The 60,948-nt window shown below is 44.5% G+C and overlaps 2 protein-coding genes across 2 annotated transcripts in view; one reads left to right on the forward strand and one right to left on the reverse strand.

The window, feature by feature from the left end:
- Positions 1 to 10,160, forward strand: part of C3H1orf198 (chromosome 3 C1orf198 homolog) — a 23,589-nt gene extending 13,429 nt beyond the window's left edge. The window contains exons 3-4 of the mRNA XM_040552029.1: positions 5,186 to 5,737; positions 7,699 to 10,160. Of these exons, the coding sequence (XP_040407963.1) occupies positions 5,186 to 5,737; positions 7,699 to 7,755 (609 nt within the window). The 3' untranslated portion in view covers positions 7,756 to 10,160. The remainder of the gene's footprint in view (positions 1 to 5,185; positions 5,738 to 7,698) is intronic.
- Positions 10,161 to 23,979: 13,819 nt separating this feature from the next.
- Positions 23,980 to 53,164, reverse strand: CAPN9 (calpain 9). The gene is made up of 20 exons (XM_040553394.1): positions 52,702 to 53,164; positions 47,363 to 47,432; positions 46,814 to 46,932; positions 46,042 to 46,175; positions 45,280 to 45,448; positions 44,004 to 44,087; positions 43,704 to 43,789; positions 41,829 to 41,906; positions 37,372 to 37,532; positions 36,531 to 36,688; positions 35,633 to 35,841; positions 34,828 to 34,864; positions 33,251 to 33,340; positions 32,698 to 32,755; positions 32,191 to 32,255; positions 29,775 to 29,843; positions 28,304 to 28,382; positions 27,263 to 27,379; positions 26,124 to 26,182; positions 23,980 to 25,541 (listed from the first exon to the last, which is right to left on the reverse strand). Exons 1-20 carry the CDS (start codon positions 52,912 to 52,914, stop codon positions 25,515 to 25,517), a joined length of 2,082 nt encoding a protein of 693 aa, XP_040409328.1. The 5' UTR covers positions 52,915 to 53,164; the 3' UTR covers positions 23,980 to 25,514.
- Between the last annotated feature and the right edge of the window lie 7,784 nt (positions 53,165 to 60,948).

Here is a 60,948-nt window from a genome sequence, read left to right on the forward strand (position 1 = left end):
CTCTATTTTTGCCCTTGCCATTAGTTTCTGCTGACCTAAGGATTTCTTTCTGAAAAGCTCCTGAAAACACCCACTGTGTGCACAGGAAACAAAGCAAAAACTGCAACTACTTTGTGTCCATGTTTATTCTGGTTTTGTCCATTCAGCGAACCAAAGTCATCTTCTAAAGTCATCTTTTTATCTTCACTTTCTTACCTCTGCATATATCAGGCTGTGCTTAAAACAAGTTGCTTTTGACAGCATTTCTGCAGTCTTTGTCTCAACGATTGAGATTTTTCAGGCTGCCAAGCAAAACTATTTGTTTTGGCTGTGTTTGCGTGTCTGTTTAGTAAAATACTACACATTCCTGATGAGTGAATAAGTTGCTTAAAAACAAAAATAAAAGCTCCTGGGTTCTTTGTGGTCATCTTGTTTATAATATAGACTTAGGAATGAGACGTGATTCTATACAGTGTTATTAAATCATTAGGTTCCTGAAGTGTGTGGTTCCTCCCTTTCAGACTACATTGTTTCCCAGGAGCATATACAGATGGTTTTATGATTTGGTGGGTCATCCCTCCCTCCTGAGGGACGCTGAAGTTAGGTCTCAGTGTTTTTAATCCAATAAATAAAATTGATAGATGCCTTTCCATGGCCTTTTGAAGGAAGGATGGATACACAGATTCCTAAAAACTACAGTTTTGAATATTGCTTCTCCTTAATCTATTGGACAGAGAGATGGTCCAAGACCTAAGCATCCTTTACTTTAACCCTTTCCTTGCAGGTGTTTGGGACCAGAGGGGTAAGATTTAAAACACAAAAACAGTAACAGCAGACTTCTAAGTTTACTCTGCCTCAAAATACTACTTTGTGTGTTTGTCTGCTCGCTCTCTCTCTCTCTCTCTCTCTCTCTCTCTCTCTCTCTCTCTCTCTCTCTCTCTCTCTCTTTCTCTCTCTCTCTCTCTCTTTCTGTCTCATGCATTGAGAATTACTTGCTCTTGCAGGCAATATTGAAAATACTACTGTTGTTAATAGCTTTTTTTTGAATGTGATAACACATAGAAATTGCAGTTGGGACTGTACTAGCCTGTCTATAAACTATTGAGATACTTTTGGAGCTGAACAATTTCCAGAAACATAATTTGGGCAAATGGTAGGAAAGGAAGTGTTTTGATTTTATTCTTTAGTTGGGAAATTAAAGTCCAAAAATTGCAGCTTATTCAAGATCATACAAAGCCTATGAAAGAGATTGAAAACCAATCTCTGGAATTCCAAATTGTGCCTAAATGTCAATTTTCTTTTGATTATCTAATCTTATCAAAATGTTCTGGGTTTGTTTCCCCAGAAAGCCTGTTGGTAGACCGCCACAAGTGCAGTTCTGCTGCTAAATGCTCAACCGCCCAGCCTCAGCTCACGGCAGCACCATCAGCCTCATGAGAGCAAACGCACAGCACAGCTCTCTTTGGAATAGCTGCTGCCATGAGTCTGGTTGGGGCAAGAAGAAACATGCACCAAGATATTCCTCTGACTGACAAACTTAAAGAAAAAGGAAATTATTTGGCGGGAGTAACAGTCGCCTCCTTCCCTCTCCTGCTTGAGCCATCAATTGCCAATTTACAACCTGATTTAAGAAACTGGGAGGAAAACACCAGTTAAACTCACGTTTCTAGTGTCTAGCTACCTGTTAGAATACACAGTAGTACTCATGGTTTAGGTTTCTGCATTGAGTGTTTCTCAGATGAGTCTTCTCTATCTCTGTGTGAAATTATCTGCTGCTCTGTTTTTTTTTCCTTTTTTTTTTTAGTGTTTTATTACCAATTTTGTGACTTGAAAGATATTACGTATTAGTCATTTTCTTTCATCACCAGCATTTCTCAGGGGTTCAGACATATTAAATAACTTTCAAAGTCAAATGAAACATCATATGTTTCAAGGAAAATAGAAAACTTGTGACTGACCCACGGAAGCTCCTGGGAAGCAGAAGGATACGTCTGACCTCACGGGGCTGCTTGCACAGACTGCTGAGGCCCTGTGCTTTCAGTGTGGTTTTTTCTTGTTCGCCTTCTTTGGTGGGCTAAAGAAAACTCTTGGAGAAGTATTTTCAATCAGATTATTCCATGTGAAGTGTCATGCTGTGAACTATTTGATCTCCAAAGCACGCTGTGACACAAATATGCGATCTTAAACATCATTGGGCCTTTCTTGTGAAGCTGCAAGGTATGATCACCCGCAGCTGTGCATATGTGAATATGGTATTAGAGACTGACCAAGAAGGGTGAGGTTAGCTCTTTTTTATTTCAAATGTAGATAAAGTAGATTTAGTTTAAATTAGACAGAACATCTACACAGAAAACCGATTTAATAAATATTCAAAAACTTCCTTCACCACTTGAAAGACGAAAATTTCCAGGAATTGAGAGCAAAATTACAAAAGCAGTGTCCAAACTGAGAAGTAGACATTTTTCTTTCTTAAACCAAGATTCTATTTTTTGTTAGATTTAATCTCACACTTCAGCTACTCAAAATGTGGTCTTATTTTGGTACATTATTCCCCAGAATCAGTTTTGGGTTGGGATGACTGCTTCATCCACAGTCCTGTGAAAATACAAAAATAATGTAACTCCATTCTTCTGCAAGGTCTCCCTTCTAAAAGACAAAAGCATATCTTCTCCCAGACACACATCGATGAGCAGGTTGGAAAGGGTAAAGCTGCCCGAAGCTCTGCTGTGGTGCCACGCTCTCCTCGTCACCAGAAGCAGCCCGCTGCTTCCAAACCAGAGCTCTCAGCTGACATTTGGGCCCTTGCGAGAGAAAATACAACATGGCCACAGGAAGTGGCTTTTGCACCACAACATAAGAATTTTCCAGGAGACCTGACGTTATTTGTGTATCCTGCTACTGTTGAAGGGCAAAACCATCTTGGTGGTTTTGCTTTTTTTTCTTATTTTTGATCTAACAGGCCCGCGCTTCCCTTCCGTCAGTGTTTTGCCCAGATTTTGGTTCCAACACCAATCAAGTAGATGTGGGGCTGGGGTGGCCCCTCTCTGCTCTTGGCACTGACCCCCTCTCTCTTGAGCTGAGGAAGGAAGGAACCATTTTACTGAAACTGCTGCTGTGATGGCCCTCAGCTAGTGTCATCTCTAGTGTAAGCCTTGGGACAGGCTACGCAGAAGAAGGAAAAGGCTACTGCTGAAGGACAGAAAGTAGCACTGTTTTAAGTAGGTTGTCATGTAGGAATTAAGTCTTCCAAGGTGCAGTAAAAACAAACCCCAAAAAATACGTTTTTCTTTTGTCATTGGGTAAATGCAGGTCCGCTTTATATTGTGTTGTGGGTTTTCGTTTGTTTTGTTTTGAGCTTGGATTTTAGCAGCTGTGAGTCTTAATGCATCTTAATTTCAGGGTGGTAAATCTCAATTCAATAGTATTGCCAAGTGACCTCAGGGAAATGAATCCCTATAATTTAATATAGGGAATGGCAGTCACTGCGAATAATCTTCAGCATCATTGCACTCATAGATGGTTTAACACAGAATTTATCTCCTGTTCTTAACTTTAAGTCATGACTTTGGGTTTGAAAAGAAAACTAAAAAAATAAAGCATTGTGGTTTCCCTCTCTGTTTTCTGAGGGTGGAGCAGGGAGTTGAGCTCTTTGGTAAGGACTCTCACGTATTTTTGCACTCACCTGATTCCAGTCGAGCTGTAATTGCTCACAGCATGTTTATGTTCTGCCTCATTTGATGACACAGTATATTCCTAATGGAAGCATGCAACCTGGTGCTTCCTTGCCTGTAACCTTGGAAAAATACCCGAGGTATCTAATTCTTTAGAAACTTCAGAAGTTAAGTCATGATTCATGTATGTGTAGCTAGCTGCTGACAGTTCAAAACAAATTTGGTTTGTAAATAATCGGTTGCAGGGTTAACATTTGCTCTTTGATGAGAAGTTTCTGAATATTAAATACTAGGTGTGCAAGTCCTAGATCTAGAGTCCATCTGAACTTAACATGTACAGTAACATAGGTCTCAAACACTTCTAGTAAAAATGATAAGCAGTTTGGACTTGTTTTAAATTTAGGTCTGCAGATGCTATTGCAATTTTATTCAGGAAAGGCCGGGAAAGAGAGAGAATTGGGAAAACTTTACAAATTTGTAATGAACTTTGAAATTATCAATAGCTAACAGCAAAATATAGTATTTGAAATGTCCTCTAGGCTTTTTGAAAACTAATCAAGCCCATAATGACAACAGTGTAGCTCTAACTGTAAATGCAATTTTTTTTGCATTGTTTGTTCCTTTTTCCAAACAAAATACTAGGCATGACATTGTTCTTTTCTGGCGCTTGCTGTGGTGCATTATTCCTACATACAGGAACACTTGTGTGTTCCTCAGGGTGAAATAAGGCTTAACTTTTATTAGCCTAAAGAGTGTCCAAATGACGATCAAGAGTACTGAAGTGGCAGTAAGCAAAATGAACGTTTTGTGGTACTGCGGACTTTTAGGTGGCTCTTGCAAGCTCTGTTTCATGCCTTAACTGTGGTCACTTGCTTCCCTGACCCAGTATAACGTCTCAGAAATGAGTACAGCCATCCTCATTGCGAGTAAAAGCAAATCAGCTCTGGAGTAAGTGTTGAACTGGACCTGCTGGAGGTGTTTCTCTTACTTCAGAGATGTACTTCAGGCATTAGAATTGTAAAAGCTGCTTGTTACACATACTGGTTGCATCTAATGCTTTATCTTGGAAGTAGATGGAGTTGTAACATGTTGCCAACGGTATCAAAGACCTTACTGGAAGACGGCCTTTTCAACTGCTCTATAAAGCACATGTGTTTTTGTTTAATCTTCTCATGTAAAACATCTGTAGCTTTCAAGATGCATCCACATCTATTCTAATGTTTTAGAGCCGTGCAAGCTATGCACTTCTATCTTGGGTGGCACTGAGTAACGCAAATATGATTGTTTTCTCTCTGCCTGACTCCTCTACAGCAGGTCCAGGACTCCTACGTTTGCTTGCATTTCAGTCTTCTGTTAGTTATTATAACGTAGCTAGAAAGATAGACATTTATGGAGAAAATGAGTTAGCGTTGCTGTGCGGGAGTTGCCTGGCTGTTGGTAAAGGTGTTATCTATACGCATCAAGATCAGAAGTTCAAAACTGTCTTTATGAAGGGCTTTGAAATACTCTTTTTTCTTTCCTTTAACCTTGAACAGAGTCAGATGGAGTTCAGCGTTGCATCTCTGTCCATACAAGAACAAGGTGGTGCCCAGCTGCAAAACGAACAGAGGCAGCCACTTAAAGCAGCACCTGGTGTCCAAGTCCCTAAACCTTCTCAGGCTGCTAAGACCCCTGGCTCTGATGGGTTGATAGCACCCAGAAAGGATGAGGAGTCTTCTTTCTGGAAGATAAATGCAGAGCGCTCAAAGTTTGAAGGAGACAAGTCTGAGTTCCAGTCCCTGACGCCCAGCCAGATCAAGTCCATGGAGAAAGGAGAGAAACCCCTTCCCTCTTTTTGCAGACAGGAGTCTGCTCCAAAGGAGATGGCGAAAGCCGAGAAGCCCAGCGTAACTAAACCAGAGAAGTCTGTGACCCCCAATCTACCTTCTGTATCCCTCGAATGGGAGAAACCTCGACCCTCTCAACTCCCTGCTAGTTCTCTAGATGATTTCTTTCTTCCTGACCCACCGCAGTACCTGGCATCTTCTAGGACAAACAAGGAAGATAACGATGGTACTATACTTTCAGATCCACAAATGCCTGGACAGGTAAGGACTGCTGTATCCACGATCCTTAAATTTAAAAACAAATATAAAACATTAAAATACAATAAGGTCATTCTGGAAGATCAGGAATTCCATAAAGCATTAAGCCATAACTAAGCTTGCTGGCTTTTTATCCTGCAACTTTAGGGAAGTCTATATAACCAACATGTTAACTGCTATTGTTTGTTTCAATCAAGTGTTTTTTAATGCAGTAAAATTCATAGGATGAGGGCATCATTTGGATATAATAACAGAAACACTGACATGGCATCCGTTGGCTGACTGACAGCAAGCTACCTAACAGTTTAGGGTAAAGAACTTACTATATCAAATAAAAAAAATAAAAAACTATTTTTTTCTTGAAACAGCAGAACACTTATTGGAAAAAGCTCAACTTGAATAGTAGATAAACTAGAATCTAGGCTACTTTCTTGCTACATGCAGCGTAACAGTGAATGGTGAGCTCGTTTCTCAGCTGTTCTAAGCAGTAGCCCGACAGCCACTTCCCAGTGTTTTGTCCCAAGCAGCTGGGCAGCTTTCAAAAGTATTTTCTCTTAAAGTCCAAAATGGAAATGGAATGAGCTCCCAAAATTAGCCTTCTGAATGTGTTTTTCTTTCTCTTAAAGAAAAACAAATAGCTCAACAACAAAAAATATCCTTAAGCAGCTCAATAGACTGTTGGAGCTATTTAAAAAGCAGATGCTGACCTGTGAGAAAAGAAAGGGAACAACAGGATATGACATGGTGAGGGAAGGAAAAGAAAGAGATGTGAAGCCTAAAACTGAAGCAGAGAAGGAGAGTCGTTCTTGAAACAAAGCCATGCGTTTCTGTTTGGGATCTGTAGCACTGCACTCAGGCATACGCCTGACATATTACTGTACACCTCAAGCATGTCACGTAGCTTTCTCTTACCATATCTTCACACTGGTGATTGTTTAAATTCCGAACAAGATGATGTAAGGTCAGAAGGATGCAGGCTGAGGTAAATACTTGAAAGCAAAGTGAGTGGCAGCACTTAGGAGAGAACATTACTTAAGCCACTTCAGCACTTGGAGCCCTATGTTTAGTCATTATTTTTTTTCCTGGAGCTAAGGCATTACACTTCTGAAGCTGTTTTGCCACAAATTGTGACTGCAGTAGTTCTTTAATTTTAGATAAAGACTCTGTCATGATTTCCTACAAATTAGTGATTTGTACAGCATTAATTCCTCTGTGAATGTTTTCTAGCCAACTGGAATAGTTTGAAAAGCCTGTTTTTCCTCTCCGTGCAGAAACAATCCTCCCATGTCAAAATGTGAGCAGAGTAGCAGAGAAGGATCTGTGAAAGAATTTTCATTTCCTTTCTGGATTCTTTCCCCCAAACAGGGAAGAGATTCCAGAAAGAGGAAATGAAGATAGGTCATAGTCTAGGAAGAGGCTCTAGAGACTCAGACGTGTCCCTTGAGCAGTCTTCCTGAAAGGTGGAATCACCTTAAATGTCATGGCTGGCAGCGCAGTGCTGCAGGCGCAAGCATGTTCTTGAAAGCCTGGTAAAATAACTTGTCAACAGGGTTTAAAACATGTAGTTTTCTGGAAGCAGCTGTCTGTCACTGTAACAGACAATCCATTTGAATTAGTAATGCCTACGTTCTGTGGTGGTTTTTTTTTTTTCATTCTCTGCAATTCCCACTCTAGTCTGAAAATTGATGTTTATGAGTTTTTCCATGGGGAGAAAATAACATTTTGCCTGCAGACCACTACAAGGATTTTTTTCTTATCTGGAGTTGCCTCTTTGGCCATTGTGAGTGTATCTTCATGTCTAGCATTTTCTGGCATGGGTTCTTACGCATGCTAGAGCAAGGTGAAGGACTTGAAATAGTGGCAGACAACATTTTAAGCTTTCTTTTGCAGATAAGCAGTCAAGTACAGAGTTTGTAATACCATAATTAACAACCACATCATATTTCTTTTTTTTTCTCTTGCAGACTAGTACAAGCAATGTTATCTTGAAGACTGGCTTTGATTTTCTAGACAACTGGTAAAAGATGCATCAAAATAGTTCAAACCAATTTTGGGAAGGAGTGGAATATCTTTCTCCTTGTGTGTTAATTTACTAGTATTTGTGTCTTTTTCTAGAAGTAACTTTCAAACTCTTAAATGTTGCCTTTGTATAAACTTTTGTAATACCAGATGCATTTTTTTTTTTAAACAGTGATAGATGTGTGGTTTCATTTGGACTTATTTTTTTAAATCTGTCAAATTTTTTTAGTAGCCACTGTATTGAGAAGGTGGGAGAAGTTACCAAATACACATTAAAGAGAAATAAATGAGTCTCCACATCCAAGAAGTGGAACCTACAGAAACAGGTTGCTATTTTCAATTGAAACTTTGCTAGCATGGCCTGTAAGTAATAGCATAGCATAGCATAGCATATGCAATGGTTCCAAATAAGCAAAGAACTCCATAGTTCAGATAACTAGCAAAAACAGTATGAAGAATACGCATACAGAAGAATTGTATTGATTTCTTTATCTCATTTAGTTTGAAAGTAACTTTTATACCACTTTTCTGAAAATACTTTTCTTTGAAGAGGGCAAAGGCATTGCCAAAATGATGGATCCAAAGAAGCACTGTGTCTGTACCCTACAAATCTGCTAAATTAACCAGAAGAGTGTTAGAAAAATGACCTGGGAAAATGACGGCTGTTTCTGGTCTTTGGATTAAAGACTTGGGGGTGGAAGGGAAACAAGACAACACCTTATGATTGGGAGAAACTGTCTTCAGGGAACACAAGCCTAATGATTTCTCTGCCTCCTTGCTAGAGCCTAACTCTTACCAGTAGTGCTGGATGTACAGCATTGGTAACTGCTGGAGTGTGGTTTACCTTTGTGTCAGGAAACCACTATGTTTATGGGAGGTCATAGCTGTATGAGGCTTCTTTGTTTTTTTAAGCAGCTTATCGTCTCAAGGACTTATCAACTTTGGTGCTTTTTCCTCCTGGTGGGTAGCATTCGACATCTGGGTTACATTTGTTCCCGAGGTGCAAAGAGGCATCTCAAGGTGGCCCTCAGCAGTTGCGCTTTCGAATGATCTTTGTGTGGTGTTTTAAATGTAGAGAACAAGGTTAGCTGTCGCGTGAGTCTGTTGTCTCTGAAATGCAGCATGATTTACACACTGACTCTCACTGTGTTTACCTCACCTTGAAGCCTTAATTTCCCCTACGCACAACCAGTGGGTGGTCTGCTCCGATGCCAAAGGTCTGACCTTCCCTTTACCTCAGCAATAGTCCCGTAGCATTTGTTTGGGGTAGAAGGCAAAACACGGGGCCCTAACGGCTCTCGCGGGTCCCCGCCAAAGCTAAAAGAAGGTCACCATCTACTAGACCGTAATAGTGCTAGGCTTCTCGTGGGTTAGCGTTTGGCATTTGGTTGGATGCCCGTGGCAGCTCCATGTGCAGAACCGGCTGCTGCAGGGTTCTCTTCTGCCTGCTGTGAGGTTGTTACAAGGAGGGTTGGAAATGTACTGGAAGAGTCCTTGCCTCTAATTGCTGTACCACCTACTCCGAACAAGCATTGTGTGCTGACAGAGCATTAAAACTTAACTTGGTGATCAAGGAAGATGCTGTAAGCTGCCCTCCTACCCCCTAAAAAACAGAAGCCCCAAACCTCCAGTTTTTCTAGTAAGTGTTTTCTTAAAAGGTTTGGTAGCTAAGGGGGCAGATTGCCAGAGTATAAGCCATTGCACAGACTGACTTACAGAATTCTGAAAGCTTCCTAACATCCTTCCTGAGATGTACAAATTCCTGTAATTCGGGATATTGTCTCTGCATTCAGCAGTTCACAAAATACTTTCATTGTTTCTGTTGGCCTAGGCTTTACAGCTGGCTTTTTCTTAGCTGCCCTTTTTTTAGGATTTCTTACAAGCATCCAGCATTAATGCAGCTTAGAACAACTTCAGCAAAACCTCCTTAGGTGTTTTAATTATTATTGACTTGCACCTTCTTTTTGAAGCTGACAAATGCTAACCCTGGATATTACCTTTACCATTGAATCTAATTTCTATGCATTCAGCTGTTGAAAAGTTTTAAATCCAATGTAAAGATGTGCATTCTAATCTTACTTTGATAGGGGCAGATCTTTAAAGCAAAGCCTCCTACTGTTGAGGAGCGTTATGTTAAATCTTTGCTGACTACATTGAAGCTTCTTAAAGAAGAACCTGGGCTGTCTGTCTCTTCCATTGGCTAACTCTACCCTAATACACATTGGGACCAGCTGGTAGAACATGCTGCAGAACTTTTTACTTATCCTGGTAGGTTTTTCCTGTGCTTTGACAAGAGTTGATGCTCCTTCTTTCTTTCGTATGTTTTTATTAAACATTCTTACAAAAAAGAAAATTGTACTTGGTCACATTTTATATTAACAATGTTTTAATAAAGTCACTTTAAATAGAACATTCAAGGCTTTTGTACTGCTTTGTGTTTTGTCGCTTACACCCTGCTCTCCTCAGTGCCATTGGAGTTGTTTGGTACATCTTGAATTTCCCTAAGAGGCAGTCAAGAACAATCTGGTCTAGAATTTAGAAACTGAGTTTTTCATATCAGAAAAAAAAATAATAATCCTCTACACTGCAGCTGGTTTTCAAACTTCTAAGTGAGATTGTTTGGGGAAATATTTTGCTTTATCATTTTCTCTGACAGCTGGGGACAGGAGATTTGGGACTTCTGTCGAGACCGTAATTTATTTTAACTTCTCTATAATGGACTTTAAACTTAACACACAAACCCAGTATCTACAGTTAGTCCAAATCAGTATCTGGAGCAATACTGTAGGAGGAATCTGAAAACTATACCTAGTGGATATGACCAGAAATAGCATCAACTGTTTCACACAGTTATGCTGTCAGTGGATGGTTACCTACAGGTTTTAAAAGCACGTCACAAAAAGATGCTGGCAGAGGCCACTGGGTAGCCTCACTTTCTGCCTTCTGCCTTACCCTTTGAGAACTTGCTGCGTAAGAGACTCAAACATTTAGCTACAAGGATGGTTCTTTTTCTGCATGCCCACCTCCACTTTTTACAGAAGTGTATTTTGAAAAGCAGCTCAATTTGTTTTATACTTGAGCTAAATTTCTGTCAACAACTAAAAAGGCATTTGAAGAAGAATTTGGTTTGGAGACACTGGACAGCCAATTAAGGGGTGGTGTTCCAACTATATTTCGGATCTGGCTTACACATAGCTCGCCTCAGCCTTGTTTGAGCTCCATCTTAACTTTTAAAAATCCATTCTAATAAGGGCAAATCCACAGCCTCTGGGGGTTGTGTGGGCAATTGGAGTCAGCAGGTCTCATAACTGAATAAAGACAGTGCAGGAAATGCTGTGGCTGTCTGCCTGAGACCAGTAGGTTGTAGATCAGGTTAGTTACTGGTGACTTCTGCCATAGTTGCTGAGGGTCGGTGAGGACCCCAATGGCACGCTTGCTTCAAGCAGTGCAGAGCTGGCTTCCAGGTCACCACTGTGGGTGCTGACGCAGCAACCAGCAGCAGAGTCCTGTTCACTGCTCAGCAGCAGCATCCCCAGAGGGCTTGCAAGTCACACGTGGGAGATGCAAAACCCAACTCTGCAGGCGTTGTTCACAGACAGGTCCCTGGACTTCGCTGCCTAAGTTTGCTCGTGACCTACTTGTAGCAGTATGTGCTTGTTACTGTGAGGTACAAACCCAGCACAAGTGAGAAAGAATTATGACTGCATATCCGAGACAAGCCCATAATTTGCTGTCCTACATTTATGAGTTAGTGCCAGTGAAAGCCTCTACAGAGCAGGTAAGCCTGGCATGCCTGATTCATTGCAACAGGACTCTTTCTACATTTACAATGAAAACCTGTTATCGTCCTGTTTTCACAAGTAGGCTTTACACCTGAGTACTTAATATAACCATGTAGTTCATGGCGAGGATCTGGAACTTTATCTGACTTCCCACCACCAAGGGAGCCTTGGCAGCACCCTCTGGAGTCAGAGTGAGGTGAGAGGTGATTACGAGATCTGTTTGCAGCCTGGATCGTGCAGTTCCCTGGCAGCACTGAACAGCATCCAAGGGGTCATAGAATCATAGAATATCCCGAGTTGGAAGGGACCCATAAGGATCATCGAGTCCAACCCCTGGCACCGCTCAAGTCTACCCAAAATTTTAGACCATGTGACTAAGTGCACAGTCCAATCGCTTCTTAAATTCAGACAGGCTTGGTGCAGTGACTACTTCACTGCGGAGCCTGTTCCAGTGTGCGACCACCCTCTCGGTGAAGAACCTCTTCCTGATGTCCAGCCTAAACCTCCCCTGCCTCAGCTTAACACCGTTCCCATGGGTCCTGTTGCTGGTGATTGCGGAGAATAGGTCGCCCGCCTCTCCACTCCCCCTCGCGAGGAAGTTGTAGACTGCGATGAGGTCTCCCCTCAGCCTCCTCTTCTCCAGGCTGAACAGGCCAAGTGACCTCAGCCGCTCCTCGTATGTCTTCCCCTCTAGGCCCTTCACCATCTTCGTCGCCCTCCCCTGGACACTCTCCAACAGTTTCACGTCCTTTTTGTACTGTGGAGCCCAGAACTGCACACAGTACTCGAGGTGAGGCCGCACCAGCGCAGAGTAGAGCGGGACAATCACTTCCCTCGACCGACTAGCAATGCCGTGCTTGATGCATCCCAGGGTACAGTTGGCCCTCCTGGCTGCCAGGGCACACGGCTGGCTCATATTCAACTTGCTGTCAACCACAACCCCCAGATCCTTCTCTGCGCGGCTGCTCTCCACATCTCGTCGCCCAGCCTGTGCGTATAGCCAGGGTTGCCCCGTCCCAGGTGCAGGACCCGGCACTTGCTTTTGTTAAACTTCATGTGGTTGGTGATCGCCCAGCTCTCCAATCTGTCCAGATCTCTCTGCAAGGCCTTTCCACCCTCAGCCGAGTCTACAACTCCTCCAAGTTTGGTGTCGTCAGCAAATTTGCTCAAAACACCTTCTAGTCCTACATCCAAATCGTTTATAAAAACATTGAAGAGGACTGGCCCTAAAATGGAGCCTTGAGGGACCCCACTAGTGACCATCCGCCAGCCTGATGTGGCCCCATTTACCACAACCCTTTGAGCCCTGCCCGTCAGCCAATTGCTCTGATGCTGATCTGAGGTCAAATTTATTGTGAGAAGAAAATCTCTCAGTTACCTCATCCCTCTCCTTCAGCCCTTTGTCCCCTAAGATCCCCTCCCAGGGGCATCAGTCCTTCCCATCCTCATATCTTCTGTCCAAGATGAAGACACCAGGGGAGAGGCCACACTTCACCCTGCTCCTTACCAGCACCCTGAACTTCTTGCCAGGACAAGTGCCCGTGTCCCACGCAATATGAGTACCCACTCTTAGGGCAGCAGGCCGCGGGCTGGCCAGCCACCCATTATCCCTAGGACAGCTTGGCTGAAAGCCTGGCAGCCCTGTCTCTGCTCACCTCCAGCCCAGCACACTGCTTTGAAAGCGTACTGTTTTGCCTTAAGCGTCACTCTAGGTTTTACTCCGAATGTCTTCTGGGGCAAAAGATTCCATTAAGCAACTTCTAAATCGCAGCATTTATCAGCTCTGCTGCCTAATGGCTGTGAAACTTGGACCTCATTTTGGAGCAGAGATACAGGGATAAATGCCCTTGGCAGGTCAGTGTTTTACTGGGATGCCAATGAGTCAAAAAACATGTAGCTGCTCCGAAAATAGCATGCTGCAATTTTCCTTTAATGCTTGTCTCCAGAAAGAATGAGGGAATGAAAAAAAAAAATAGGGGGGGGTTGGAGAGGGGAGTTGTCTGTGTTTTTTGGATGGCTCAACATTTCAGTAACCAACCAGAGGTTTACACAGGGGCCTGCCCTCAGCCTTGACTTCCCTTCTTACCAAAAGTGGCAAGAGTGCCGGTGACCCTGAAGTCAAGCTGGCCATCTGCCTCCAGGGTTTGTGCTCTGAAGTCAAAGAGCCAGAGTGAAGGCAGCCTTTGAAAATTTCCCCTATCAGCCAGGCACAAAGTGTTTTGTAGGGATTGCTGTTGTTGCTGTGAAGTGCCAGCTGCTATGGAAAGGTGCAGCGGCACACAGCATCGTCACGAACGAGAGATAAGAAAGAAAGATGAGAGAAGAAGGAGCAAAGTTCAAATAGGAGTAGAAAATTCGCCACTTTGCTCCTCTCCACCATGACATTTCCCAGCTACACAAGCTGAAGCATTGGCTACAGTTAACTTGGTGGCAAAATTTATTTTGACTTGCAGGAAGCCTGGATTTTATTGCAGCTGTTTGTTATTAAAGGGCTGACTGGACATCCTGCTCTCCTTGCCACATTTTTCAGAGTTTGTATCTGCCAAGAAGGAAACTTCTGGTGTGTGCCTATAAGCCTATGTTTAAGAAGCTGCTCGGGCCTCTGCGTTGTACTGAACCCTTTGGCTTCCACTCTCACTTGGCTGCAGCTCAGTTCCTCTGGAGCAGAGAATGACGGCAAATACTTGTGGCCACTAATTAGAGCTTATTTTCACTACTCCATCCTGGATTCTGGAGAAACTGAGCTGCTGCTGGTGATCCAGAGCCCCTGGAGGAACCGAGCTCCTGCCCACCTAGGTGAGCTGCTGCCGGGCCTCGCAGCTGCCCCTGAGCCCTTCAGCAAAGCCCTTCACCCGCAGCCTGAGGCACGCTCAGCTGGCCCCACAAACTGCATCTGGCCAAAGTCACAGCAATCCTACAGGGCAATGAGAGGTTCTTGGCCTGCTGCCCTGCCAGCACAGGAGTGTTTTTTATTGTGTGTCCTCTGGTTTGTCTGCTCTGGCTCTCGTCTCACCAAGGGAATGGTCTTGTTGTCACTGACACTCGTGCAGTGTCTTATTAGGAATGGTCTTGCTGTCACTGACAGTCGTGCAGTGTCTTATTAGCAGGGTATCACGTGCTTGCTTTCCCTGAGGCACACCTGATGTTAAATTTCACACAGACCCCCATGTATTTCCTCACAGATCAAACCATTTTGAGTGCCGAGTTCTTGGTCAAGTTATACCACATCTATACCACCAGCCTGGCCCCAAGCTTTGGGTCAGCAGGCTAAATTTGATATCAGCTCATCTGATGGTGTCGAAGTCCTGCAAGGCAAGCTCCTGGCCACCGAGATATTACCAGTAACGTTTCAGGAGCACAGATGACTAAGAACAATCTTGGCAAAGAGCAACGTGTGCTCCTGTACAGTTTTTCCACCAGCCAGTTCAAATCCAGTCCTGGCTGGGAGCACGTGGAGCTTTTCATGTCTTGCACGAACAAAGAAGGAGCCCTGTAGCCCCTTGTCACTGACACAAGTGGCGCCACTCAGCAAGGGTTTGCTCCCCCCCAGCTCTCTGCATGGCAGGAACTTGCCCAAGCTCAGGACAGCAAGCCAGTGCCCAAAGAGTCACCGAGCCAGGTCCCTCAGGCCTACAGCTGTGCTCTGGTGACCAAGACCTGTCTCCCAGGCCCAGCACACCCTGGTCTAGGTCACTGCTAGCAGACAGCAGTCCATTTGGGTTATGTGGGCTCTTCTGGGCTTTAGGGGTTTTGGCACTGATGGATGGGGTGGGAACCGGGAACTGGCAAGGTGGGTCCTGGCTCGGTGCCCCCAGCCTCACGGACTGCATCCAGCAGTCGGTGACTGCACACACAGAGAACTTCAACTGGTATGAGAAAAATCGCAGTCTTGACTCCTTTCAACTGTAGAGATTCAGCTAAAATCTGCAACAGCAACAGCACCGAGTCCTTCCTAATTCCTTCCCAACTAGTCCTCCAGGGCATTTCTTTCTGCTAGAAATTCCATTAGCTTTTACTGTTAAGTTCACTGCAAGGCACTTCTGGTTTTAATTATATAGCCCTTATAATGCTTCCTCTGGCACTACCTCAGTATGGAAAAAATGAGCATAGGATGTAGACAGATAAAAAAAACAACAACTATTAATTCCAGCAATAACAATGCCAGATCATTATAGTTACAAACAGATTTGTCTCTATAACCCAGCGCAAACAGCTGGCTTTCAGTGTTTTTATAGGAATGTACTAAATATGACAAAAATGCCTTTATCTGGGGGAGCTAATTTTAGATACCATTTTTAGCCAGGCAGTGGAAACACTTAGGGAAGAAATGATGGAATCTCCAATTAAAAAAGCACATTGCATGATGCATTGCATCTATCCTTTCAGACATGCTCCCCTCACCGCGTCCATCTCGCGGGAGCCTCTGCACGTCCAGCAGCGTCTTTCCGTCCTCTCGTCACTGGAGTTCATCCCAGTTTCCATAAAGCCACCAGCCTCCAGACCCCCTGGCCACAGCCGTGCCCACCCCACCATCCTCCTTCTGTCCAGGCATGGGTAAAACCACGTTCGATCTCCTTGAAGCTCTTCACTGTGGGGAGGAAAGGCCTGTGCAGCACTGCAGCAGCAAGGCACTGGCCAGTGCGTGGCCTGCATACCCACAGCCTTCTGGGCACACGAGGAACAGGAGGAAGATATCAGAGTGGGGTTATTTTTCCCTCACAAACCCATACCACGCGTTTTTCCCAGCCCCAGCCCTTCCTGCCCATGACGAAGCAGCCTCCCGCGCTGGGCCTGGGGAGGCCGGGCCTCTTGCCTGCCTCAGGGGAGGTCCTTTCTCATCTGAGAAGGCTCCCAGTGGCTGGTTCGCCTCCAGGAGAGCAGGCGAGACGTGCACATGTATTCGCCATGCAAAGCAATGTAAACAGAGTAATTACAATCTAATTAAAGAGAGGAAAAGCGTGCGGCACATAAATAACTTGTAACTGGAGAGGTGCGGGAAAAGATTTTTGAGTTATGCAGAGCTCTGGTCTTCAAAAATTCATAGGCTCGAAGTTATTTCTGCCACGTTAAAATCCCTTTTGACTTCAACAGCCTCAGCACTCGCAACCAGATACCTACAAAATGTTCTCATTTCAAAACTGCTTCCCCAGCACCGATCTCCTTTTTGCTTAGCGTGGGTTTTTGTTCCTTGCGCAGTCCTTGCAAGAGGCAGCAGGACCCTGCACTGGTGGTGGTTGTGGGGACGGGGTGTTTGTAAGTCCTCAAGGGCACATTGTGTCGACTGGATTCAAACAGATATATACACATATATTTTTAAATTCAAGAAACTGGAGCTGAAAAATGCAAGCTCTTGCTAACAGAAATTGAAACCCTGAAGATCTGCCAGCATTTCCCCTTTTAGGGACGCCCTGAGGGCCAGCTCCATCCGTCGCACTGTTTTCCGAGCAGACTGTGGCACAGCCCACTCTTTGCTGGCCCTTTCGACAGCAGAACCTCCTCCAGTTCCGCAGCCATGGTGGAAGCCCTCCAGTGAGGGCTGTGGGGGCTGTGGGGGCATCACTGCCTGACGGCAAAATTAGTGTGACCTCAGATACCGCACACCACCTCGAGATGCCCTCATGAGATTTCCTGAGGGGATGCAGGTCCTGTGTCTATGTTGTCAGTGGCGTTGTTATCTTTTGAGGACTGGTGAGACAAAGGCCGTGGGGGCCTGTGCATCAGCTCAGTGCTTCAGTTTGTTACAGATAAAATAGCAACTTCCTTGCAAAAGTGATTGCAAATAGCAATGGTAAAGACTATGTGCTCATGCCACTTGTGGCATTTTTCTGCCTCAGCTAGACTCGCGGCTATGGTATTTCCTTTTACAAATTGCTCATGGTGCACAGCTCTTCACTGTTAAGAGACAAAGAAGACGCCCTTTCAACTTTTTGTACTGCATGAATGAAGCTGCAAGTTTCATAATTACAGGACATCTTTTTGTTCCAGCTTTGAAATTATTCTAAAGAGGTTTTCTACACTGAACTCTTTCAGATTTTCACTGGATATCAGAAACTACACTGAGACTCCTCTCTGGAGACTTTGAATGAAAGCCATTGACTGATCTTAATACCAAATGGCAATGCTCGCCCTAGGCTGAATGCCTGCACACAGCTCGAAGCATCATCTTAACCTCCTTAAAAGCAAAAAGCGTCAGCTGAAGTCACGTGGAAGCGATCTCATGGTGGAAAGTGCAAGGAATAGACATTTGTAAGGCACTTGAGATGATGGGAAAGACGCCTTTGTGAGCACTAGCTGGAAGCATGGGCTAGCTACGGAATAAATGTCCCCATGCTTTGACAGGCTTCATACTGGGTCCTGCACAGAAATGCCACAGTACTGCACAGAGACAGGAATTCAAATTCCTCAACAGATTCCTGCAAATTCCCCAAAATTCCTGCAAAATCCTGAACCATGGGAGAAGCTGGGCACACAGCAGATCTGATGCACAAAGCAACCTCAGAGCTTCAGCCCCAGGGCCAGATGTGGAGCTGGGGATGTCCTTCTGACATGCAGTTTTGCAGCCTCCCAGGCAGCCTGCAGGGCAGATCCCCTTGGGATCCAAGAGCCACACTTCCACCACTAAGCATCTGCTTGTGGCTGTCCTGTCCCAAGCTGGGCACGGATGCTGCAAAATCCCTATCCTCCCGACATCACTGGAAGCAACAGACTCCAACAAAGCCCCAGTTTCACCAGAGGGTTTGTCACACATGACAGAGCTTGGGGAGCTGGGTTTGTGCATCTCTCAGTGCCTGGCTCACCCTGGTGTGACAGGGAACAGGGGAAGGGCACCGTGTAGTGCCAACACAATCTCCAGCCACAGCACAGCTGGCACCTCCAATGTTAGCCCCGGGAGCACTGGAAGACCTCTTGAGTTGCAACATACCTTGATAAATTCTCTAAATCGAGGCTGCTTAGCCTAAAGCTGGCCTTCAAACAAGTGTTGAATTTTAAACTGAGTTTTGAGTGAAGCTGAGACTGCAGGCAATTGCTTTTGCAGAACAAACTTGGGCTTTTTTTTTTTTTTTTTTTTGTAGCCTGTTCCCAGCTAGTTTTAAAATCGGACAAGCCACATGTGGTGAGTCAAAAGTTGGCTGTCAGTCAGTGTAGGGACTGGCCACCTCCCTGCTGGGGGTTATTGCTGAAGACTTTTACACAGACTGGCCTACATGTATGTACAATAAATTTATATATATTATTTATGTCACAGATTTTTTTTTTTAATGTATATAAATGTAAGTTGATGTATATATTAATATGCATCTGAAATGGTGGTGTGCCACTTCTCTCCTTTGTGCATCTGAGCGATGCACAGGGGCAACAAGACTGCAGGGAGGAATATGGTTCTGCTTAGCGCAGAACTGCAGCATTATAAAACTAATGTTACATCTCCAGAAGTCTTTAAATCACTAATTCCCGCTCCTGTGGCCGCTTGGTGTTAATGTTTTTAAAGAGCTGGTTGTTAGTAATCAGGGAAACTACAAAATTAACAGCTCTGGAGACTTAATTGTCAGAACACTTTCAAACATTTATTAGGGAAGGAAATCCCTGCCTGTAAACAAAGCCAGCACAGGGTTATTTTATACTGGGAGCAGTAACAACACATCAAAGCATTCATGAGTCATGAGTTAAGGCCACTAAAATTATCAACATGGTCTGAACTTCAAAAAGTAATAAAATAGGGTTGATCTTTGTTTGTATTCTAGTTTCTGAACATTTAACCTGCTCAAATACCATTTTCTAGATTTTATCTGTTGCCATAAAAGCCAAACCTTACAGTAGAATTCTCACTTTCTCATACAACCTCTGGAGCTGAAGCTTTATGGAGAACACAAAATCTAGTGACACTGGCACTTGTCTGGTGCCTTCTGGGATGTCCTAGGTCCAGGTGTTGGGTGATAATGGCACCTTGCTGAAGAAATTTGCTCTAGTTTATCGAGGGAAATAAGGGACATTTGCCTTGAGACACATTTGCCTTAAGCACATGTATTGTCCCTGTGATGTGGGTCTTCTGAATACACCCCTGCATCTGCCCGCAGCAGAGTGGTCCAGCCACTACCCCCCCCAGACCCCTGCTCCTTCAGTCAAGCCATCCTCACTGGGGTGGCTGGAGTGAAAGCTGGCCATGTCACAGAATGAATGAGGCTGGAAGGGACTTCTGGAGATCATCTGGTCCACCCCCCTGCTCAAGCAGGTTGCTCAGGAGCATGGGACCATGCCCAGGACCCATGGACACAGGTTGCTGCATCCCAGCAGTAAAGCTGCTCTTCCAATGGGTTGTCACTTAAGGGACACCTTGTTTCTTAAACAGAAAAACCTGGCAGGAGAATGAACCTGGGGTGCACCAACCCAGGCGAATGGGAATCTCAGAGTGCCAAATGCTAGCTCTGCCACGGTGCTCTCAGAGAAGCAGTGGTGGGACACGATTCTGCAGGGAGGTCAGTGCCAGCAGGACGAGCTGCAGGATACAGGAAGGAGGAGAGGGTGTGAAGGGTGCTCATGCATTTCCCGTGTCTGAAGTTTTACCATGTTGGCCTGCAGATTTGGTGGTCACCACAGGAATTTGTTTTCTTAAGGCTAAAAGAAATAGACTTTCATAATTATGTTGAAGTGTTGAAGACCGCTCATGCTGCCCCTACTTTCTCTCCCTTTCTCTTCCTTCCCTGCTCCCCCAGCACTCTTTTGCATGACGAGAGTCTTCTTTACTACCAAAGAGGCATCTGCTTTAAGGCAATGCAGAAGTTAGACAGCTGCCCTCTAGGATGTGCCTGGAAGAGCACAAGGTCAGACATTGACCATTGTCTTTCTTCCCAAGGAACTGGCCAAATTCTCAGACTCATGGGGCCAACATGGGGATTTAAATACCTGCATATGGACAGACTTGTCTTCCCAGAAGAGCTTACCCTGTAAATCACTCCTTGACGTCAGTACAAGAGCCCTCTGCAGAACAGGCCTCTGCTCTTCAGATGCTTGAAATGAAATGTGTGTGGGCCACGGTGCAGGCTGCTGAGGGAGCCATCGCTCCCCGGCCCCTTGCTGGCTTCCCCTGCCAAGCCAAACCTGGTGCCCATGTTTTCTTATCACCTTGAATGCATATCTTTCCCCCAGAGCTTTTGCAAACTGCACCGTTACTCCTTTTCAGCTGGACAGCCAGCCATGAACCTGTTTTCAATCAAAATTTCTTACTGTAGCTCTTGTTGGCTCAGAAAAGTGCTTCGGCAAGCTTGAGGTTTCCTGCCCCTGGAAGGAACAACATGTGTCTCAAAGAGCGCAGTGGGTTCTCCTGGAGAGATGTTACCCTTCACTGTAGAGAAAGTTGGACTTGCTAAAAGGTTCAGAAACTGAAACAGCCATTGTGGTGCTAAAGATGTTCCAGAACTCCTGGCCTTAAGAGGGATTTTGGCATCAGCGCAGGACATGGCTTGGGTCACTGCCATTGCAGTGCACTCATAAAGGCACTTCTCAACCTCTGCTTCTTGTGCCCAAATGTCTGCCTTCCCCCAGTTCAAAAAAAGATAGCGTATATGACGTCCTTGTTAGGGATAAAGTCAGGCACTTCAGCTGAGCCTGGTGGGGCACAAAGCTGAGCTGAGAGCGTCACTGTTGCTACCCACCCACTTGCCTCTCTCCAGTGCCATAAAAAGCCCTCACTGAAACGGGAGGAATACTTATGCATGTTTTCATATTGGAGGAGAAATCTGCAGGGACAGCAGTTTCTGTACAACGGCCCCTCCATTTCTCAGGGACCCAGACCACTTCTGTCTCCCTTCTGCTTGAACCATGTCCTGCTAAAACTTCCGGTAAGTTATTTATCAGGTAAATATGCAAACCAGACATTCATCATAACATACGGTGACAGTGACTGAGAGTTACCCTATTAATTGCTGACCCCATTTCTATTCGGGTCACTCATCACGCCCTCTAGGAAACGGATGGGATCAGTCATGATAAATCCATCCTCTGCAGCACCAGATAATCTGTTTTCAAGCTGGAGCAGCCGCTGAGCTGCCCGCCCTGGCAGCAGGCTGCAGGATGGCCATGGGGGCTGCAGTGCAATGTGGCTGCTGCCCAGGCTTAGCCATCAAGAGGAGCAGCGACTGCATCCCAGCTGCTCCATCTCCAGGCTGGGTGCCCAGTGCCAGGCCATGGAGCTGGGCACGGCTCTGCTCTCCGGCATGGCTGCACCTTAATGGGCAAGGCTGCAGCTGGAGGGGCCGGGGGAGCCAGGCCTGTGCCCTCCGGCTGAGAAGGGAGCTCAGCCGGGACCCCCAGCGAGCCAGGAGGGGAGAGGAGGCCTGGCGCCCTCCAGAACAATGCAGCAGTTTTCCCTCTGGGCAGTCTGTTTCCACTGTATTTGTGTCCCCAGCTGCTTAGCAACTGGATAAAATTGTCACAAAACGCTGGCGGTGCCCTCCCCGACAGGGCAGCGGCAGGGCCGTGTCCCGCGGGGCCGTCTGCCAGGCAGTGTGGCCATGACTGGGAGCCCTGTCCCCGTCCACACCCTGTCCCCATCCCCACGTCTTGCTTTTGTACATTTTAAATAAATACAAAGACAAAATGGTGACAGGGAGCTGTGGCTGTACGTTCAGTGGGCCAGAAGAATGGGAAGGAAGGGGACTGGTGCCTGTGGCCAGTCTGCCCTGACTCCCTCTGTGGTGTCTAACACTCCAGGAGGGGCCCAGGCTTTCTCTCTCGACCCAGGAGGCCGAGTCCTCCTCAGCGGCGCGGACCTCCCTTTGAGGGCCACGCAAAGGGCAAAGGATGAAAATTTGAGTTGTTGGGAGGGCAGTTTATAACACACTTGCCCTCACAAGTGGCTGACGTGCAAAAGATAGTTGTTTGCGACAGTTGACAGCTTTAGTTTACCTCCATCAGCAAGTATTTGTAATTTATTTTAAAAATATTGAAGTTCCAGACATAACTGGGAACGTTATAAACTACCCTCAGTGCTCTGATGTGCTTCCAAAAGATGCGCTGCCATTAGCTGAAAAGCACAAAGACTCAAGTATTTCCAGGGAGAGGCAGGGAGATGATGCAGCTGAAATGAAAATGATTTAGATAACTCAGCTATCTCTTCACAAATATTTAATTTTGATGATGGGAAGCAACCACAACTGCTATAAATTGGGAGAACAGCCTCATGATTTCAAGCATCTCTCCTGCCTGATGCCACAACACTACAAGAAGGAGGCTTTGCCAGCAGTATGACCGTGCTTCACTTTTTTTTCTCTCCCCCACCTCCTGGCCCTTGTAATGCCTCAGGCACCCACTGTGTTGACACATCAGGTGTTTGGGGACCAGCGTTAAGTCTCGTGGGGATTAAAATAGGCTTATGACAGAAATGCGATTTTTCTGAGGGAGGTGTCGCTGCCAAAGACTCTCCATTGCTGATCCCAGCCAACATCTGGCCTGAGGTTTCAGCAGCAGGTTTTAGAGAGGCATTTTTGGTTCTGGGAGGGAGTGGAAGAGCATGCTCAAATTGCAACCCTGTAGCTAAGTGATTTTTTCCCCAGTAACATAATTATGAAAAATGCATCTCATGTTCCCCATTAATGTAGCCATTAGCAGAGAGGCAGGGCTCACAGCATGAGCCAGTACTCGCTGACGAGATCTGTGTGCACAATAGGGAACATACAGCTCTCATGGCTTTCAGACCACCCTAAGTGATTAGCCCCAGCTCTTGTACAAAACCAAATGCATCCACATCTCATGTCAGAGAAGGCAGCAAGGTCTGGCTTTAAACTCAAGATTCTTGATTAAAAGAAAAGAAAATTTGAATGCCCAGATCCCTGATTCTGGGCACCAGGTTGCCCTCCTGCTCAAGCACCAAATGGGCACGGCGCTGAGAAGGGCTGCCATGTTCTGATGGGTCTGTGAAGTCAAACATCTCTCACTCACCTACTCATTCACTCACACAAACAGTATAATAATAATAATAAAGAAACTTACAGGGCATTATATAATCCTCCATCTTCAGATGCACTTATTCCTAAGATTACTTTTTCCTTTTGAAGCTGGGTCTTACTCTAATTTGTAAAGGATTTGGACGTTAACTCTCAGATTCCTTGGCATACAGTCAGCAGGAGACTGCTCTGAGTGGGAAGAAAACACTTAGGGGTGTTTTTTTCTTAAATGCATGAATTTTCTCTTCAATGCAGAGATTTTTACTTGCTCCCCGTTGCTTATATCAAACCAGATTTCTCCAAGGCATCCCCAAATCTCTGTGGAGACACAGAAAGCTACACTGGAGGTGCCAGGCATGGAGATGTCTCTTTTCTTCTGCATATCTTGTGAGTATCATTACAGAAAGAAAATATATTACAACAAATTTATATCAACATTCAAGCTTACACAGTGAAACACATAAGAATCTATGAATTTACTCTCAAGTATGCGTCCAAATAGTTATAGAATGGTCTAGATTTTAATGCAAACTTTCACAAACTTGGACAGCTGCCTCCAGTGCTGTTGAAAGGGCATACAACCATCACATCTGAAAATCAATACACCTTATGGGGCTGAGTACCTCAGTTCATGAAATACTGCATTAGCTTTCTCTCAGCTTCCAGTTAGCTCCAGAGCATTTTCTATATAGCTACAAGATTGTAGTTGTTAGGGAAAAGAAATGGGCATTTTAAACATCGTGATCCTTGTGGGTTTTTTTTTTGTTGTTGTTCTTTGAACTTAATCTTTACTACGGTTTGATTTTCATTCCAGAATTGCTCATTAGGTCTAAATCTAGAGAAAATAAAACCCTGTCTGCCTCAGTGATCCTGGACAGTAGGGAATGCAAAGCTCTTGTAAGAAGGGCCATCTGTTTCGCTGCAAGAAAAGTTTTAGAAAACAAATTGAGACAGTTGATTCATTATAAAATAGACACAAGTTATGAAGATAAACATAGAAACAAATCCAGTGAAGATTTCTTAAGTTCCTGGCTGCTATTACTGTTATTTTTTAAGTCAGCACTGACTATCAATGTCACATGAATAATACAATACAAGAGACAAATGCAAAACAGCAATAGCTGCAGAGATCAGGGCCTTACCAATGGCTGCATTTAGTTCACCTAAAATGATTATAGTTGCTCTTCTAAAGGCATGGTTGGTATGGGATACAAGCCCTGACTCTGTGAGGGAAAGGTAGTCCCATGCAAGAGCTCACTGTCTCCAGAGCCACGTGTTTCTCTGAAGATGCAGGCAAGCTATGTGCAACTCTGCAGGCTTAGGCTCGTGGGGCACACTTTGGACAGGTTGATAGCAGAGGAAGGACTGAGGGGAGGTGAGATGTAACAATTTTCCCCTAAATTAAATCTGTGATGAACATCAGATCTTAGCTTAAACATCCCTCTAAGGAAACCTGGACCAGGGACCTCTGTTACAAATATTCAAGGATGGATTTTCATCCATACATTCCCTAGTCTTCCTTTGTTCATAGTCTAGCAGACTGAAATTCATGTGGCTGTGACAAGAGACTTGTTATGTAGCCACACAGCATGCCTCAAAATAAATTCCAAATTGAACAGTTTTACACAACCTTGTATTTTTAAAAGCACCTTACAGTAATTTGTAACCAAGCAGCAATAAAAATTTGTAATCATTGTAGGCTGTGCTATGCTGAAACTAAATGCAATCTTATTTTATAAAAGGCTGTGTTAACTTAGGGGCATTAATTTCAGTCTACTTGAGAGGCATGTGTGCCCCATCCAAATACCTCTTCCAGTAACAAATCCATTAGCAGGTTTTATCAAAATTAAAAACAAAATGTGATCTGACTGTGGAGCTCCTGAACACAACAGGGCTGGAGACCAGAAAGGGTGGACAGTACATGTCTTCCTCCACACAAACGCTCTGGTTAAGTCTACATCAGAAGGGGACCACAGTTGTCAGGGTAGCAGTCATGGTGACGATGTCCCAAGAAACTCCTGACATCCAAGTCAAACTTCTTCAAATGTTCATTGCCAGGTTAATGAACTAATATCAGAAGAAAGATCAAATTTACAATAAATAATTCAGGCCCTTCATTTGCATCCCCACAGTCCACATCAGCTCCCACATTTGCTGTGCCAGAGAATTCATTGTGCCTTGCCCCAGGAGACTTTGGGTAAGTATAAAATGAGACACAGCCCACATGTGTAACAGGGAGACAAAGAGAACACAAGAAAGTAACAAACTCACGCTGAGAAGCAGAGGATGGACGTGCACAGGAGAAGCTGATGTGAGAGCGAAAGACCTCCCCGTCCCAGGCTGGCTGCCTCCCCTTTTCCCCACAGCGAGCTGGCACCCGAGGAAGGAAAAAGCAGGGAAGCCAGAAAGGGGGATGGGAAGCTGTCAGCATGCAACAGGGCAAGGAAGGAAATAGCAAGGAGAAGATGTAATCAGTGTGTGCACTGTAAAATCACAACCCTGCTGACATCTATGGCAGATGCCCTCTGTGCTCTCATGGACATGGATTTCACCTGAAGTGTCACACAGAAATATTCCATATCTAATGTGAGGAAAAAGCTGTAGAGAAGCCTCATAATTTTGTTAGTGTTTAAAAAGCTGTGCTCATACCTCTCCTATATTCAGGTTAATGAACTCCTTATTTTTCACACTCAGTGCTTGGAATACTCCTGAAATGAAAAACAGGACACAGGAGCTATAAATACACCTCATTCGTATTCATATATAAGCTCTCCATCCCACAACGATAGGTGGCTGTGCCTATGAAAGGGAGGGCCTGGCGCAAAGGCTGGTTGCTCAGGGTTGCTCAGAGGTGGTAGCTACTCTGAAAAATGAACGTGCAGGAGGAAAAGTCTTGCTGACTTCATGCCTTTGTGCAAGTCTCTCTTCAGGACTCAACTGGAAGCGGGTGTCTAAGCACTCAGATTTGGATGCTTTGAAATGAAGCCAAGCAATTTGCATGTCTTTATATATTTGACTGAACTTTTCCCTCTCGGTAGTTTAACAGTTCTATTGCCCCAGACTGAACTGGGAAATAAAGAGAAAAAAAAAAAAAAGAAAGAAAATTATCACACAGGAAAGTTGATTGTGATTTTCATCGAGTTGAGTTGAATTTGATTTGAGGTTGGAGCCACACTGATGATCACTTCAGCATTTATCCAGCCATTTTACCTGTCTCTACTACTTCTGCTCTGGAATAAGGGAGACCCTGTGTGCAAATGAACTGACCCTAGGGTGCCTTGATGAGAACCATAAGGGATACAAGCGAACCATATCTTCAGCCAATTCAGCAGGAATTGAGGGAAGTGGTAGTAGTGAGTGTGAGCACAGGGGAGTGTAGGGGCTAGACCCAATAGGACACACAACAGCTCCACTTTTTTACAAGTGAGATTTGGCTACAAGCTGGCTGGGCACCACTGCTCTGATGGGTGAGCCACAAGAAAGGCTACAACAAGGACCTTGCCAACATTCTTCACATGCCTTCTGCATCACTGTGGAGTTTTTGAAGCAGGCTTTATTCACATGGGGAAATTTTCCATCAGTAACAGAACATTTTTCATTTTACAGGGGAAAAGCTATTCTAAAAACAAATGCTAAACACAGTTCCTTTCTGTTAGCCATTCAATCTACACACCTGATCTCAGATGTTATGCAATATACTTGGTGACAGCAGAAAATGGGTATATATATATATATATTTTTTTTTTTTTTCCAAAGGGGAAGAAATTCTAGAGGAAGAAGATACTCACGACTTGCATTCTCTAAGCGAATCAAGCAGTTCAGAAAATCATCAAATTCAATCTGGAACTGTTCATCAGAGTATCGCAGGACAATCAGCTGCAACAGGTAGTTGTTGAGTTGATATCCTTCCAAAACACACACACATAGGAAAACTGAGCAGCCTCATAGGCCAGGATGGAACCTGCAAATCTCTAACTAATCTTGAAAATCAGTTAATGGGAGGATGTGCTATGGCACGCACCCACACAGAAAGTGATCTGACTGCAAAGTTTTTAAGCTTGGAATGAATAAGTAAATCTGAACCACAAATTTTGCGGTCACTGCATATGAGAGACTCCTTGAAATTTGAAGGGATTTCTGCAAAACTACGTGCTTTAATAAAAATACTTTGTGATGAAATAGAAACCCACTGATTACTCTTCGTAACAAACAGGTTACCTGCAGCTCCTCAAGCCCTCAAGTGGACATGGGCTCTGAAATGTTTTGTTTTAGGGTCTAACCCTGCATGTGTTGAGATAATTAGGTGAAAGGGCCAGTGGCAGCCCACACAGACACACTCCCAAAAGCAATTCCTAAAAATATCCCACTTCCTCTCCAAGACAGCCTAAGGAACAGAAATCACTGTTGCCACTTCTACTTGGAAGTGCCATGGCTCAAGGACCCTCCCTGGAGTGCTCTGCATTGGTATGGTGAGCCCCACCAGGACGACTGGGCAAGCCTCTTCTCCCATCAGCTCCTCACTGGCTGCTCCCAGCCCAAGACTGGCCATGCTGCTTCAAACTCTTGTGGGCACAAAGAAAGCTAAGGTTGGCTGAGAAAGTGCTTTAACCAAAGGGAAGCCTGGTCCTATCTACACCTCTGTGCACCTTTGGAAAGAGGCTTTGCCAGAAGTCCTTTCAATTTTCCCTCTAGCTCCCAAGGTCCTCTCTGCGGCATAGCCCTCCTCCCAGTTAGAGGGCACCCAGATGGTGTAATTGCTTGCAGACCTCTTTGCCTACAGCAGACCTGCCCAACAAGTTTCCCAAAATAAAATGTAGTGCTTGTCTTACCTGCAGCTTTGAGAGCACTGCGAAGCTCATAGGAGGACATGGAGCCGGATTTATCGGAGTCAAACTGAAGAAAGATATTCTGTTATGAAAAGAGCAGATGGAAAGTTCAGTATTTCCACATGAAAGGAGCACAGATATGGCACACAAAAGCAAGGTGTTTATCTCTAACAGCGTGGCACAAAGCACTTTAAAAAGCTGACAAGATCCATGATCTAGATCCATTCTGATTTTGTAACTGAGGAGCAATTTGGGTCCCAGTTCTCTGTCATATGAATAGGCTGTTGTGAAATTCAAACAAGTACTGCCAAACCCAATCTTTCAGATATAATGAGTTTCTCTTCATAAAAAAATCCATGATTTTTTAAAAAGTAATTTTATTTGGGAAGGATGTATTTTTATTTGTCTTCTAGCTTCTCTCTCCTGAGGCATTCTCTTAATCTCTTTTCAAGTTTTTCTATATGATCCTGAAGGCTAGAAAAAATTGTGTAAGATGAAGTCGAGATTGTCCCTTACTCATTTTCTTCTAGGTATAAAAGATCTAAACATTCATTGTGTAGCTGAGAGGACTGGTACAACTGGTTTGAATTTTGACCTAAATATTAAATAATTATTAAACTGGAGTTAAATTCCTTTATTTTAATGAGATGACAAACATGATTCGCTTGGAATATGGGTTAAATTGAATTGTTGTCACATCCAGCTTAAATTTTTTCATCAGATATATGTGCAAATCTTCTTACAGAAGACAAGGATTTCTCAAGTCTCCTTGTTAAAAAACAATGCATCTTTTGATAAAAGAGATATGACATTGGGATCCAGAAAAAGTATATGTCATTTCTGATGGGATAGAAAAGAAGCAGAGAACTGTGTGTTTTAAATGCTTGGGTGAAGCATGAATTCAGAAAAAAACTATTAATGACCATGAGGAAACAATTACGATGTCTTTATTTGAATATTCAATCTGTGCCCTGATTCTGAAAGTCTGCTTATTTTTACTGCCATATACAGTGGCAGGGAAATGTGTTTAAAATTAGAATCAACTTTCCCAGACTTCAGTACTGTTGTCTACTGAGAGATCGATAATAGCAATGCAGTGACTTATGAAATGATTATTTCCTACTAGTCATGAATCATCATTTCTTCTTCTGTACAACAGTAACAGAAACTCCTTAAGTTTCATGTTTATTGGCTTCCTTGTTAATGTCCATTACATTCTTTTTCCCAAACATAGTTGATTTCCTTACAAAAATCTGTTATTTCCAGAAAACCATTAAGGTTTAGCATCATGGAAAGCTAAGAATGTCTTTGAAGATCCAAAACAAGCCCCCACACTTTTAAAACTTTTGTTTTAAGTAAAAATTTGTGGCTTGTAAACACTCCTGTCTCTATTTTTGTCTGCATATACATAATAAACTACACAAGGAATAGCTAGTAAAATGGAGAACCAAATAGAATGCATAATGCCACCTACTATCCATTTCTTCAGTTTTTCCCAGAAAACTTTGAACTCAGTGAATTCCAGAGTCCCATTGCCACTGGTCTAGTAATTTGAATTAAGGAAAATGACTTGTTACATAAAGATCCAAATTCTGAGTGAATTTAACATTGCTATCCCTTTAAACATATAACATTACGTTGGCTGGCAAGCCTATGGTGACGTTGAGCATGATATTGGGATTTCTCATGAGGTGCAGCTCATGACTGTGGCTGTGATACTTGGGGAACATTATGTGACACAAAAACACAGCTGAGCTCCATGCAAGTAAGAAAGACAGATTGTTCTGAGGCGAGAACAGCTTTAGAAGTAAATAGCACATAAATGATTCAGAGAATTAAATTACCTGATTAAAACAAAATGCTACTGTACTCGAAGGAGTTAGTCAACCAGTGTGTTATTCAGTATTGTTTTCTAGAGTCCAGGCTCTACTGCAATGTCTCTACCAAAGATTAATGGGAGTTGTGTGGTGAGGCTAGCAGAATCTGGTCTTTAAAGTCTGAAATAATCGTCTGCATAGTAGTGCTGAGGGGTGGTGATTAGATCTGCCTGAACTTACCTCTTCCTGATGAGTGAGGGTCTTCTTAATATTTACCGTGCTGAGCTACTGATGTCCCCCAAGTAGATCTCACTTGCATTCCCCTTCCCCCTTCCATCTTGCTTTTCAAGACAAAGCCCTCGCTCAGACGGATGCTAGCTCAGCAATTGTTCACAAAGGCCAACATGTGCTAAGCTGGGTCTAGCCTGCCATTATTTAATAGCATGCTGTTATTTAAGCACCTAGACTGGCAATATTATTGAGGGCACTCACAGATTCCAAGGACATTATCATTCCTACAAAAAGTCTGTCTTTATAGCCAGCCAGGTTCTTCTTTCTGGTTGTCATGTCAATACTTCACCCCCATCCCCAACTCCGCATGGTGATTACAACCAGGGAATTTGGTGGCATGTGACATGGAGGTGATTTGCCAGCATCAGCTCAGGCTTCCATTTGTGCCATTTTGCTCCTCCATTGTGCTCTAAATGCCACTTCCAGAGTGGGATGGTTCTGTCTGCATTCTTCGTGCTTCCAAAGCAGACGAAGAGATGTCTCCCCACTAATTCAAAACTATGCAGAGATTTCCTTGGAATCATTGCAAATCATGGAAACTATTTGATTAAATCCTAAATAGTAAACCTAGGATTGCTGTTATGCTCCAGGGTTAAGTGTAGACCCTGGCTCTGTTCCAATACCATGTAAGGATGAGATGTGAACATGGACCAGCTCCCTTCTGAAGCTTGGTTTCTGAAGGAGAAAATATAGGACCAGTCCTCTGTTTCTCATTGGATAAGCACAGTGACTGATTTGCACTGAATTTTAACATTACAGACATGGCTTTACCAGAATACAGTTTTGTCTTTTTGTCTGTTTTGGTTTTGTGTTAGAAGTGTTTGAGAGCGTGTTACCTTTGCCATGGACTGGAGCAACAAAAGGAAAAGATAAAAACATCCTAGCTTAACAAGCAAAACAAGCATTAGATACTTGCCTTGTCAGGACTGATACAGTCTTTGTTTTTTTTTCATGTGTAAAAAAAAAAAAGCTATCAGAAAAGCATACTGCCAAAACCAGCTCTACCTGAAGAGAAGCCATACTAAATTCAACACCAGAACATTGCAAAGGATGAACTTGGTGGAGGAGTACCAGGGCTGTGGTACTCATTGTGTGGTACTCACCTCATGTCTGTGCCATCATGTAGCTTCTCTCACAGTTAGGCACATCCAGAACAAGCATAAGTACACCATTCTTTTCATTATCTACAAAGGAAGTCTAGAAAGCTAGCCTAGATGTAGACATCTACACCACAAATGCCTAAATTTGGACAGACAAATCTCACCGACGTGTCTGCTTCCTGGAGTTCCAGGATCTAGATGAAAGACCAGATTTTCCAGCTTTTTGTCTGGCTGTAAAAAAACCCACAGCTTTGATACCAGTAATTTTCGCCAATCTGTTCATTCTTAATTTTCTGACCCAAAACTTGAATGCACACCTCTCTCTGGTGAAGTCTACTCTTCAGACAACAGTTTTGGGTTCTCTCTTCCAGATCTTTTTCAAATAAACCACAGCTTGAGAAATGCACTGTCCTATATGTAAATAATTCGAGATTTACTTTTACAAGTGCTTAGATTAAAACATCTCCCTCTGAAGTCCGCAGTAGAAAATAGTCTGTCTTGAAGCTTCTAACACTAAATTTCTAAAGTAAATATAGGGATACAACTTTCACATATTTTTTTTCCTGTGGACAGTGTTCTTCCGTGACATCACCACACCTGTCTCCAATATACATGATGTCCTGCTATGAACAATTATATTCAGTATTTGTTTAGCTTCACAAGTACTTATTTGAAAGGATACATCCATAAGAGAAATGATGTTTCGGCATGAAATGAGACTTAACTTCTTGAATTTGATGTCCTTTTCTGAAAAAGGACAACAATAAGACAGAAGTAATTGGGCAAATCTGCCTTTTGCAAATCCATAGCAGAAAACAGTACTTCATAAGCACAGGCAGCTGGCTCTTAGGCCTCATTGTGGGAGGACCTGTGATGAGCAGAGCCATGAGCCACATCCAGGTCTTATTAGTACCACTCCCTCTCTCTCCAGAGCAGAGCAGTAGTGCAATGTAGAACTGGCTTCACTAAACTGACATGGATCATGCTGGAGGCAGGACACACTTGAGGTTAGATCATGGACAATATGTCTACCCAGCTCTGCCCTGGCTGGCTGGAGGCCACCAGGCAATATTTGTAACACAGCCTTTATTTTCACATTCATAAGTGAGCTTAACGGCAGCTTTTATAAAGTTCTTTACAGCCCTTTGCTGCATGCCACTGAAACAGTACAGAGGTTATCAGCACTTACTGTTTTTTAGTACTGCATTCAGAACATATTCAAGTTCTTCTGCGGATACCTCCATGTCCTAAATTAAAAAAAAAAAAAAAAAAGGCAGCAGCATCTGTTACTTGAGTGTTTCTGGAATCAGACATACCAAAAACCTCAGAAAACACAAACATCACCCATCTGTACTTTGCTGCATCTCAGGAAAAGAGAATCATACAAAACCCAGAAAAGGCTAAAAACCAAACAGCTAGCAAAATATTGGAGTGTTGCTGTGCCTAAGGCTGTCTGAAAGCAATCTCAAGATGGAACCATTGATTTAAAGAAAAATATAAATCCAGCTGGACACGGAACTAGGTCGGCTCCCTCAGGCTTGAATTCTAGCTTTAGTCCTCTGGTTTGCTCAGTTGGGACTGTGCCCTTTTCCATGGTGACATCTCTTGCCTAAACAACACACTATAACTAAGCATACTGCCCCCCAAAATATGGCATTTTTGCCCCACCTGGCCCTGAGTAGGAGCAGAATTCTCTCCTACTTGCTATGCGTTGTTATGACCCACGAGGGTTTTGCACTCACCTCTCCTGAGATCTGCGCAAACAGTGCCCGGAACTGCTTTTCTTCTTCAGTTTCTTCAGTTGCTTGTGGACTTGGGGTTGGGTTTGGAGGCTGCAACATCAACCACAGGAAGACGTTTATAAGAATTGTAAAACATGATGTTTCTCCTGCACACAGCTCCTCTTTGCATTAGGGGAGCACAGTATATCTTACAATAAGTGTATATGCTCCTGAACATTGTTATGCTTTGATTGCAGACCTCAGGCCTCACAGGTACCTAACTTCCTGAGGGGATTCTCACCCCTCACTTCCTTTGCCTGGGGAATCGCACAATGTAGCATTGCTTTGGCTATCTCAAAACCAAGAGCACCTATCCTGGAAAATGCCTCTCCTCTCACCCCACCCCTGAACCACTCTGCTTCCACAGTCCTTGAACAACCCAGCCCAACGAAGCTCTTCCCAGAGGCATCATCCAGGGACCTCTGGCCTCTCTTGATGGCAGCAGCTGGAAGTGGCTGTGATTCGGTGCTTTCCACAGAGTCATCCCATGCCTGGAAGCACTTTGAGCCAGCTGAGCTCAGTGCTGTTGCAGGGGTGTAGAGCCCAGGCCTCAGTCTACACTGATGAGATGCCACCATGTAGGGCCATTGCTATAGCTGGGGTGACCATGCAAACAGAGAGCAGTTCTTGTGCCAGAAAACCGGGGAAAAGAAGTCAACTAGCAGCACAGCACACGATGCAAAGAATTAAGCTTTGTTTTCTCTACCAACAGAAGATATAATACGGGTGACATTTAGTGTACTGTCACCCTGGTGACACTGCTTGGCCATTTACACTTATTTTTCAACCATATCCATGTTCCTCACTTTCTACTAGTCAAGTTCAGATGTGGTCCCTTAATGACACTGTACAGATTTACTTTGACCCTGAACATGGCCCCGAGATCCTAGAAATGGAGATGTTCAGTTGCTTGCTGGTCCCTGGAGGAGGATTTTAATAAAGAAGGACACATGAGATTATGATTTAGCTTGTTTCCATGGGAATTCATACTACAATCAACAGATTATGTGCAGGGATACATTTAAATGGGAGCTGACTCAGATTCAGCTGCAATTAGTACTCAGCAGGCAGGCCAGGTCATCCGGGCACAAAAAGAATTTAATCATTTCACTAGGCGCACACGTATCAAGCCCTGAGGATATTGCTAGGTGTGCATATAAAAAAAATTCAGGCCTGTGGAAATTCTCTTGCTCCTTATTTTTTCACAATAAATAGAATTTTAATAGCTACGAAAGGCCATCTGCCTCCCCAGTGCCAAGTGGGGTACTTTCAGTGCACCTGTGGTGGCTGAGACCAGCTTCTGGTGCTCTCTGACTCTGACTGCCTTGAAGCAGCTGCAGAAGCATAACGATTGTGATTTTGATTGTTGCAACTCTTTTACCATATTCAGCAGAACTGAATGTTTCAGTCACTCACACAAAGCTGGCAATTGTGGAGCATTCCTGTGAAATGAACATGTTTTAGCCAAAGACAGTAAAAGCAGTGTGTGCTGGCTTCTGCTGAGCTCTCCTCTTGCTATTTTAACTCTGTAGACTTACCTCAGGGAGATCAATGGCAACGTTTTCATCTAGATCCCTGGAGAAAACAAAACCACATTCAGTATCTGAAGATGTTCAATATCTGCTTGGTGTGGAAAGGGCACCAAGTTGCTCATTAACATTTTCCAGAGGTGAAAGATAAAACTGCATTTTTTACTGAACTGTTTACATATAGGTAAAATTAATCAAATGGATTTTTGCTTTATTTAAATATTGGCATAAGCCATTAAAACATACTTTAAGCAGGACTCTGTGAGGGCACAGTCCCTCTGTGTGCTGTCTGCTAAAGAATTAATCTCATTCTGTATTCATTGTGCACACTTCTTCCTCAATTTTTAATACAAAATTGTCATGTGGACAGACTGTATGGAAGCGCTGTTGTACTCGCAGATTACTGAACTAGCTGCGTAGCAGGCAGCTAGCAATTCTTCCCTGTAAGCTTCCAGTGGATTCACCAGGGCCCTATTTCTCTACCTCCTAAACTCTCCAAAAAAGCCAGATTTAGCAAAAATGGGCAAATGCATCTGCAGATAGATTTTTTCCACCCACTTTGAAGGGAGCAGGGCAAACGAGCCTTCACCCAACTCAGTCTCACACAGGAGGGCACACTGCAAACCATTTTCAGACCTTTCCTTTTTCTCCTTACTAAGCACACAAAAATTCTGGAGAGGGAAAAAAACAGGAGCTTCCCACACCAAGGCTCTGCTGTAGGGCTGGACAGCTGGCAGCCAGACCCTTTCCAGGATTTGGCAGCCCCGTGTACAGGAGAGCACACCAGAGGCTCCAGTGCTTGCTGCTGACTTACTCAGTGATGGCCTTCTTCTCCGAGAAGATCCTCAGGCAGAAGTCTGCCTCCTGGTGTGGTTCGAATGTGGTTGGAACAAGGATGTAGTCACCTGGTGGCAGCTTGAATCTGTTGGATACTTCCCTTAAATTGATGTAGGTTTTGCTCCTGGCCTTGGAGGCGTGGTACCTGAAGAAGTCTTTGTTCAGGTGTCCATCTCCGCCAGGGCTCTAGAGGGGATCGAAGGCAGCAATGCACTGGCCATGGTGTACTGAGGGCTACCCCTGCCCTCTTCCCAGTCATGGACTCAAACTCTGCCTGGCACAAGCCTGACCTCCAGCTGCAATGCTGACTGTCACACCTCACCCAAGCACTTGCAGCAACCTAGCTCCTGCTTTATGGCAAGGACCTGTTACCAGCGGTTCTCTCCCACCCTGAAGACAGTCTAAGAGGACACTAGGACAATTTCTTCCTGATTAAACACTCTCTGCTATTAAATATCACAACTGTAGCTGGGGTGTCACAGAGTGATGAGACCTCACAGTCATCTTCTGCATGGAGAAAGCGCCTCAAAAGATTTTCCGATTCCAACCTCACACAGGGACAGGAACCACTGTGTGTGATGAGCCCCACGAGACTCATAAGAAGCAACATTCCCTCTTTGGGAGCCAGGCAGGGGACGACACAGTCATGGGGCTGAGGAGTTTATCCTTGTTACCCATGGGACTCCTAAATCCTCCTATGAAAGGAGTCTATCCTAACCAAGTCAAAATTCTCCATGGGGCTTGATGTAACTGAGAAAATCATTTCAAGAGCAGGGGCCCTAAAATATCTGATGACTGGCAGTATTACAAATCCAGAGAAAGATGGCAATATAGATGGGGTGGCTACTGCATGCATTGTAAGAGCAATAGAGTACCTCGTAAATAGAGTAGCCGATACTTAGCATTTCAGCACCAAACTTCCTGAGTTTGCGGCGATCCTTTTGCATCAGCGCTGCAATGAATGTGCAGTCATCTTGCCCATCATCTGTCTCTGTCAAATGCATCTTGATTTGTGGATTTGTCCAGAAAGTGTCTGCCAATGTAAAGAATACCAGAGCATTTCTTACATCAGAATAATACCACCACTACTACTACTAAAAAAAAGTAGACAAAAAGGACAATTAAGCTGAGGTTTTGCTCAAATTTATTTTTTCCATTAGTCGTCATGCTTCTTTCCACTCACCTCTGCAGAAAATTAGCTGAATCCCAAAGTTCTTCATGGAGTTAGGTGTAGAAAAGATTTTGGGCCTGATATTTTATTATGTTACCATGGTTTTAATAAAGCTGTCAGATGGAATTTTGTTCAAAATACATAGTTACAATGATTCCATAGTGCTGGTGCCAATATGGAGTAACACAATTCAGATCCTTGATGCTACTTCAGAGCCACATAAACATGCTGTCTGAGTTGGATTTTTGTCTCATTTTACACTTACTGCTGCATTTTAAGTGGTTTATTTGGAGCCAGTCCTGCTCATGCAAATGTAAGTGAGAGATAAATCAGATCCAACAGACTTGTGAGAAAAGAAAGCAGTTCTTCTTACCCCAAAGCCTCAAGTTGGACTGTATTTGTACCTTTGGCTGGTTCCTACTAGCTGAGGCTCAGCTGGCTTGACCTGCATCCACAATCCTGGCTATGGGGTAATTGGAGAGGTGCCTGAGGATGGGTAAGGACTTCTGTGCCTGCTTCTCATTTTCAAAAATGCATCTACTTACCTAGAAAGTTTCTGCATCCTCCTGCAGTAGAGCCCCGGACCCAGCTCCCCTCATGGATGGTCACCTCCCACTTGTGGGCAGTGCTGTCTTCCAGGGCATCTGGAGTCAGGTTGCAGATTTCAACTTTATCAAAATGCACTTTGAAGTCTTCAAATTTCATCCTGAATGAAAGATGTGCAAAGGAACAGGCAATTATTAACATCAGTGAAGGACACCCAGCACAACTTCTTATTCTCCACAGTCACAGGGCCAGACCACCTTATGTGGATCTAAATAGCTTCAGTGACTGTGGAGATATGATGATGTACACGGGGGGAGAAGCTAGCTTTCATTCATTGTGGTGTGAAACACAAGCAACCCTACCGTCTCAGTCTGATTTTGACATCTCTTACACCTTTCTTTTTACTATAACTCTGCTGATTTTATTAAGGTACAGTTGAGTGTAGGACATGATGAAATGACACTGGAAGAAAACCTACTGTGGAAAAAGATACTTGACCATCCCCTTCCCCCAGGCTACTATACCCTAGTCCTAAGAGCTACATCCATATTGATGGAGAGACAACCAAAGGATCCAGGATCCTGCATGGCAGGCATCCATACAGGAGCCAAGTCTGCCTACAAATCATCTGTGTGTTCAACACCAGCCACAGGACAGCACTACAAGGGACACATGGCAATGGATTAGTCAGGCCATGGTACGACTAGCCTGTCCACAATGCAGCTAAAGTCATGTTTGGCCTTCTGGTAAGGTGCCTAGGCTCAAGTTGTTCACCCTTCTCTCAATTACGGCAGCATGGGACCTTGTCCTAGCAAAAACATATGCCAAACAGAGGGACAAAAGGCACGTTTGGGCTTAAGAAATGGCTCCAACCAGCCCTTGATGGTGATAGACACTGCTTACTGCTACTGTGTCATATAGATTGCAGTATAATTATTTTAAACCCAAGGTGGATACATATACATGTCCATAGGAAGGAGGAAGCAAATGCCAAAATACAGTTATTTCTGAGTTTCTATGCCAGGCTGGTTGAACCTAGCCTACTCAGCATGCTGAGAAGCAGATAAGCCATGTGATTTTAAGCTAGCAAGTAAACTGGCAAAGAGATACTGACAGACCTGCTGGCTGAGGAGCCTGGTATTCAGGACTGAGCAAACAGCCAGGAAAAGGGACAGCTGGAGCCAGGCACCCAGCTGGGCATGGTATGCAGCCATGGGCTATGGGAACAGAGCAGAGAAACTGCTCCTCCCTGACATGAACTCCTGTAGCTATCTTTTTTCTCTGGTGACTGGTGCATAACAGCAAAATGGAGTAGCAAGAAAGTAGAAGCTCTCCAAGACCACATGAGTATCTGTGGCAGAGGAAGATAGGACCCAGCTAGCCTTTAGTGCAGCTCACTGGACAAAGCTAGTTCAATTTTTATGGTGTATAAGGAATAGGTGTCTGTGGTAGCATTGATTTACACCTACTCTGGGACGTTCTAGAACTTCTTTTTAGGGTGGGAAGAAACAGCAGGAGTTGTTTTCCTGGGATTTGTTCTCTTTATTGTCAGCTGTTCTCATCTAATGCTAGCCTTGCATGCCACAAACACTGCTAATTCTCACTGCGATGTTCAGTACACTATAGCAGGGGCAGTATAGCAAAATCTCTGTCTCTTGAGTGCTTCAGTTTCCTGGCCACACCATGCAATTTTGGGCTCTTTGGAAGCATGCTGCAAAGCAGATGAAGTAATTGCACTTTATGGATCAGATTTGGAACCTAAGAGATAAAACACCTGCTTTGACTTTTGCGTGGCTGTCCTGAATTTGCACTGGTGAAGGCAAGAGAAGACTCTGTCCCTCCGATTTTAGCAGAGAAGAGACTAGGGTGAGTGAGAAGCTGATTTCTTAGTCAACAGCAGGATGCCTCCTTCCTATCTGGTAGAAGCACCATTTCATCTGCCCTGACAAGACAGATCTTAACTGCTAAAACACAGCTGAAATATGTTCAGGATAGATAATGAGGTCAGCAGGCCCTGAGCATGCTACCACGAAGATTTTCTCAGTCCTCCCAAATCCAAAGAACAGAAGGGACAAAAGGTCTCATCAGACCACTTTTCCCACCCCATGTATTCCACCACAGCCGTGCTGCCTTTCGGCACTGAGTGAAGCCACTCTGATGATATGATACTTACCCTGCTTTAAATGTCCCATAGCTTTTGGTCAAATTTCCCTCCCTGCACTACCTTTCCTCCTAACCTTCCTGTTCTACCTAGGATGAAACCAAACACAATGCATGAGAATAAACAGGTGTAATTCCTCTTCTGCTTCTTCTGTTTCAATTAACAGAAGTGAGCCTGTGCAGGAGAAATGACCATAGTGTTGTATGCAGTCAGCACATGGAATAAACCAGGTCCCAAACTCGTAGCACAGTTACAGAAATTGTTCATGAGTGCACAGTAGGTCTCTTGGTCTCCCTGTCACCTTGCAGACATCTTAAGAAATGATGTATGAAGAGAATACTTGTTGAGCTTGCTGAGGGTGAAACCTGCCATTAGGTCTACTTCAGTACAAACTTCTACTTCAGTACAAACTGGTTGTCATCAACAAGAAGAGCCCCGTTGTACCTGATGTTATATGCTAAGCACAAAGATAAAATGTGTGTCATGGAGAACACATTTTGAACTCTTGAAGACCTAATTACTTTGCTACTCACTGTTTCTAGCAGTAGGTTTCAAAACACCTTACTAAGATCACCCCAGCTTTCTAGGGAGGCAAGCAAAGTCACCACCAGGAGTGCTGAACAGACTAGATGGAAGTCCCCCGCTGCAGAAGGAGGAATGTAGCTCATTCTCCATCTCCTCAGGTAAATTGCATCAGCAGTAGGAGCAAACTGAAAGCTGGAGAGACGCAGCTCTGTTCACCTCATTCCTCATCTGACCACCTTGAGGTCTTTAGGGGTACACCACATTCACTGCTCATGCAAAGTCTGTCCATGCAGCCTGATGGGGAAACCATCAAGGTGTGTCTTGTGTCTTAGAAGGAGCTTAGAAGGGGCAAAGGGGCAAACACTCCTGAGAGAAATACACACAAGTCAAAAGACATTAGGACAAATAAGTCTGATGGACTGGGTGGAGGGTTTAGCTTGGTATCAGACTTGCCTGACTGGTTTTGGAAGCATTTCTTATCTTCTGCATATGAATTTTGTCTGCTTAACCCCTTCAGGGAAAATTTCAGTCCTGGTGGCTTTTGTTTCTGCTCTCAGTGTCTGAGATGCTGTATGAAGAAGGCCAACATTTGCCTGTGTGTGCTCAAATTTCTTCATTTTCACTGACCTTCTGAGGACTTATTTAACTATGAGCTTAGCTCTGTTGGACAGAAAACTTTCTGATGAATTTTGTTGCTCATTTGATGCCTATTTACACACCTGTACCTCCAGTACACAGTCAGGCTTTAAGCCATGCCCTGTACAGAGAGATGCTCTGGAGGAACTGGAGTTGCAGGTAAAGTCTTTGCCCCTTTTTTATTCATCTCTAAAAAACAAAAAGTTCAAAACCAAACAAAAACCCACTCAAACTTTTTGAAAAAGGTGGAAATGCCCTACTGCATTTTCAATGTCAGTAGCAAAATAACTAAAAATATACTATGTAAAACTGCTCAAGTAATGGATCAGTCACTGGACCTACTTCCTTCCAGAGCTATCGAAGTATGAGATAAACCATTTTATGTGACGTAATGCTCCACATTGCCTGCATTAAATCTCTTTCCAGACCAAAGGGTGAACTTTGGTTTAACTTGTAGGAAAGATCTGGAATAGTCCTGCTGAATACCTCTCTAGATTTACCTCTGTGTAAAAGAGATAAGCATCTGGCCCTGGAAAATACAACCAGACACACTGTCAGTAGTGCACAGTGTGGTTGATACAGGGTGGGGTGAGGGAATCATGTGCAAGTCAGCCATCTGCTCTGTCTGAGATAGTGAATTTGGCATGAACAGCACTTCACACTTTAAAGCAATTGCTACCACTTCTTTTTTTTCATCTTTTCTTAAATCTTTCCATCATTTCACACATATCCTGGTGTTCTTGTACTTTCTGTAACAAGTAGCAATGCTTCTAAGCGCTCCTTCCCTACCAGTGCATGACTACCATCAACCCTGAAGGCATTTCATAGGCGCTACAGTGCAGTACAATGCTCCCTTCTGTAGCGTGCGTATGTTCCTGGTAAGGATTTAAAGGCTGTTACAACCACGGGAGACACACAGTATTTGAAATATGCTAATGCCATTAACTAAACTGACCTTCAAAAGACTTTTTGTTATTAAAATACACACGTACACACACAAAACATGCAGAACCTGCTTCCTCCTAGGAGGAAACTGAGCATTTGCTCACTCAGAAATTTCTTCCTTCTCACCCGTTTTGGCCACCAGCACCTCGATTTCTGACTGGAGTCATGCTCTAAAACCCCATGGCTTACCAGAACTCTCCATCATCCAGTGCTGTCTGAGACAAGCGTTTCTGCTCTGATGGGCTGACCAAACGCCACTCCAGAGAGCTGCAAGAAAACAAAGCCAAGCTTTACTATGGGTCTATGGCATTTAATTTTCCCTGGCTCAGAACAACCGCCTGGACACATCAGTAGGCTGCTCTTCATCCAGAAGTGTTTTATTTGAGCAGCACACATAAACACAAATGGCCTTAAAAGGTTTCCCAAACCCTGCTGCCACTCCACACGGTGGCAGAGACCCAGCTAATGTATCTGGAACCAGGACTGGGACAAAGATCCTAAAGCTGCCTCAGGAGCGTCCTGCTTGAGCTATTCCCTGCGCTCAGCACTGGGACTGTTGTTGGGTGGTGGGATTGAGTAAAATATGGTTATCATTAAACCGCAAGATTTTTGTAAGTCACACTCCTCCTTAAATCTGTTTGCCATCTGTAGCACCATCTCTTCTTTTAGGTTTCTCAGTAATTTAGGGACAGATGTTTCTACAAACTTGACTCAGTGGGAACAGAATAGGCTCTTTTCCCTGTACAGAGAGAATTGCTGGAGTAACTGGGATTGCAGATATAATCTTTGCCTCTTTTTTACTCACCTCTACAGATCCAGCTGTAGCAGGTCAAAACTAAACAAAAAAACACTAAGACTTTTTGGAAAAAAATGGAAATGCCCTACTGCATTTCCATTTTGATAGGATACACAGGACATTTTGTGTTAGGTTTTCAATTCCAACAACCATTGCAAAATGTTATTACAGATTCCTGTAGTCACCTGGGAGCCCCTCTGCTTTAGGAGGGCTTTGTACTGGCAACCAGAGCTCCAGAAAACCTCCCAAGTGCAGAGTCAGAGCTCCGCTTTGCAGAAAAAGCATTTTCAATAAACAACCTGAACTGCCAGATGCCTGTCCTGATCTTAACCTCTCTTTTTTTTTTTTGAGAGATATAATCATAAACATAACAAAGGATTTGAGCTGATGTGAAAATATTTCATTTATTTACATTTAAAGGAGTGCTAGAGATTACTATGTGTCTCAGCAATTTTAAAGGCCCAGCCAGGTTATGGTTCTTCTCCTCTACATCTGTGTGAATAAGAAAAAACTCAGTAGAAGAAAGTGGAACAAAAAGGGAGCAATTTATATGTGTAAAAATGTATCAAAAAGTGTATGTTTGGGGTGGGAGGGGGGAATGTATTGTTATTTTTTAATGTATATTTTTTTTTCTTTTGTAGTATTTATACTTCATTTAACTTAGTAGTAAAAGCAGACTGGTTTTCAGACCGATCCTATTGTGTTTCTGTGTCCTTCCATAACTTTAGCAGGTACCACATAGAGAGGGTGTCATCTAACTGTCATACATATCTATAATACAACCTGCAAATTTCTTGCCTATTCCTGATATGTTTAGAAACCCAGAACAGTAAATGCAATGACAAACTCATAAGATAGAGGGGGTAATACAAAATTGGTTTATAGATTATCTGTAGTAGGACTAAATATGGATGTTATGTTACAAGTACTACAGGAACTAGTTTACAAAAAAAAAAAAAAAAAAAGAGAAAATCACTCCAAACGTATAATATTTACTATTGGAAGTGTCTTAGAATGAACTTATCCAATTTATATTAATGTATGTTTTTTGCTAATACTGGATTTTGGGGGCTAGACATCCTTGACAATGTCCCATTAACTGAGCAGCCTTGAAAATATGGAGGGTGACACGCTAGCATGGCAGTAATACTATTAAGCACATGCAAATTCCTGATTTATTTTTTTTGTGAAATAACTGTGCCTGCAGAAAGCTAGATGTGGAGCAGCAGCTTGATTTTTGCATGGCCTGTACGGCACAGTGCACGCACTTGTCACTCCAAGGGCCGTTCCACTCCACCTGTCCCCAGGGGTTCCTTATCCTTATGAGCTGCACTTTCTGGCCCCGACAGCTCACCTGGGGAAGAAAGAAAAAGAGAAAATGCTGAGTGTCATTAAGCTGGGCTAAAAGTGCACTGCTACAGAAGATGTGGGAGGGAAAGATGGATGGGAATTTGGATAACTCCCCCAGGGTAACGCCTCCCATTGCCTAGAGTTGGGGGACAGTCCCTTGTCTTTTGACCAGGTCTCTCCTTGCCCTGTGCTGCTGACACAAACCAGAGGGGACATACCTCATCGATGCCAGTCATGGAGTAAGCATGGCCCTTTATAAGGCCAAAGGGGGTTTTGGCTTCTGACTCGGCAGCACTGCTGGTCTGTAATATGGAAAAAAAATGTGAATACCTCTTTTCATAGCGAGATTGCAAGTAGTATAACTTGGTTCCTTCCAGCCATTATGTGGGAGGTCAGTGGCTAACCAGAGAAGGGAAATGTGAATAGGGAAATTGTCTTTCTGCTCCATGCAGGTAGTGATGGTGCAGTGGTGCCCTTTGAAAAGGAGCTCCCTAGAGCTGTGGGGATTTCTCTTTTGGAGCATTGTACAGTCAGAAGGAAAATAAGGTGGTTCCTGGCTCAGATCCGTTCTATGTCCCTATGATTTTGTATCAACTCCATCCACAGTTCCAGGATATCAATCTAAACTCCCATTCAAATGTAGTTTGAGTCAGGTAAGGGACAGAAAAGGTGCTCTCAGGTGGGGTCAGGTATTGATATGCTCTCATTTTGTGTTGGTGGGATTTTTCATTTGATCTGAAACTTTCTTCTCCAGTTGTTCATTCTGGTGAAGAAACCTGGCACACACTTGTTTCTGAACCACCTTTACCACTGAGCACAGTGGACAGGGAACAGCAACAGGATTTTTGCTCTTGCTGTTGAGCAGCTCAGGATTTTTCACCAGAAAGCCAAGGACACATGGGCAGCTGCTCCTACCCTGGATCAGGCCTGCTGGCAAAGCAGTGTAAAGGCACCTACACAGCTGCTACCTGTCAGCAAAGTTTTCTCAGTAAAAGTGGGAGATTTCAGTACCTGGAGGGATAAATCTGATGCATTTTAAGCCCCAGTCCCTATTTGCAAACTAACACACTGATCCTGAAAACTTTCTTGAGTCTCTCAAGACCCAGCAGGTGTTGTTACAGAATCCAGAGATGAAGAAAATCAATTTTTAGTCTGTGGAGCCTTTAAGTCCTCACAAAGCTATGGCTGGTTTGTCAAGGGACCAAGTAAGACAGGATTTAAAGTTCACCCTCCCCAAGTGCTCATACTAACATCATTATTGCCTTAAATTCAGTGGCCATCACCTGCTGAAATGTGATGAATCTTCTTTTGTTTTCAATGGCTGTCCTAAGGACTACATCGATATTACATATCTGTCAGTTCACAGCTATTATTTGCAGAGCTAAATGCATATCCATCTAATTGTTAATGATTTAACCACCCTTTAAAAAGTAGTTTTTTAATGCAGAAACCACAAAATTAAGCTGAGAAAATCAGACCCCATTTGTTACTTACATCGATAGAGCAGCCCACCATTGAGCATCTTTTCAGAGCTTTCTCTAGGATTTCATAGAAATTGTCAGGAGCCTTTTTAACCTCATACATTTCTCCTACTCCCCCAGTGAAATCCTCCATGGCTTCTATTGTGCTGCCTCCTTTCAGAGCCTCGTAGCTGCCATTCAGCCTGGAAAACACATGCTAACCTTGAGACAGGCTTTCAAAACTTTGAAGAAACCCATGCTTGAGAGCTTTCTCACATGGGCGTAAAATCACAGAAGGGCACTGAAGAGACGTGCCCCAGAATGTACTCAGGAGCTATATGATGTATATTGGGATCCTTCTGCTTTCCTTGCTAATTACACTTTTAATTCATTTGTTCCTCGATATTCGTAAAGCCTTCTTTTATTAAAGCCTGGGGCTTTTCTTTTATTAGTGTCAGTGACCAGGTTGGCAAGGGCTGGATATCTTTGCATATCAGTGGCTTGCTGCCTGCCAAATCAGTTAAAAATCTAGAGTTGGCCAGAACTATCATCTGAGGTCTCAGCGGGGACACAAATGGTAGGATTCAGGCTTTGATCCAACTCTATTGCTAACAGCTAGGTTTGTATCTAATGCTGTGATGGGAGCTGGACAAGCTCACAAGCTCTTCAGATCAGGGCAGCAGCATGTGCAAAAAAAAAAAAAAAAAGCACTAGATAGAAGCTGTTCACTTGAATTGTGTATAATGTATGTACAAACTGTAAATCATATATGTATAGTGTGGTACACCAGACTTACTTGGCATAGGCTTTCTCTAGTAAAGCACTCCAAAATTCGTTGTGTTCAGCTGAGTGCAGGAAAACCAACCGGCCTTTGAAGGTGGGTAATCGGTCATCAATCACGACATCCAGCCACTCATTGTGCTGCCAAAACTATTTAGAAGAGATGGAGCATGAGTTGGTTGACAGCACGACATTTCCTGAGTGTAGGAGATTCGTGTCCCAGTGCCTCTAAGTGTCAGCTAGTGACAAGGATAGGCTTGCTCAGAATTCATATGTAAACCATTCCTTCCCACTGTACCATGCTAGACTGCTCTGAAGGAAAGTCAATCTGTCTGAAGAAAAGTCTAAAAGAGTAAATCTGCACCATAGCTCCTTAGCTGGATAATGGCACTCACGTGGTCACCAGTGAGTCACATACAAGTGGTCACCAGGTGATTCAAACCATCTTCAAGACACACATATTACAGACCACAGCCAAACTCTTGTTTCATCTTTAAGGCCTTACATCCTAAGAGGAGTTCGCATGGAAAATGTGAAATGATTTCTAAAGCCATATTTCTCTTCACAGAACAGACGTGGCTATGTTTGTGCATGTGAGAGTCTGACATAGCCCTCAAGATTGTTCCTCAAAACGTGAACAACAGATTAAGTTCAGCAATTCCCCCTCCCCCTTTTTTTTTTGGATGTTTCCTCTGGAATAACCCACAACCCCACCACAAACCAGACCACAACATGTAATTACCAGCTGCCCAGAACTGTGGTCATGCTGTGCCAGATTTTCATCTTACCTGGAAGTGAAATATTCCAGCATAATCTGGCCCAAAATTTTGATCCAGCGGTACCACTCTTGCTAGGGTTTTTTCATTCAGTGTGAGAGAAGCTATGGCTGCTAACAGCCAGCAGTCACCTGTGAATTGAGAATGGGGAAAAAAACTCATTTTCCTCCACTGAGAGGAAAAGAAGATGGTGTGGGGGTGAGGGGAGATGTTGTCACAGTTAGCTGTCACCCCCGCTGAAAAGAGATCCTGTGTGTCCCCAGGAAGTGTGTCCCTGCCCAGCCAGGGCAGTCTGGAGGTGCTGGTAGATGAAAAGCTCCCTTGGGGTCACAGTACTCTCGCATGGGGATCCTTCTCTGGCCTTGAATCCCTCTGCACGAGGATGATCCCTGGCACAGATGGGAGAGTGCCACCAAAGAGGTGGCTGTGGGCAAGGTGAGCATGGGAGGTGCCTCCAGTGTCACTGCTCTCATCAGTTCAGGGGAAACATCCCCTCACGTGTGAGGATATTCCTGCTGCTCTGCGCAGGGTGCACACATCCACCCAGGGGGAATCACTCACCAAGATCCCCTTGGCAAATGTCAGTTCTCGTAGCTCCTCCAAGGATAAACTTGGGATCCTTGACAATGTCCTGGAAGAGTGGGAGTGAGACACAGACGTGACTGAAAATATGCCAGGAAAATGTCACTGTCAATCTGAGCCCAGATGTGAGCCCTGTGTGTGCACGAGCTATATTTTCATGCAGCAGTGTAAGCCACCACAAAGAACTAGATGGGGAATGCTTGTAATTAATCCTTGTAATTAATTATAGTGCAGAGCAATTAAAGAATCAGCTATCCTCATTTTTTCCTAATTAGTTGGCTGCTAATGAAAGGCTGGCACTCTTTATTCACCCATAGGCAATTGTTAAAATAGAGCACATCCTTGTCCAGAATCTCAAAGTTAAGTTACAACCCTGGCTATTTTTTTTTCCCAACAGCTGAAAAAAACCCAACACCCTAAAATTGGCAATTTACCTTCAAACACAGAATTAGGCCTTGTATTTACTTGCACATAATACATAGTCTCATAGTTGCCAGACACTATATGTCCTATTTCCTCCTCAAACAAGGAAACAAAAAAGGTAGACTCCAGCCTTGTTTGTTTTACAGAGTCAGTTTTTAGGAGGAGCCAACATTACCCACCCTTGTGTGCTCAGAGGTTAGAGGGACTGTGTGATCATGGTGACATAAAAGCAATTCTGAAGTCTCAGCTGGACAGAAAAATCACAGTGGCAAACCAATATATGTGGCAGGATTTTACCTCCCTTCTCCCCTTTCCCATGAACTGTAGATTGAATTGAATTGATTGAAGTGAATAGAAAAGGGAAGACGAGGAGGAGGAGGAGGAGGAGGAGAGCATCTAATATACTGCTGGAGGAATATTCCTTGAGCTTCTCAGTATGCCACGATATGCTATTGCAGGCCCTATTGCATGAAATTCTTTTATGTAATCAACAGAAGCTTGTAAAAAAAGGCAAATTAAAGAGGGAGGAAATATAGCAGAGCACACTCAGTCACTTAACCCTTGTATTTGCCTAGAAGGAAACGGAGTTACTTTTGCTTCCTGTCACTGCATTTTTTTAGGCTGTCAGGGTAGGATATAGGCAATTCAGTTCAGCTTCCCTCACTTACTCCTGGAGCATCTGCTGCTGGCCAAGGCTGTGGCCAGGACAGTGTTCCCAATGAACTGGTACTGCAGTTCTCATCTCAGCCAGCAAAGCCCAGCCATGCCCCTAACGTAGCAGCCTGACTTTCTGTCCTGTCAGGCCATGCTCTGCTTTGCCAAGGTTTTGCGGATGGCAGTGGGCTGGTACTGGTGGTGAGGGGGACAGTGTTTTACTACTAGACAGATGAGGTTTTTCAGCCCAATTTATGGCAACCGTCATCTTCCTGCAAGGTGGCTGTGCCCCAGCAGAGATGACCAGCATCACAGCAAACCTTGCAGCTTGTCACGTCAGTCACCTCCCTGCTACATATATATGTAGGAGGCGGGGGGCTGTTGTCAGCTGCTTTTTGCTGTTGCTGTAGGCTCTGCCCTCCCCAAAGCTCAGGGGGTGAAGCCCAGCAGCTTTTGTGACCTGGTGACTTTGGTGGCTCAGCAGTTTTGGCAGCACACAAGAAGAAATGATCGCCTGGATGGCAGAGGAAAACAGCACACGGCCACAGATGAGGAAAGCAACTCTCTTGAGAAGCTAATCCCTCGGAGGAGATGTTCAGGCAAGAAGCTGGTTTGTGTATTTTTTGTTTGCCTTTGCCGGGGAGGAGCTGGTGGCCAGGCTGTGCCATGCACCTGTGCATGGTCAGTGCACCTGGCGAGGGGAAACCAAACAGCACCTCCTCGTCAGCTGGCCCGCCTGCTTGTTAAACACACCCAGCCATGTGTGACTGTGACGGGATGTGAGCGATAAAGAGCACAGCTCATTGCCTTTAAACACCAGTACGACAACAGCTGATAAGGCAGCTGATCTTTAATAACGTGCCTTATTTTAGCGCTGTTGCTCCTGGAGAACACGATTCTCACAGCATTTAGTGTTACCAAGAAACTCTGCGTGCTAGCGAGGGTTGAGATAAAAAGCCTCTCCACCGACATGGACACAAGTGCTGCTGAGTGCTGTGAGAGTTTCATGGCTCGTTGCCTGTTACACAACCCTGCAACTGACAGATGAGAAAATATTTTCAATCTCCCACGTTTAAAGCAAACACAAATTTTAAAAGAATCAATAAAAAGGAATTTAAAGGACTTTGAATGGACCCGTGTCACATTCTCTGCTACACGAAAGAAAACCAAGAGCTACCATTTATGAGTGGGTGTTGCAAAAATAATAGTAAACTTAAAGGGATTTTCAGGCTGGATGGTGTAATAACATGTATCAGTGCTTTCAGCATGCTAAAAGACAAAACCCAGGACTAGATCTTGCATTCATATACAGCATATTCAAAGATTCACCTGCATAAGGGTATTGCCTAGAATTAGGGTGATGAATTTCTCAGGGAGATGAAAGAAGGTGCCTGCAACTCTCCTGCTGCTGCCTTGAAGCTATGTTTCTTTCGAGTCAAAGGGAAACAAATTGCATCCTTTGGGACTCTGGCATACGTTGGTAGAAGGAGGTCTAAGAAAAGATCTCCCTCTTAGAGATCTAAGAAAAGCTGAGGCTGAGGCTGTTTATGGTGGCCTTATTTTTGTGATTATATTTATCTTTCTGGTTCCAGCATATAGTTCCTGTCATACTGGTTGCCAGTGGCTGTTCATATTAGGAGAATTTCCTTCTTAATTCCTCCTGTAGACCACAGATTCAATTGGCATTGTTAAAACACATTTGTGTTCCTTTTTATTTTTTATTTTTTATTTTTTATTATTTTTTATTTTTTATTCTTCAACTTATATGTCTCTTGCTTTCCCAGATACTGAGCTACTAGAAATAGATGACAGATATACTACAGTTTAACTGTTTAGTTTAATTTAGATATAAATTTAGATAGTTAAATTAGTTAAATTTAGTTTAATTTAGATATAAATTAACAGGACAGGACAGGACAGGGAAGGGAAAGGAAGGGAAGGGAAGAGAAGGGAAGGGAAGGGGAAATAGAATGAGAAAAGGGTCATCTATTTTTCAAATTATTCTAAATTTTTGATAAGGTGCAATTTCAAGGATTTCATTTGTAAAGATAAGGGATTGGTAAACAAAATCACTATATAGCTTTCTGAATCTTAGAGCACTATGATTTTTGTAGAAGTCTAGACATTCACCAGATGCAAATCAGTGCAGCTCACCAATTGCAGTGGGAGATGTACAGATCTGGGCTAGCTAGAGGGTCTTGTTTATTCTGTGTACAAAAGTTTGTGCCTGCAGGTATATATATACATGTGAAAATAATGAGAAAGCCTTCTCTACTCTCATTACTAAAGAATAAACTGTAACAAGGTCTAAATCTGAGGACTAACAATATTTGGGCCTGCAATTACCTGCATGTACTGTGCTACACTTCAGCTGAGCCGCTGTAAAACACTGGTAGGAAGGCAGTAAAAATCAGCCACCACGAGAAGCAGTCTGAACACCGATACCTAAACGCAGGGGCAGCGCTGCTGGGATCGCGCTGTCAAGGCACTACTGCTTGGCCAGCTGAGCCGAGGTAATGAACCTGGCACGTGCCCCAGGCCCATACCCTGCTTGCAAAACGTTAACTCAAAATGGTGTTACAGTGCTTGTATTTACTGCTGTAAATATATATAAGTATATAAATATAAACATAATTGTAACGTAAATGCAAATATATATATATATATACACACACTGACAGCTAATAGACAGGAAACTGATTTAGCTTAAATGCTGAGGGGCTTAAACTTTGTCTTTTTGCATCCTTAAAGCTTCCCCTGAGCTTTATTTCTTGCTGTGCTGCTCACAGGAGATCACCTTTTTGTGTGGCGGGCATTGGAGCGTAAAGGCAGAGCCTGTTTCAGGTAGCTTATTCATAGTAGAAGTATTTCTGCTTCAGCTTCCAAACATCCTGAAGATGAGACTGGTAAGTACAACAGACAGACCACTCTCCTATCTCCCTCACTACCACACACAAGGACATAGAAGTTACGTCTTTGAGCAAAGCAACCCCAAACCTCCAGCCTGCTCCTGGGGGCAGCCCCAAAGCCCACCTGGCCTTCGGGGCACTGCCAGACAAGGTGGGCAGCAGTGCCTGGGGGTCTGCGCTTGCCTTTGGGGCCATCTCTTGCTTTTACATAGCTGAAACTTGTCTAGGAGTAATAGCTTTAATAATGCTCCTTAGAGACACTACGTTAGCTATCGGACACTAAGGCATTTGAGTGTCTCTCATTGTGGATTAAGTGAAGCCAAAACATAAACCCATTTTAAGCCCATTTTGTTCTTTTTCTCTCTTGGTACCACTATTGGCAAAGGGACATTTTCTACTAATTCTGAAGCTTTCAGACCATGATGAAAAAGAGAATAAATGTTAATCATTAACAAAGATATGAAAAGTAGCCACAAATTTTCTGGCTATTAGTTAAAGCTAACAGGGGAGAAGGAACCAGGAGCGATGTTGGTTTTGTGATCTGAGAGCATGTGACTGGCGAAGCTTCAGGCTATCCTTGTGTTATTAATGTCTGTTACGCAAGATGCATTAAGAGATACTCATCGAGCCCTTGGCTACTGCTGAATGGCTCAGTAACCATGGCATGTATTCATGACCTCTCAGTGTTTCATGATGGAAGCAAGTATGTCTCATGCTCTGAAAGTTAGAAGTTCTGAATTTTTTAGGTTTAACCTAAATTATGAATTTCCTCCATTAATGGCAGTTGTTTTTTAAACAGTCATATCATAATAATGTATTTTACCCTTACTTCCTTGCATGCCCTCTTATTTTCATCTTAACATTGCTTTTGCTTGGCAATAATGTAAGAGAGATGCCCGATTAGAAGTTCTTTATGCATGTACATAAACATATGCACATAAAGTGTGGCTACACAATAAGCTACAGAAGGCAGAACAGAAGAAAATCTACATACAATATTTTAAAATGATTAAGCCAAAGGCCTTCAAAAGGACAAGAGAATATGGGAAAGGCATAGGATTTTACAGGATAGTTTAAAAAACATTGATGTTTCAGAAATACTTTCAATAGTTATCAGATTTTAGCTTTTATTACAATGTCCCTACCCTTCTGCTCCCCCTTGCCAGTTGCAAGCCAGCAACATGCAGCTCTGTGGGGTGAAACCTTCCAACCCTCCTCCTTGCCAAGGATCCCAAACAAACAGCAAAGCACCCCATACAATCATTGGATTTCCCTGCCGTACACGGGAGCAGTCCCACCAGATGGTGGGGCATGAGGACATCGTGTACTCACCCCAGGCCTCTTCCAGAGGAAGGGAACAGGTGGCTTTTCGCTGAAGAAGAGGGAGGCGTCGCTGGCAGGGAAGTCAGGGTCCTCGAAGAGGCTGCCCCTGCGCAGGCAGTCCTGCTTTAGCTCCTCGTAGGCTTTCCCTGAGCTGTGGGTGGCACGCGCTTCCCGCGGCAGCGGTGGCGGCCTGGGCTTCGAGTCCCGGAGTAGGTAGGGCATGGCTCCCACCAGGGAGAAACACGGGGGGCTGAGGCTTAACAGGACGGGGGTAGAGGGAGAGAGGAGCGGGAGCAGCTCCGAGCAGCGTGGGAGCAGCACGATGAACACCCTGAAAGCAAACAGGGAGGGAAGGCGGCCGGCTCGGCCACGCCAGCTGCTGGGCCGGGAGTGGTGAGGTGGTGCCAGGTCCTCCCCAGGGCAGGGCTGCTGTGCCCACCCGGCGGTGACGGGCCTGTGTGGGGCTTGGCACCTCTCCCTGCCACCCCTGGCTGCTGACTTCAAGGTATGGGGAGCCACCAGAGCAAAACACAAGCTGCAGGACGGGGTGTAGCCTCTGCAACCGCAGCAGGCTCGCTCTTTTTGTCCAACACATGAAAAGCCCGGCATGATGGATGGTGGGGCTGTCCCAGCAGCCAGGTGCTGTCGCTGTCGAGGAACAGTAGGGCTGAAGTGTAAGGGCCAGGGCTGCTCTGCCGAGGGGTAGCCCGGGGCTGGCCCCAGGATTGGGGTGCTAGTATCTTGTGGGGACAGCTCAGGGCAGGGCAAGTGACAGGGTATTTTACCTGGGGGAAGGATTTTAACAGACTGTGCCTTGAAGGATTTCTCTGTGTGTTGTAACAAAGGATTTTAAAACCAAATACACACACAAAACTTGCCACTGAGTTCTGGGTTTCATGACCTTGTTCATCTCTTGTTGTGCTTCTTCTGCTGCCCAGTGTCTACCTGCCACATCACATCTCACATTAGACAGCAAAACACTGTCCTGGAGAGGATGTCAGTCCATGCACCGTGGATGCTCTGAAGAAATAGCGGCAGGCTTCGGAGCCAGACAGGCCTGGGTACTCCTCCATGTGTGGAATGGCAAGAGATGCTGCCCTGGGAACAAATTACAGTTCCTGTAACACAAAACACAGCCCTGAGTACAAACACCAGTCAGCCTCCCTTTGCTTTAATTGGCCCTTTGGTCAACCACTCAAGCTTGCTGCCAAGGGATGATTTATGGAGAGCAATTAGGTGAAACAGAATTAATTCCTTTCTGTTCTGCTATTTGTCACAGCAGCGCTGTGAGGAAAGCTTTCTTTTTCACAGCATATATTCCCATGTTTATTCCCCATAATTGCATCCATTGTTGATGTCTGCAGGCTCCCTCCTGAGACCAAGTTCCCATTGTCCAAATGTATGGATGCTGTCCAGACGTGTGAGAAGAGGCAGGCCTTGTGCTCCAAATTTGGCAGTCATCTGACCGAACTTTAGGTCTGCAGAACAGACTCCAAACTACCCACCTTGGCTTTTTCTACAGTCAGTACAGAAGAGCAGTGCCTCTAGGAAGTGATTCATTGTGTCCTGATCCATAAGATCTCTCTGGAGATGACCGTGTCTTTCATTTCCCTTTAGGTGAAGCCTCATGGACTAGCTGAGGGTAGATGCTCAGCTATTAAATGTGTATAGTCATGCGAGATGGATCCCAGCTAAGGGACTAAGGCAGGAGGAGGTCATAAGTGCCAACATGAGCCTCAGAGATGTGATGTACCCAACATCCCACATCCAGTCAGTGCTAAAAAAAACAGGAATGCACTTTATCCCCAACATCTCTGTGTGGGCTAAGGCATGTTCTCACACACCAGACTAACATGGAGACTGGGGAAGGAGATGTTCAGCATCCAGGATACACAGCCTCCACACCTGCTACAGCCCAAGGGGAGTGACCGCATATCACCTCAGGGAGTTCCCACTTTTCAGAGTTCAGCTGCAATCAAAAATGTGTGGGCTGAGCTCTGATGGGTGCTCTTTGTGCTGTAGGGGAATTCATAAAGTTTCTGTCCTAAGTGAATGCTCTGGTGTGTTAATAAGGGATGTTTTCACACTGCAGCCTTTCCCTCAGAGGGCAGGGACAGCTCTTCCCTCTCCTCACTGTGCTCAAGTCCTGACACTGCAGGCAAGTTCACATCTCTGAGATCTCAGCCTTGGTGTAAAATCTGTCTGAAAGTGGCATGAAGAGATGGCACCTGGAGAGAGCAGTTGGGAAAAAGAGGAGTGAGCAGAAAATGTTAACAAAATATTTCAGTTCTCAGTTATATACAAAACTTTGTATCTAGTAGCCACACTCAAGTGTTTTACAAGAAAAAAGACTTCTAGCAGTTTTGCTCTTTTACCATGAAATCTCATTTGAAACCAGTGAGAAGTGCTTTTCTCCCCCAAGACATCTCTTGTTATTGCTGCCTCCTGCTGTGGTCTGCGGATCCTCAGGGACTGTTATAGGTGGGAGGAAAGTGAAACATGGGTCCTGGTCTCATGCACAAGAATATCTGCATCCTATATAGGATAGGATGTTGCAATAAATCATGAAATTGTGTTAGGAAAAGAGTGGACCAAAGAAACTGATAGCATCTCTAGCCTGATCCCTTCATTCATTGGTTTTGGGTTAGGGGAAATTATATGTATTAGATTTCTGTATAGTAGGGACTATTAAACTACATTGTGCTAGTTGCTGTGTAGATATGCAATTTCAAGATATTTCCTGCCCTGCAGGAACAACAATATACATATTAGGTATAAGGCAATGGGGAGATAAGAGAGAAAAGGGAAATGCTGTAGAAGTGGTTTGACCTCTGTGTTTTTGAAAGGTGGATATGGCTGGAAGGCTTGACATGAAGGGATTATCCTGATACAAATAAAAGGACAATTACACCTATTTGGTCCTGGCCTCTTTGCTGAGGATAACTGCAGGGATGCCAAGCAAAGCAATTATTTGTGTGGTATTCCACTGGGGACAGACACCAAAATATTCAGATACCTCAGGATACGGGCAGACAAGCAACCAATGTAGAAGGGCTTTAGTTCTTAGACATGCTGGTGCACTGAGAAAAAGCAGAGTAGGTGTTAACACTGGGAAGGTAGGCAGACACAGATGATAAGAGGCTTTGACACTAGGCTTTGTACACTTTAATTTGACAAGCTGTTGCAATGGACACACTGTGACATTGAAGCAAAGTAAGAGCAGGGCTTGTGACAGCCCTGAGCAATGAAGTCCTTCCTCCAGGGTTGCACTGGCAGGGGACAGCAGGTTTCCAGCCCCCAGCCCTCTCCCAGCAGGACTGATAGGGCAGGTCTGTCCTTGCCCTGCAAAGTGGGTGCCTGCACAGGTGTAAAGGCACTGCCAGATGAGAGACGGCCTTCAGAGCAAATGCAATTAATTCCCAACAGGCCACCTCTGGAAACCATTAGGCTCATGTGGTCTGCAGATATCTCTCTGTGAGCCACGAGACGAGGCAGGGTTTCAAACTGGCAGTGTAGCAACATCAGTGATGCACAGGCTGGCAACGTATGCTAAAGCTGAACGCTGTTTTCTTCTCCATGCACCACCATTAGATGCCTGCTCCTGAAACACTTGGAGCTTTATCGGTTACCCGCAGCCTTGGCTCTAAAGCCTGCAGGGAGTGTGAGCACCAGCTCAACTGCCTCTGCCCGCAGACATCGTTCATACCACTAGCTATAGGTGAGGATCACTGGCAGCGAGGATGTAGGCAGCTCTCGGAGCCCATAGGCAAGTGCTCTGTGAAATATGGGCTCTGGGACCCACCAGCCCATGGCCAGGAGCAGAGTCTGGAGAGGTGGGATTTTGCTTTTCTTTTGCCCTGGAGGTGAGACCTTTGCTCCTGTTCTCCAGAGCTTTGGGATGATGAGAGTTTTCTCACCATTTTCTTGTGGCACAGACATGGTGCTGGAACAGGCGTTTCTGTCATTTCCTTTCCCACCATCATTGCTATCAGGTCAGACTTCCTTGAATTGTCTCCTTTTCATTGAGAAGGCAGAGGGTCTAGTTTGTTTTTCTGTGGTCTTAACTGCCAGAGACTCCCATTTTCTCTCTCTCAAGCTGTAATTCAAGGAGTAGAAGGAGACATAGAGGGAACCCAAAAGGCCTGATGTAGGAAACTATTAGGTCCACTTCTCCCTGGCGTCCTGCGTAGCTTCATGCTACAGCTCTGCCTCTCAGCCCCCGCTTTTTAACATCTGGCATGTGCTTTTCTTAGTCACACTTACGTAATTCCTTCCCCATCAACACCAGGTGGACCCTGGTCATTCAGGATTTAAAGTTGGTTATTCAAATGACAGCAACCTGATTAAGTCTTTCATAACCCTGTCATGGTTAAACCCCATGCCCTGTCATCAGTTTAACGTTGCAGGGCTTATCCATAGCCTTTGACCTGACTGATCCCAAGTTCTCCGGTGCTTGTTGACTGCTAGCTAAGTCCCTCCACTGTCATCTGTTTTTCTCTAAGGGACTCTTTTAGGCTAGATGATTTCATTTTGTGCTCCTTCTCCAGGGGTTTGAGAGGCATGACTGGTTTTGCCTCAGTCCCTTTATAGCTCTTCTTATATTTGCAATGATTTATGGATAAATGTTATTATGTGGACTGAGGTGCCATCTGTGAAACCGGGCAGCTCTCCGACCTTCCTTCTTCCTCTGACTTTGTATGAAGTTATATAAAACATCTTTGTTCTGTCTCTGAGATTAGTCTTATTTTAAACTGCTTGGCGCCCTCTGAACTTGTGCATTGATTCGAATCCAAATGTCACAGCCACAGTCACATGAAACCACACTATTTCTTATACTTTCCATTACTTTGGCTCAATGCAGAGCGTGGACTTCTGCCTGGTGGCTTGCAGCCTGGCAGAGTTTGCATATGCTCCTGCACACATCTTTGCTAACTTGGGACATTACAATGCTCCACCTACAGCTGAGACCAGACAAACAGCCCAGCTTGGGGCTATTTTTTTAGGACTTTAACTTCAGCTTCCAGCAGTAAGGCCCTACAGGCTCTCTCTGGCCTGTTCTCTGGAGAGGGGCTGGAGAATCCTTCTCTCTGTTTCATTTCCAGAGGCAGAAGAGAGCAAAGGGAGGGGAGGTCAGGAAGGTCATGCAGGGTTTTAGGGGTTGTGCTGGGACTGCAAGCCAGGCCTGAGGACTAGACTGCCCTACAAAATGTCACGGGCCAGCCTAGTGAAAACTGCTGTAGAGCAATGAGAAAAAGGCTACTGGAAATCAAGGGGAGGGACATCAATGAGTGCCCTTTGGAAATCCTGCTCTGGGCTTAGTCAAGAAAAAAAAGTACCTTGGAGGAATTGCAAGATATCAAAATCTCATCTAGAGGAGGAAGCCAAAATTACAGTGAGTGCTCATTATCATTTTGCACAGCAGCAAGAGGCGAGAGGCCACAGCCAGGCCATTTTCTCCATATTGTGGAACAGCAAAAGGGCCTTGTCCTAAAGAGGTGCCTGTCCCAAATTCTGTTTTAGGACTCAGCCACACTGCGTGCAGCTCTGCCACCGCTGCCCGCCGCCGGGCTATGAAATGCTGACACAGAGCAGACATCCCCTGGGGCTGACTTGTTTCACAGTGTAGCCCACAGTGCCTGGGGGTCCCTAATGCTCATGGCATCTCAGGACCAGGCAACATCTCTGCCCTCCCTGACTGGGTCTGTCCCCTTTTTTGCCCAGCATCGCTACTCCCCTCTGTTGTATACCCAGTAAAAAAAAAAAAAAAAACAAAAAAAAAAACAGCAACATGAAAAACATCTTTTTGTGTGCTTTGGTGAGTAATGACAACGTTATCTGTGCTGGCAGCTGAAATATCATTGTTAGACAGCCATCTGAGTGCTTTACCAAGACAAACAGGCACAGCTTTCCGAGCTGCTCTTCCAGGCTTTTGTCAGAGCTGAGCCAATGCTGCTTCATTAATCCGTTACTTTGGAAAGAGGTCGTTTTACAAACAAAAGGGTGCTTTTAAGATTAGTTTTATTCTTTTTCTTTGGACTGTGAAACACCAAGTGGCAGTGTGGGAGAGGAGCCAAGCTACAGCATCTCTTCAAACGCCATGAGTCAGGGGAAAGCCCTACAGGAGCTCAAATTTTCCTGGGAGAATAGTTATAAGAGCTCCCACTGTTTCCACTGTTTTTTTTTTTTTGTTGTTGTTGTTATTATTATTTTATTTGGGGGGGGCTGAAGGGGGGATTATGGTTTACAGAGGCTTTCATCAGCACATGTTTCAGCAGCCTGACTGGGAGGCAGGCTTAATTCTCTTCTCAATAGGAGGACCCTGAGCTGAATTTCCTATTCTTCAGCTTTCTCCTTTAGGCAGTAAGCTAAAATGTAATTTTACCATTAACATGGAAAAGGTGGAAAAATAAGGCAAGATAAAAATAAAATGAATCCTAAACTGCAGCAAACATTTAAGCGTTCGCTTAAAAACCACCCAGTAGAAACAAGAGCAGGAAATTCTGCTCTCTGACTGTTACCACTTACTGAAACCTCAGAAACTTCAGTCACAAGCTCTTTTATTATTTCCTGCAAAAAGCCACCGGTGGGTATAAATTTAATCTTTCCCCCGTTTGCTTTCAGAACTCTGGGCTGCACGAAGCGAAGGCAGGCGAGAGCACCTCCGAGTGCCCCTGGCCGCGGTGGAGGCAGCCGGGCGCTGCGAGGCCGGGGCCCTCCACATGGAGGCAGCTTCGGATCAGGAGAGGCAGGCGAGAGCTTCTGCAGGCTGCTGGGTTAGTTCCTGCCTTTGCTGTTTTCCTTCTGCAGGCCTGAGCTCTGCAAATAGTCCTATTGCCTTGGCTGGAGCTAGCCCTGCTGGAGCTGGTGTGTCAGCAGCCCTGTGAGGCTCTGCGGGGCTCTGGCAGCCCGGGCAGCCTTACCTTAAAGCTGTCTGCCCCTCTCTGCCTCACTGCTTTCCACCTCTCTTCATCTGTCTACGGGATCTGGGAGTGGGAGGCAGGCCAACGTGCCCCACAGCTTGGCTGGTAGCAGTTGTGTACCCCTCGAATCAAAGCCAGCCCAAACGCCGCCTCCTTATCTCAGGTCTCAGGAGGCTTCTGCCTTTATTTTATATCATGGATCATATTCTATGATTCTATATTTGGAGGGTTGGAAATTGTGGTTGCTGGCCCGAGAGAGTTGCATTTTTGCCCCCATGTCTGTCTTTTTGTGCGTAGGAGCTTCCTTTTGGCAGCTACAACTCCTGGAAACAAGAGAGTCCCTACACCACCACAGTAGGGAATGAGCCGGTCTGTTTCCCAAAAACAAACTGCATCTACCATGTATGATCAAAACTGCTGCTCAAATGAGAAAGGGAGAATGGGGAAACTGCTGCAGACATTCTTCTCAGAGGAACACTAAATAGCAGCCAAATAGCTGAGTCCTGCTGCTACCTGCCCACCCTGGGCAAGAAGCTGTGGGCAGAGGAGCAGGAGAAGGAGTAGAGGTGGCTGAGGGAGGCTCAGGTGGGGATATTCCAGCTTCCAAAGGTCTTTCTGTGGTACTGCTTTTAATTTCACTGAATAGCAGCCTTTTCCAGGCTAGAAAACAACTACCTACTGAATGGTGCCCTGGGGATGCAATGAGAATTTCAATATCCCAGTGGAGCTACCAAGGATTAATCTCTCTAGGTCTCACCAAGAGGATCCCCAGGGAGTAAAGCTTCACTGAACTTTGTGGTGGCAATCTCACAACACTCAGGGGAGCAGGATGCTTGGTGGCAGAGCCTTCTGGACCTAGTGTTGTAGCATCTGCCAGACAGCAGTCACCTGGCTACTTTCCTCACTCACCACATGAAACATCCTGAAGACTTCATGGCTGACCCAGCTGGGAAATCTTGGGAAGGTGCAAAACTCCTCCTTGACACAAAGGCATTCAGCAGGAGCATCTCACAAAGTGCGTCAATCTCACAACAGAGCTTGCTCCGGCTCTTTGAGGCAGGCATCATGCCGTGCAGGCACTGCCGTCCCTGGATGTCATTTGAGGTATTCAGGTACAGCGTGATCAAGTAGGTAATGCACTCGGCTGAGAGGCAGGAAACTTGGATTCTTGTCCTTGAGGTGCTTCTAACCCACTGTATGGCTGAAGGTGAATCGCGTCACCTCTCTGTGTCCCTTTCCGTCTTAGGACAGCCCCATGCTGTCCTGGCTGCTTCAGTCTGGGATCGTCTCCGCTCCTCACAGCACCTGCTGCAGGGAAGGACCCAGAATCATTTGC

The sequence above is a fragment of the Cygnus olor genome, chromosome 3 (genome assembly GCF_009769625.2).
Source record: "Cygnus olor isolate bCygOlo1 chromosome 3, bCygOlo1.pri.v2, whole genome shotgun sequence".
Classification (NCBI taxonomy): domain Eukaryota; kingdom Metazoa; phylum Chordata; class Aves; order Anseriformes; family Anatidae; genus Cygnus; species Cygnus olor.

Coding starts and splice junctions, on each gene's coding strand:
- CAPN9 (XM_040553394.1), bottom strand. CDS start 52,914: ATGCCCTACCTACTCCGGGACTCGAAGCCCAGGCCGCCACCGCTGCCG. Junction 45,449..46,041: donor CTAGAGAAAGCCTATGCCAA/GTAAGTCTGGTG, acceptor TGTGTTTTCCAG/GCTGAATGGCAGCTACGAGG. Junction 44,088..45,279: donor TGGTGGGCTGCTCTATCGAT/GTAAGTAACAAA, acceptor TCCATATTACAG/ACCAGCAGTGCTGCCGAGTC.